General features: G+C 45.7%; 1 protein-coding gene across 1 annotated transcript; it reads left to right on the forward strand.

Moving 5' to 3' along the window:
• Positions 1–235: 235 nt before the first annotated feature.
• LOC120986389 (intercellular adhesion molecule 5-like) lies at positions 236–27,636 on the forward strand. The gene is made up of 5 exons (XM_040414928.1): positions 236–497; positions 15,689–15,964; positions 22,632–22,865; positions 24,431–24,703; positions 27,436–27,636. Exons 1-5 carry the CDS (start codon positions 434–436, stop codon positions 27,546–27,548), a joined length of 960 nt encoding a protein of 319 aa, XP_040270862.1. The 5' UTR covers positions 236–433; the 3' UTR covers positions 27,549–27,636.
• Positions 27,637–72,089: the final 44,453 nt, after the last annotated feature.

The raw sequence follows: 72,089 nt of genomic DNA on the forward strand, positions 1-72,089 counted from the left end.
AACCTTTCCTATATCTCCTCCTATTACTCCATATATCTTCTACTATATCTCCTCCTATTAATCCATATAACCTCTCTTATATCTCCTCCTATTACTCCGTATAACTTTTCCTGTATCTCCTCCTATTTCTCCATTTACCCTCTTGCTCCACATAACAGTCCTATGTGACTCATTACACCTCCCTCCAGATTTTCTGTCCATGTTCCATAAATGGTTACTGTTGCTCCAAACAATCCCACCCTTTCATCATAACACGTGTCATAATAAACCTCTTTCAACAATTTTTTTTCTTGCAGTTTATTCCAAAGCTCGCAGCTTTGGTACCTCTTGAAGCTCTGGGACAAGCAGATCATTCTGGTCCACATCTGACAATTGTCAAACTTCAGTCAGAGTCTGCAAGTTTTTCTGGGACACTTTCTACATTCTTCTCACTATGGAGGTCTTCTGTCACTGGTCTCTGATCATCATAGCAGTACTCAGAGCCTGCAGAGTGCATGGTAAGTTCTATCCTGGCATGCAGAATCTATATGGTTAATATATCGTGGGAAAGTGATTGCTTTGGTATGTTCCTGTATGTTAAATTTCCAGGCTTGTCAGGTCACAACATGAGGTAGTGAGCATATGGAGCCATATTGAGGTTTAGAACTGTTTAGTGACTTTTTAATACCGTAGCTAATCCGTATTATCCTTTCAGTCTGCAGTTGGTCTTTTCCAGTCTGTAGATTGTAACTTTTTAAGTTTCAGAGCTTATTATTTTTTTTCGGAATCAAGGGAAAACAAAAAAACAAAGAAAAACAAAACTGCAGAATTTGGCTTAGTGTCAAGGAGGAACCTCCCTGGTGGGTAGGGCTGGTTCCACTTAGCAAAGACTGTAGTCACATACCCAAAAGGAGTATTCTAGAGATCTTGTTCCATCATATACCCCACTTTGGAGACATCTTGAAGGTTTATAGTCGTTGGAGAACAACTTTGTTTATTTGTTCTGCTCCTATGTCAGATCACTTGCTCAATTCAAAAAGTTAGGACTAGTGTATGTGGTAATATCTGACCATGGTACCTTGGGTTCACCAGAGGAAATTATTATGAAGACCCATCTCTAATCCATATGTCTCCTCTTCATTTCCTTGAAACTTAAAGGAGTTTGATCCACAAAAACATTTCTCACCTATCCACAGGATGCATGATCAATGGGTATCTCACCACTGGGACCTCCACCGATCATCAGTACACAGGTCCTGTATCCTCTGTTTGAATGCACCTGTGGTTATACACACTCAGTAGCGCTTCATTCAATGTCTATAGAACTGATGGAGATAAAACTTTACTCAGCTATCTCTGTTGATCCCAAAAGGCATTGAATAGGGCAGGCGTACAGGTGCATGACCATGGCTACATTCTAACTTATCTGGAACAGGCATTCTGGACCCTCGTTCTTCTGATTGGTGTATTTCCTTTCCTTTACCCCAGCTGCCTGCCTATCTAGGGCATATGTACCATAGAAGTGGCTCTGGGGCTCCCTACAGGGAAGATCTCGTCCCCACTTTAATGGGTGGTGAGAACCTTTACTGGGACGTGATCAGTGGTGCTGCAAACAAGGATGTGGAAAATGTACTCAGGCAGGCCAGGCATTTGATATGATATACTATGTGCTAGCTTGCTCTGAACAAGAGTGTTCTCATTCACTGACAGAAAACCTTGAAAATAGTGTAAAATATATTAGAAAGTTATAGAACATTTTATTTGGGGAGAGGTTAAGCTTTATTTTTAGGAATCGGAAAACCTCTCTAATTGCTTTTTACGGCTTTCTGATATACTTTATGTTTCAGTTCCTCCCCATTTTCAAGTTGTTAGTTTGCTGTAAGTGAATAGACCCCTTTTCTTTACATTCAGTGGCAGTAAACCTGGATATGGCTAGTTCTGGTCTCAGTTGAGAAGCGGATCCAGTTGTATTCAGTCTAAACAATGCTCTGCGAGCTGAAGAGCCTGGACTCCACACTGAAACATTGTAGCAGAGAGCAGAGAGATCTGCGGAGCTGCTGCTGCTGAATTTAGCTCACAGAGCATTGTCTAGAATTTATATAATTGTATTTATTTCTCAGTTTAGAGTGCATTAGACATGTCCTGGGTTTGCTGCCTCCTAAAGGGGCTGTTCTAAGTATTAAAGTTATCCCCTATCCACAGGATAGAGGAAAACGAACTGATTACTGTGGGTCCAACCCAACCGCTAGACCAGTGGTGGCGAACCTATGGCACGGGTGCCAGAGGCGGCACTCAGAGCCCTCTCTGTGGGCACCCGCACCCTGGAAAAAGTCTATGGTGTACCAATATGCCTTAGACTTTTCCTGCCATTCATCAGTGCAGGGCGCAGTATATATGGCACAGGCAGCGCATTGAATGCTGTCAGGTTATTATAGCTAAATGATAAAGTACATGGAAGATAAAATGTGGGGGGTTCAGTCAGCACAACCCTGTATGCAGGTGCAGATCGCCACGCCTCCAATATATACTACAAAGAAAAAATGTGGGGCGTGGCGATCTCCATGCAGTCATGCACACCTGACCAGTCAATCTGTCCTGGAGGCTGGTTTTAAAGTCAGTATAAAACTGAGTCTGCTTATATGGCACCTACCAGTAGCCATTTGGCTCCAGGAGAAGTATATAGTGGGCTCAGCATGCATGTTGGTACTTGCATCCCTGGATCCGATGAAAGCTGTAATGGCACCGGACGGGGTTAAAAGCAGAGTGTGCTTGGCGTGCATGCTGACCTGCATTCCCTGGACTTTGTGTGGCTGTCATGGCCCATAAACAGGTAGGAACTAGTGTTAGGGACCACTCCATAGAGGCGACCTTGACGTGGTGAGTGGCTTATTACGCTTTGGCCAAAATGTACACCAATGCCTCATCCAGCATAGAGGCAGGGCAGAATGCTGGTTGCAGAGTGCTATTGCATTTGTATTTTGCGTTTGTATATGTATTTCGCCATAGTGATCTGCACCTGCATGCAGGGTTGTGCTGACTGAATCCCCCACATTTTTTCTTTGTAGTTTATATTGGAGGCGTGGCGATCTCCATGCAGTCATGCACACCTGACCAGTCAATCTGTCCTGGAGGCTGGTTTTAAAGTCAGTATAAAACTGAGTCTGCTTATATGGCACCTACCAGTAGCCATTTGGCTCCAGGAGAAGTATATAGTGGGCTCAGCATGCATGTTGGTACTTGCATCCCTGGATCCAATGAAAGCTGTAATGGCACCGGACGGGGTTAAAAGCAGAGTGTGCTTGGCGTGCATGCTGCACCTGCATTCCCTGGATTTTGTGTGGCTGTCATGGCCCATAAACAGGTAGGAACTAGTGTTAGGGACCACTCCATAGAGGCGATCTTGACGTGGTGAGTGGCTTATTACGCTTTGGCCAAAATGTACACCAATGCCTCATCCAGCATAGAGGCAGGGCAGAATGCTGGTTGCAGAGTGCTATTGCATTTGTATTTTGCAGTTGTACATGGAAGATATACTATATTGGACTGTAGTATTCAGGATAAATTGCCGTGTTGGCACTTTGCGACAAATAAGTGGGTTTTGGGTTGCAGTTTGGGCACTCTGTCTGTAAAAGGTTCACCATCCCTGCGCTAGACCCTCCACCGATCACAAGAATGGAGGTCTTATTCTGTTGGAGCAGCAGGCCGAGCATGCACCCTGCCACTCCATTTATTCTATATGGGACTCCTTACCCACTTACTACCCCTCTCCTCCTTACAAAACCATTTCTGGAAAGACCTATAAATGTTATTATTTCTATGTAGTCTTATTCAGGAGCTGTGTACACATATAGGCCACTTTAAAGGGGTTGTTCGCCTTCCTGAGATTTTCTTCAGACCTCCCTCCTTTCCCCAAGCATGGCTGGATCCACGGTAGTGAGCATACTTACCTAATACCCGTAGCTGGGTTGTGGATCCATTGCTCCCCCTCTAGCACCGCAGGTCACTGGTCTACCCACGCCAACATCCTTTTTGACGCCGCAACCAATGACTGTGATACATAGGCATTATGAGAACACCGCACCAGACATTGGCCATGGTGGTCACGTAACCCACAGCAAATAGGGACCAGAGGGGGGTTGATGGAGCTGGAATCCAGCGGCAGGGATTAGATAAGTATGCTCATTGCCCATGTTTCTTGCCAGATTGGGGGGGGGTCTCAAGCTCAGGAAGATGAACAACCTCTTTAAGCTGACTTGGTTGTATATATTATAAACCACAATGCAGATGAGAACAGAGCTTCAAAATGGTGTCCCAGTAGGAGAACCCCTGTCTGCATGGCCTATTAGGGGTACTCTTTATCTGGACTCTATTAGCCAGAGTGAAGAGCTACTGCAGATTGTCTCTCACTACGGACTACATGGCACATCAATGTATTATATAGTTGTCCGTTAATTTGAATAGGGACTGTATAATACCACATTTATTCTGCACTGGCCATCTCTTCCAATAATAGCTGATCGCTGGGGGTTTTTAGGTGCCACAGTGACACACTGAAATTTGTGGTTCCAAATAATGATACACTGATACTCAGGACAATTGGATTTCAGAAGAGTGGTACATGGAAGGTCTAAGCATTTTAGCATTTTCACCATGGGCCCATATCCTCTCTTATGTCATATTCAGCACTTGCAAAACTGTAAATGCAAATCTTCCAGATAAAAATACTACTCAAACTTGACACAACTCCATTGTGTTATGGTTGCTAAGCGGCCCATGACCTTGATTGCCAAGGGGCCCAGACCACACTCAGTCTATCCCTGATTTTTTTTTCCCTTTGTGTTCACTCTATCTGTTAGTGAAGGTTCAGCCCTGGAATGTAATAAACATGGAAAGAAGATTTCCAAAGGGGACCGTAATGGGGTCTGTTCCAACCCTTGTAGACATTGACAGAAGGATATATCTGTGTGATCAAAACACCTGTGTTGTGAGTCAGACATGGAGCAGTGGAAATCTGTAAAACAAAGGACGGATCAAATTTCTGTTATTCCAGAGTAACAAAAAGAACAATTCAGAATACCCATGTGCCATACTGCAGGCAAATCTGGCACTCCTCTATAAATGTTCTCATATTATGACTCACTATTTAATTATTGTGACTTATCATGTGGGTAGCTCATGGTCCTGTGATTTAGTTATTTTTAGGCAGAGTTCATACTATATTTTGGTGAGTAGTATACTATCGTTAGGCCTAATGGACATGGCCAAATCATGGATCTGTATTGTGTGGAACCATGCTCTATAAGCCATATTATACTGTCACCTGTCTCCATTTTTGTATGGAAGCCGGTATAAAATTAACAAAGAATAACGAAAAGGGTCCATACTAATTTTATTATTAACCATTGAGATACTCTGAGTATATTTGTACCGGGGATTAACCATTAACCATCATACTGTGATGTATACACACAGCCGAAGTGTTGATGAATAATTATTATAAAAGTCCGTAAAGAGGATTGACGAATGACAATTGAGTTCCGACCTTTTGGATATGAAATAAAGCACTTTTTGGGACATTCATAGACATCTCAAAATAGCTCACTCTACGGATAAAGTATCCTAATCCAATACCATAACCACTAAAGGATTGAATAGAGGAGGTATTGATCTCTATTGTCAGATCTCCCTCTTTATATTGTTTAATCTCCAACTGGACACGAATCACTTATTCTGATAAAATGCACTACTGATGGGACCACTACATCTATTAGGGGACCAGATACAGGAGGTGGCCACCACTCAGTTTTTATATATTTAGTAATAATCCAATGGTGACATTGTGTGTACATTTTATTCTGTTTTATTTTGGGTAATTTTTTATGAAATAAATTAATTGTTTTTACACCTATATTGATACTGCCCTCTGCCTGGAACTGGTTGTAGAGTGCCGGTTCACATATCCATCCATACTAATTTTACTCCTAAAAATTGAAAGTGGCTCCTGTTTTGTGTAGGGGCCTAATGATTCCTGACTCAGATCAGCTCTAAGATTAAGTTCTCTACCTCAGATGAACATACTAATAGCAAATCCAGTAAGGAAATATGGAGGCAGATTTGATGGCTGCAACATAGCTCTTGTGGATGTAATGTCCACTATCTAGTCTAGATTTTAGCTTTAACTGGCCTAGTAGTATTCTTGGGTAGGGATGAGCAAATTTTGCAAGTTTGGGTACTCGGACCTGAACCCGCACTTTTTCACTGAAGTCCGGGTTCGGTGTTCAGGTGATTTTATAATTTTCCGTTATAACATTATATATCGGAAAACAATAGCATTCTTAAGACAGAATGCAAAACAATATGACCATTCAGGGGTTAAAAAAAAACCTCACCTCATCCACTTGATCCCACGTGGTGACGTAATCACGCATATCTCAGGTCCTTTGGCAGGTCCTGTTCAGTGAAGATAGAAGAAGCTGCTGCAGCGCGATCAAGTGGATGAGGTGAGTTTTTTTTTTAACTCCTATATGGCAATTTTTTTGCAGTCTTTCTTAAGAATGCTATTATTTTACGATATAACCATGTTATAATGGAAAATAATAAAGTGAAGTTCGGGTCCCCACTGACTTCAATGGGGTTCGGGGTCAAGTTCGGGTCCCGAACCCGAACTTTGACCCGAAGTTTGGACAAATCCGGCGAACCCAAACTTCAACGGGTTCGCTTATCCCTGGTCTTGGGTAACTATTATGCAGGTTTTAAGCTGTTCGGGAAATGTTTTTTTACAGTACAAAGCAATAACTTCAGCTCATCAGAGCCAATACATTCTAATACTGTACACAGCTCCTGCTCCGTACAGTATTAGAACAAAGTTTTATGCGAATCGACTTCGGATGTTTCATACGAAGTCGATTGGCTCATCCCTAGTCCACACTCTAGCCGCCAGATACTGGATATAATAATGACTCTTACTTGTGTTTGGCAACCCACAGGGCGTTCTTCCTAACGGCAGGCATGGATCCTCTGCTCCATTGTTTACACTGGTTGCTTTCAGAAACACTGGTCCACAATATCCACAGAGGTATGTGGTAATGGACAACCTTGCACCTAGTCATCTGGCTGTGTCCAGGTGATTTTAGGTTTCTCCCGGTCACTGGTGCTGTGCTGCTTCTATCTCTATCACGGTCGGCGTGGCTATCACATACGTGACACAGAGGGAGGGAACAAGGAAGGCCCTGCCCAAGTGAGAGGGAAGATGGTGACCCCTGACTCACCTGGCGGCTGGCACCTGGCTGCCCTGACGTCCCTAGACGGGTTCCTCACCCGTACGCCGATCACGTGCCTAAAGCCCTGGCTTTCCCTGAGCTGAGCCCTAGGTAGTGAACAGGGCGATGGGAACACTAGTCCGCACCACTAGCTCTAAGGGAAAACACCAAGGGAAGGACAGACAACACAGACTCAACATATAATCCCAGGTGGGTGACAACAGGAGACAACAATAAGCCCAACAGGGATCCGGAGGGTAGCACACAGGAACAACAACCAGGATTAACCACTCCAGTGGGTCAGTATAGCTGTCCAGGCAGGAAGCTCTATAACTGGCAACTAGAGAAGTGTGAGGGGAGAATATAAGGAGGTAGGGAGTGGCAGACACGAAACAGCTGAGGAGGAGAAGCTACGGATCCCTGAGAGAGACAAAAAGGATAGCAAGGCAAACACAGAAAACAATAACTAAGAAACACCATGATCTTTAGCTATAGAGCGCGCAGCCACCCGCTGCGACTTCCTGACCCCGGGTATAACGGATTCAGACGTGGCTCTTGATACCCTCGTGACAGTACCCCCCCTTTCACGAGGGGCCTCCGGACACTCAGGACCAGGTCTCTCCGGATGAGAGGCATGGAAAGTCTGAATTAACCTGTTGGCGTTTACCTCTGACGCTGGAACCCACATTCTTTCCTCGGGACCGTAACCCCTCCAATGCACAAGATACTGAAGAGAGCGGCGGACCCGACGAGAATCAACAATTCTGGCTATTTGAAACTCCAGATTACCATCCACAATAACAGGAGGAGGTGGCAGCGGCGATGGTTCTAGAGGTGGAACATACTTCTTGAGTAACGATTTATGGAAGACGTTATGGATCTTAAAAGTCTGAGGTAGCTCCAGGCGAAAAGCCACAGGGTTAATGACGGTTACTATTTTATAGGGACCAATGAACCTAGGACCCAGTTTCCAAGAAGGAACCTTCAACTTAATATTCCTAGTAGACAACCACACATAGTCATTCACTCCTAGGTCCGGACCTGGCGACCGTTTCTTATCGGCCATGCATTTATATTTACCACTCATCTTTTTCAAGTTAACTTGCAGCTTCTGCCATACCGATGAAAGAGATGAAGAAAACCTTTCCTCTTCGGGAACCCCAGAAGACCCCCCCTCTTTGAAAGTACAAAATTGGGGATGAAAACCGTATGCACCAAGGAATGGTGACTTGCCGGTGGACTCCTGATAATGATTATTTATGGCAAACTCAGCTAACGGTAAGTATGATGACCACAACTCTTGGTTTTCAGACACAAAACACCTTAAATATGTTTCTAGGTTTTGGTTGGTACGCTCAGTCTGTCCATTCGACTGAGGATGGAAAGCTGAGGAAAAGGACAAGTGAACCCCCAAACGGGAACAAAAAGCTTTCCAAAACTTAGAAATAAACTGGGTTCCCCGATCCGAAACCACATCGGAAGGGACCCCGTGAAGCTTCACGATTTCACTGATAAACACCTGAGCAAGAGTTTTAGCATTAGGAAGTGCGGGTAACGCAATAAAGTGTACCATTTTGCTAAACCTGTCTACTACTACCAAGATAACTGTTTTACCCGCCGACAACAGTAAGTCAGTGATGAAATCCATAGACAGATGTGTCCATGGCCTATTGGGAATGAAAAGTGGCAATAAAGACCCTGCTGGACGTGTATGAGAGACTTTCGCGCGTGCACAAGTAGAACAAGTAGACACGAAATCCATTACATCCTGACGCAACCTTGGCCACCAAAAACGACGAGATAAAAGCTCCAAGGTTGCTTTACTACCCGGGTGTCCAGCAAGTGCCGAATTATGATGTTCTTTTAATAATTCAAGACGCAGGTTTAACGGTACAAACAATTTCTCTGAGGGGCAAGAGGCCGGGGCGTCCCCCTGAGCCTCTAACACCTTTCCCTCTAGAACAGAGTGTACAGCAGAGACAACCACTCCTCTTTGTAAAATAGGTAACGGATCACAAACATTACCCCCTCCAGGGAAACTACGAGATAATGCGTCTGCCTTGGTATTTTTTGCCCCAGGACGATAGGTGATTACAAAGTTAAATCTGGTAAAGAATAGCGACCACCTAGCTTGTCTAGGGGTGAGACGTTTAGCCGATTCTAGGTACAGAAGGTTCTTGTGATCCGTAATCACCGTGACGGGGTGGACTGCTCCCTCTAAGAAGTGACGCCACTCTTCAAGCGCCAGTTTAATCGCCAACAGTTCCCTATTTCCAATATCATAATTCTTCTCTGCAGAAGATAATTTTTTGGAAAAGAAAGCGCAAGGACGCCATTTGCCAGGAGACGGACCCTGAGACAATACAGCTCCCACTCCCACCTCTGACGCATCTACCTCGACAATAAAAGGCTGGGAGACATCAGGTTGAATTAGAACAGGTGCCGAGGTAAACCTCTCCTTTAGAGAGGAAAATGCATCTTTAGCGGCGTCAGACCATTTGGAAAAATCCGTCCCCTTCCTAGTCATGTCGGTAAGGGGTTTAACGATCACTGAATAATTTTTAATGAACTTTCTATAGAAATTAGCGAAACCCAAAAACCGTTGTAGGGCTTTAAGGTTCTCAGGAAGATCCCAATCTAAAATTGCTTGGACCTTCCCAGGATCCATGCGGAAACCTGAAGCAGATAATAGATATCCCAGGAACTGTAATTCCTGAACAGCGAAGACACATTTTTCAATTTTCGCATATAATTTATTCGTCCGTAGGACCTGCAGTACTTGCCTGACATGCACCTCATGTGTTTTCAGATCAGCCGAATAAATTAAGATATCATCTAGGTATATGACTACAAACCTGCCGATGAGATGACTAAAAATATCATTAACGAAATGTTGGAAGACAGCAGGGGCATTGGTCAGACCGAAAGGCATAACAAGATTTTCATAATGCCCCTCAGGGGTGTTAAAAGCTGTCTTCCACTCATCCCCTTCCCTGATACGAATCAGATTGTAGGCCCCCCTAAGATCAAGTTTGGAGAACCACTTAGCACCCGCAATCTGATTAAAAAGGTCAGGAATGAGAGGAAGAGGGTATGGGTCACGGATGGTTATCTGGTTTAACTCACGGAAATCTAAGCAAGGACGCAGGCCCCCATCTTTCTTTTTAACAAAGAAAAACCCTGCAGCCACGGGTGAAGAAGAGGGTCTGATGTGTCCCTTAGCCAGACTCTCGGAGATATAATCTTTCATGGCTTGTCTCTCGGGACCCGAAAGATTATACAACCTGGACTTGGGTAATTTTGCCCCGGGAATCAGGTTAACCGGGCAATCATAAGGACGATGAGGTGGTAGCTTCTGACAACTCTTTTCAGAAAAAACGTCCTCAAAGTCCGAAATAAATGTAGGTAGGGAAGCTATGGAGGCGATTAAGCAATTGTTATTTAAGCAATTCTCTCTGCAATGCTCACTCCACTCCAATATCTCCCTGGCCTGCCAATCCACCACTGGATTGTGCGCTACCAACCAGGGAAGACCCAATACCACCGGAGAGGGAAGGCCCTCCAGAACGTAACATGAAAGACACTCATTATGGTGGTCCCCTACCCGAAGGTGTAAATTACGAACAATGTGGGTGAGGTTTCTCTGAGACAGAGGAGCAGAATCTATAGCGAATACGGGAATAGGTCTCTGCAGCGTACAGAGAGACAAACCCATAGTGCGGGCAAAATGGGCATCAATCAAGTTTACCCCTGCTCCACTGTCTAGAAAAACAGAAATAGACTCCGTCTTAACACCAAAAACAATGACCGCTGGTAACACAAATTGAGATGTTCGTATGGAGGAAACGTATACCCCCCGGCTGACATCCTCCGCACAGCCCGGGGTTAGTAGTTTTCCGACGGTCTTTTGTTTTTGAGAAAGGAGGGACAGACATTAATGAAATGACCCTTCCCCCCACAGAAAAAACAAGCCCCCCCCCTACGGCGAACCTCGGGAGGACGGACCTGACGAGAAGTTCCGCCTAGCTGCATAGGCTCATCTAAGTCAGTACAGACTGACTGTTGCTTGGGAGAGGTAACCAATTGCTCCGGAATTTTCGATCTCTCCCTAAGACGTCTATCTATTCTGATAGAGAGGGACATAACAGCATCAAGGGAAAGGGGGGTCTCATACAGCGCCAGTGCATCCTTAACCCTTTCAGATAACCCAGAGCAGAACTGACTCCTGAGAGCCGGGTCGTTTCACTGAGTATCCGTAGCCCACCTACGGAACTCTGAGCAATATTCCTCTGCTGACCGATCTCCCTGTAGGAGTCTCCGTAACTTTGACTCAGCCAGGGCGACTCGGTCAGGGTCATCATATATGAGACCCAAAGCCCCAAAAAATCCCTCCACTGACCGAAGAGCCTGAGAACCAGGGGGTAACGAGAACGCCCAGGATTGCGGATCCCCCTGAAGCAGGGAAATGACAATCCCAACCCGCTGTTCTTCATGACCTGCCAGGACTTGTTAATGGAATTCATAGCAGAGCTGAATGGTAGCACAGCATTTATGGAGTAAGGGCGCAACTTAAAATATAATTTGCAGGCCTCACGGAACGTTGCAAAAAATCTGTCGGGAAGAGCAACCTTGGGTTCAGTGACAACCTGGTTACCCATAGCAACCGATGGGGGTGCGGTCTGCTGCATTTGCTGCTGTTGTTGGAGAACAGACGCCTTCAATCCTGCCACCTCCAAAGACAGGCTTTGAAGCTGTTCTGCCAAGGCATCAATAGGATCCATATTGGATTCTAAGTAGAGAAAAAAAAAACAACAAATAAAAAATTATATAATTTTTTTTTTTTTTTCTCAAAAAGTAAGGGCCAGTTATAATATCACGGTCGGCGTGGCTATCACATACGTGACACAGAGGGAGGGAACGAGGAAGGCCCTGCCCAAGTGAGAGGGAAGATGGTGACCCCTGACTCACCTTGCGGCTGGCACCTGGCTGCCCTGACGTCCCTAGACGGGTTCCTCACCCGTACGCCGATCACGTGCCTAAAGCCCTGGCTTTCCCTGAGCTGAGCCCTAGGTAGTGAACAGGGCGATGGGAACACTAGTCCGCACCACTAGCTCTAAGGGAAAACACCAAGGGAAGGACAGACAACACAACAACCAGGATTAACCACTCCAGTGGGTCAGTATAGATGTCCAGGCAGGAAGCTCTATAACTGGCAACTAGAGAAGTGTGAGGGGAGAATATAAGGAGGTAGGGAGTGGCAGACACGAAACAGCTGAGGAGGAGAAGCTACGGATCCCTGAGAGAGACAAAAAGGATAGCAAGGCAAACACAGAAAACAATAACTAAGAAACACCATGATCTTTAGCTATAGAGCGCGCAGCCACCCGCTGCGACTTCCTGACCCCGGGTATAATGGAGTCAGACGTGGCTCTTGATACCCTCGTGACAATCTCCACTAGAAATTCTCTATATCCACAGTTTACTCTGGTCTGTGCTAGGTAACTGTAAGGATGTTATCCCTACTCCCTCAGCTTGACCAGGGCCAAGGAGCTAAGATAGCAGCTGCAGTGAACAGGAACGGGTTCACTGACGCCACTTTAATGCAGTGGCTGGGTCAGATGGATAATATATCCTGAATTTGTTCGTGGCGCCAATTGCAGCGTGCGCAGGGGACTCTTCCAGGGCCCTTCCAAGGTGTTATAACGCACGTCCCAGATTAGGAATGCCAGAGTGGTATAATGGCCTATAATGTTTCTGTAGGTAGTGATAATTGTGTTGCGGTGTCTCCTACCTGGGTACAGCTGGACTACTGGCTCCTGGCTCACTTGCAATAAATTTGAGTGTAGTGATAGTAGGAGCAATAGAGGAACTCTGCAGAATGTCCAGACCTTCAGATGAAGTTCAAACGTTGCTTTACTTGACATAACTTTCATCCAAGCAGTATACAGCTTTGGTCTCTTGGTCCCAGCAGGTTTTGGCAGTTATTGGCAGGAATGTGTACTTCTGCTTTAAATGTGGAGCTTGCAGGATAAAACGTCTCCTTATTAGCTCTGAAATTGAGGAAGGATTAGCTTATGCACGTATCTGGTGCCTTCTGCTGTATGGGGATAGACTAGCTGAGGAGGAATTGGCTTCTCCTAGGACTCAGGACTCATCTCACAAATGGATTATTAGGGGATGCGTTATTCCTGGAACTCTGGAGTTTGTCTGTAGTTTCTGCTTTCTTAATCCAGCTGAGCTTAAGGTGCTCAAGCTGGGTATATGGCCAAGTCTCAGCCGAGACTAGGTACTTGCTGTCTTCCCTATGCAGGGGAACTCCTCACACACGCACCGGGGGTGGGCTACACTACTCTCTAACTTCCTTCTCCACCCATGCTGCAGGATGTGGGACCAGCCCACCTCTCCACACGGCTCAGATACACTAAACTGTGACTATACTTGCCAATGTGTTGCTGCCACCTACTGGTAACCAGGCAAATTACATGAACAATTACGTTTAACATGGTTTTGTATGCACATTTGTGAAGACATGAGCAAAATAATATCTGATGACAGTATAAAGGCTCTAGTAGTGGAGTACAGGCGTGTAGTAACACAACTCTGGGGTGTTACACAGCTACATATTGGACTTTGCTTCTCCTGCATCTCACACATCACTACCTCTCTCCTTACTCCTCAGCTAACTTCCTTCCTTCTACACAGAACTGAACACACCCTAAGGTACATATATATATATATATATATATATATATATGTGGTGCCAGCACCACCTAGGGGTGAATGGATGTAATGCAACTACCAGCCTGTTGTAGGGAATTTGCAGCTGAATACATAGAAAATACAATGGCATACAATGACATACATGAGATTTAAGGCCCCCATTTCCAACACGGAGTGGGACACTGCACACTTGTCTCTCAAGTACGTTCTTAAGGCAGTATAAAGTTTGTCTCTCTGGAAACTCTCTAACAGGAGCAGGAGCTCAGCAGTCCTCTCCTCTATAAGGTTACACAGGAACTCCCCCTCCTGGCAGGAAGCAGGACCGGCTCACACCTACCAAGAGGGAAGGAACAGGGTAGTTAGCTCTGTTCCTGCCAACCAATGCCATCCATATGGTCCCTGCTGGAATACACAGCCAATACAATGAAAAATACATAACATTATAATACACAATAAAACATTAATTGCAGTTACCCCCATGTCTGCACCTGGTCACTAAAAGGCCTACAAATACACTTGTGTAGTGTGTTATTGCTGTGCAACCGTTCTACTGAACCTAAAACCTGAAAACCAGTAGGTGTAGGAACTATACGATAACATTTGCTAAATCTGATATGGCTACGAGGCCATATTGTATGAATCCATGAGGAAAAAAATGCACCATAGGGCCTAACAAGATTCTACTAGTTCACTAGTTTGTCCTGAGGGCCCATCTAGTGCATTGTTATAATAACATAAATGCTGTGCTACCATTCAGCTCTGCTATGAATTCCATTAACAAGTCCTGGCAATGCTTAGGCACTGGCAGAGATACCTGGTATAACAGTGTATTTGGGTGTGTACATCAGTCACTATATTATAGAGTCAATTTTTTTTTTTATGTTTGAGAAAACTTTCAGGGTCTAAGACCCTGAAAGTTTTCTCAAACATAAAAAAAAAAATTGGAAGGGTTTTTGTAAATGTGGTCCAATATTATCCGCATATGACCTCTGCAGCGTCAACTTTAAAGGAGATGCCCAGCTTTTTTTTACCGTTTTTAAATTTTAACCCCAGTCCCAGTGGAAAAAAAATGATCCTAAGATACTCCTTAGAGCTCCATTCTGCCTCTCCGACTTCCTTCACCGGTCTTACAGTCTCCAAGGTCACATGCACTGCTGCAGCCAAAAACTGGCCTCAGAGGTGAATCTCCACCTTTAATAATCATGTTGTTTTTAGGTTCAAAATTCTGTTCTGATAAATTTCTTAATATATCTGGATAGTAGTTGGAATTTTATTTTTCTTACACAGAGCTCCAAATCCTCTCCACAGACAGTAGAGTAATAAGTTCTGGCTGCCCGGAGCTGCCACTAGGGGCAACATAGGAGCTTACTGTATTATTATTTCGTTTTATGTGTATACAGTATGCATTCAGCTCCAGAGCTCCCTCTGGTGGTGACTGCAGCCATTCTGCAGGTTTTTAATTTGCCAGTTCAGGAGTTTTGAGCTCCGTATCATACACATGAATAAAGATGTGCTAATTCCTTAATATATCATCTTAAAAAAGAAGCTAATCAAGGGTGGACATTCTTTTAAAATATGGTCAAGTATGGTCAAAATCTGGGTGACTCATACTGTGTTTAGGTTTGGCTTGGGATTTTGTAAATCTCTTTGGAATATCACTTGTGATAATGTCATGTCTATCATTACCTTATATGTTTAGTAAAATTTGTTTGTTTTTTTACTTCTGACAGCTCTGCTTCCAGTCCCCATAATCAGCTTGGAGGACAAGATAAAAATCAATGATGAGACAAAGGTCACCTGCATGCTGCCATCCAGTGAGTGCCAATGTCTGGAGGTGGAACTAAGGATCATCACTGAGGAAAAACTCAAAAACTGTGTCTCTCACAAGGGAAATTTCCCTAATGTCACCTGTACACTGGAAGTCACCAAAGACATGAATGAGGTGGAGCTATCCTGCGAGGCTCACTTCTGGACCAAGAGCAAATCCCAAAAGCTGAATATTCAGAGTATGTATAAAGCCATAGGTGAAGTATAAGCAGTGTGGTCTAATAATGGAGAAATTCAACACACTGGTCTACATATAGATCTACTGCAGTTGGGTAGGTGGGTTAAAGGAGTTGTTTAGCCTAGGACCTGACAACCCCAATGGTCAGAACCTGTGCCCAATAAAAAAAAAAAACTCATCTGTCCTCAGTGCTGCTGTTCCTGACCACTGCTCTGGCTCTAGCAGCTACCAATCCCCACCGGACTGGAAGTGGCTTGGCCCCATGACCACTGCAACAATCACTGGCCTCAGTGGTCGCTTGCTAGAAGGGCACATCACTGCCAGAGGTGACCATAGGCAGCTGGGAACAAGGTAACGGAGTGGGAACAGTGAGACTGTGGACAGGAGAGGTTTTTTTTTCTAGGCACAGGTTCCAACCATTGGGATTGTTAGCTCATAGGCTGGACAACCTTTTACAAACTATGACTAAGTCAGTGACCTTCATAACTTATTCTGCTTGCCATCCTTCCACTAAAATGGAGACCCCAGATCAAGGAATTTACATTACTAGTTCAAGAGGTGCATTTGGGTTTTCATGTGGGAGTTCAGCAACCCCATGGGTGCAGCCATGTAAGGCTACTTTAACACTTGGGGCAGAGGATTCCGGCAGGCAGTTCCGTCGCCGGAACTGCCTGCCCGATCCGGCAATCCGGACGCAAACAGATGGCATTTGTCAGCAAGCTGTGGTAGTTTCTCCGGCCAAATACCGTAAGAGGGACTGAATACTGGATACTTCCAGCCCACTTGGCTGTTTCCGTAAGCCTTAGTACCATCCTGGCATGGAAACAGCATTATGGGCCAAGCCCTTTGAGTTCCTAGAACTGCTAATTGTGGTGCTACCTCAAAGAATACAAGGTACCTATGGACTTCACTAGAACATATATAAGTAATTAAGGGGTTGACTGCTTTTGGAAATCCCTTTGAGTTAGGGCATTACGCATTTTGCAGAACGGAACATCCGGCCTATAATAGAACTGTCCTATCCTTGTTTATAAAATGGACAATAATAGGACACGTTCTATTTTTCTGAACCGCCATGCGGACATACGGAAAGGCAATGCACAGGGAGTAATCTCCGTTTTTTAAGCGGACCCATTGAAGTTAATGGATCCGCATACAGTCCGTAAAAAAATTGCACTGAAACAGAAAAAAATATGTTCGTAGGCATAAGCCCTTAGAAGGATGAATCTTCGTTAAAGGGTTTTCCAGCACTTAGATATTGATGGTCTATCCTCAGGCCATCAATATCAGATCGGTGGTGGTCATACCCCAGGCAGTCCCACGATCAGCTGTTTTGGGTACTTGCCGGCACCACAGCCTTCTGTTCAATGTAGTTTTTATGGCTGGCGCACTGCAGCCCAACTTCCACTCACTAATGGGAGCTGAGCTGCAGTATCCCGACATGGCCACTACACAGTGGACTAAACCTTGTGCTTCAGGTTTCAATGACTGTATCGTTTCTGGTGCCGGGGGCTGCCTAAAACAATCAAGTATAAGCCATCAATATCTCAGTACCGGAGAACCCCTTTACTCTGATTACAGGATGTCCTTTTTCTGGGAACCAAAGAGATTAAATGTAATCCACAGACTAGCCCAGCTGCAAGTGAAGTGTGTAGTTTCCGTGCAGTGCCCCCACAGGAGAAATGAGGCATTACATTGTCCCATTCAAATCAATGGACTTTTTCACAAAGAATATGGACATGCTCGGCTGTAGCAGAGTGATTTATCGATTTTCTAAACCAGATGATATCTTTAATAGGGCTTCTCAATCACCATATTTAATTTATAATATTGCCTTTTTCTTATGTGGTGGAGGAACCTTTGGGCACCAAGACTTGGGTGTGGCTGCTACTTCTACACCCCCTATAGCTACACCCGTGCATACGCATCCTTATGAGTAGCTTTATAGTACAACATGACTTAACCTCCTCCAAACCACTGTGAATTCTGTTATTCTTCACTACAGTCGGAGCTTGGAGCTCCCTACGATGCCAGGCACTGGCCTATGTGTGGGGGAATCTTGGCAGGGAACGGAGTGACTCATGCAGGACATGTCTGCAGACCAGTTTCTCATATTTACTGCAGCATTTTTTTTCTCTCTTGGAGCTTTAGTTTATTTTAGGATTTCTTTAGTTCACATCCAGTGTCGAGAGGCTTGTTGTATCCGAAAAAGGCCAAGATTCACTCTGTATTCAACCGAAGATTCTGCTGAAGTGGTTGGAATAAGGCCAGTAGACATCACTGTCATGAGGAGGGAGGCACTATGCTGTGCTAGCTGTACCAGGAGCCATGAGGATGGAGCCTAAAAACTAACTGCAATAACAGTCATTACCGGCATAACTTAAAACTCTTGGGCCCCACTGTAAAATCAGGGCCCCCACCTACTATGTACCCTTTATAATAATGGTGCCTTATATGAAACAGGTGGTCATTGGGGACCCTCAGGCATCAGGGCCTAGGTGTGGCTGCAGTCCCACAGGACCAGTGAGGCACCATTATTTTGCAGATGCGGGCTATGTCTGGAGTGAGAGTGGACATATGACTATCTCCACAGACAGCTTGGGCCATTCTTGGCCGTATATGGACACGCAAGTAGTATCTTGTTACCTGTTTGCCATGCGATCATACATGTCATCATGCATATGTGACTGCTTGTAGGAGGTTGTCACTCTGACTATCCATTTGTGAATTCCTATGTTGGTTCATCGCCGGGATATATATGTGGTTATATCACCACACTGGCGAATGATTGTCTCTTGAACATACTCCAAAAGGCCCCCTAATGTGGTCCCTGCATTTGATTTTCTCAAGCTATTAAGTGAATGAACATAATGCGACTAGTATATTATCTGGTCTAACGGTGTCATCATGATTGAGGACCTTGCCATTAGATTGGTTACCTCTTTTTGATGCCTAACTAAAGCATTGTACTTTGATATACGTCCCCTGATGAACCCGACTATCAATCAGGGTGAAACGCGTTGGGACTCCGGCATCTGATTGCATACTAGATGTAGTGCTTCTGGTGCCGAATGTGTATATACATCTTAATTTATATACTGACATGTACAAATGTTAACGGCGTATCTTGGTGTGTTGACGTCACACAGTGTATCCGGTGTGTGGGGTTTACACAGTGTTATTGTCCATTTATGATGCATATTCATAGATAGCCATATCTCTGGCTGTTTATATATTCCTTATGACATATTTATTATTGGCAGCATTTCCACCCACGCCACTGAGCATCCAAGGGGGTGGCTGGATTGTTGCTTTTTGAATGATTATCTATACTTTGTTTTTGTTTTGTGTACCCAGAGCAGGCCCCAAGTAGGGATCCACTAGGGTCACAGGGCCTTACCAGGGTCACCAGGAGGTTCCAGAATACGGGATCGTCCTTATCAGGGCGGCCATTCCGTTCTTAGGCAGGGCTATTTAGCCTAGGGCCAGGAATAGGGACAGGCTAGACTTCATCTCTATCCTCTTAGTCCAACCTGACCCGCACTTCTGAACCATTATAAGTATCATCTTCCATGTCATCAAGGATATATTTTCTGTTTTGTTCTTCTTCTATGTATGTCTGTGGGAGTTTTGTTATTTTATGTTAAAATTAGATTAAAGGCTACGTTTTAAACAGGTCGTTCCCTGTGATTACATATGCAATCCCCTTCAGCCATACTTTTCAGTTGAAAGTTCCGGGAGAGAAGACAAGTCGATGTGCAAAATATTTTTGGGCATTGGGCACTTTTAACAGGCCTAATCCCCTTTCAAATGTTCTCACTGACCTGCTGGATGAGGTGTGGTTGGGAGGCATGTCAAAAAGGCACTAAAAGGGGTCTCTTCTCTAGGAGCTTCATCTACTAGCTAAAGGAGACTGGCTCCAAAGACCATCTATTGCTCTGGAGGACCTAGCACATCTTGGCAATACAGGGATAGTCCATTGATATCATTGTGAACTGTGTAATACTTAATTTCTCCTGTGGTGGCACTGTAGGGGGAAAAAAAACCCACTTGCTACCAGTGAACATTGATGTGGATGGTGAATGTCAATGCTGAACCAGTGGAGCACTGAAGAGTTGTCCTAGTAATAAGGACATCTAGGGGATGGGACTTAGCTTCAGACTTTTAAGGAGCAGCAATTAACTCTATGAGTGTGTTCACAAGGTGGATTTTCCAAGTACATTATGGTTCCTAATCCACATGTACACCGCTTTCCATTGTTTTGTATTGAAATTCCCACTGCTGTCCATATGGCGGCAATTTTTTTCCATGAAGATTTCAAAATGGAAAACGCATGAAGGCCATGGAAGGTGTCTGGATTAGCCTTACTGACTTGGATTAATCCAAGGCTGTATCTGTGGCATAAATCCAGGGGTCAGCCTTGGACTCCTGCCGCAGCTTCTTTGCCAAATACACATTGTATTTTTCCAATTTGTACTTTTCACAGCATGTACATACACTATGGTTTTTCCAGAGGAAGGGTAGGTTCCAATGTGGTGTAAAGACTACAAAATTTCAACCGGGACTATGCCAAAACCATAAGGGACCTTTCTTGGCGTGGTATGCAGACAGACTCTGCATAAAGCCACAGCAGCTGTCCGCTTGCAAGTGGGTCCGCAGCACCTGAAGTGAGCAACCGCAACATAATCTGGGGAACAGAAAGAACACTTACCTTGTGACCTCCTTTTCATCTTCTTAGCTGCAGATCTGTCAGTTCCAAGGCTTTGCTTATGACTTCCACTGCGTCTCAGGCTGCCTGATGCATGCTGTGCATTTAGTAGCCCAAGATATTTTAGTGCCCTGGAGCAAGGGTACTTTGGAGCCTAGATGTTTGTGGACATTTTCCCCTATTGCTACTATGCAAAGTCATCAATTCACTACTTTAGGGCACTTGTAAGGGTTAACTTGCACTGTGATTTAGGCCTTTGTTTACACTTATACTGTTTCATATTGTTGAACTGCATTTTATGTGTTTATTGTAATATGTCCTGTTGATTTGCGCTGTTATTACACTGATAAGCTAGTATTTTCCCATTGATGTCATAAGGGACGATGAAAAACTGAGTTTTGGGGGGAAAAACATACACAGTGAACGTTTGTCTGGTTTAGCTCTATCAGACTGTTGTTTACATCTGGAAACTGCTTAGTCATTCCCATTAACTTGTATTGAGGCACAGTACAAGTCTATGGCAGCCATGAACTGCAACATGTTTCTATTAGGCTGTGCTTCCCCAGCATCACTATTCCCACTCGAAGGTTCTGGATCAGCTGTGTAAAAGTAGAGCAGCTAAGTGTCTGCAGATTGGGACCAGTGTTTAATAGAAGAGACTCTGCCAGACTGCACAAGTGACCGGAAGAAGACACCGAGACAAGGATACCCTGCCCGACGAATGAGCCACAGATCCTAGGCCATCAGCCCTTTGGCCAGAGTATCAGCCTTCTGAGAGAGAGAAGGACAGCTATCTCAGGCCTTTCATCAGAACCTGCCAAGGAGGAGACTGGAGAAGTTAGCTCAGTGCGTTGCCTTTATTGTTATGCACTTGAGTTCCTCCAGTTAAAAAGTAAAATGGTTTACTGCAAAGTGCAAACCCTGACTCACTAGACTTATTTCCCATGGGGGTGCACCACCCTTACCATCACCTCCAGAGAGCAGCAACACGTGGTGACACCTCAACAGTGTCCAGGGGATGCAGCGTAGTGTTGGAGTCACCTCAAACCTGGCCCTTGAATTGGCTAGCACTGGTCGCATAAACTTTGCTGTCCAATCCAATAGCAGGGCTGGACATGCAGAAAGTGTCTTGGGCCACCAATGCACAGCATACATCAGGTAGTCTGAGAAGCAATGCAGCCATTTTGGATGACAGACAAGATGCCTGAGAATTAGCGGATTTGCACCTAAAAAGATGAAAAGTAGGGGACCAGATAAGTGTTTGTTCCTCAGTTGATGTGAATTTTTTTCTTGAACCGGAGGGTCACTTTAACAGCCTTTTGTACGGCGTATGATAGTCTGAAAATGCTACCGGACCAAGATAGTTACTCCTCCCTCCGGAATATTGACCGGTGGTGCAGATTTTGAAAACCACAGCATGTCAATTCTTTTTGCAGATTTTCAGTTGATCAGGGGTAAATCTGTGACAAAATCAGCAAGTAACACATGTGGATTTGGTGCAAAAATGCAGCAAAAACTGCACAAAAATCTGCATAAACTACACTGAGGTGCAGGACCTGAAGAGGACTTATAGAAGTCTTCACAATTCCTGAATGGTCCTTTTTTGAGATATCAGTTGGAGATTTTAGAATCCATTTGCCTGTAAATCTGCTAGTCTGACTTTATGAAGCTTTTAGTATATTTTAAGGCAATACTGACAGTAAGATATATTATGTATAGCTTGATTGTCCTGGACCTTGTGGCAAAAACTAGACCGGAGCTCTCCAAAACTAAGCAGTTAGAAGAGTCAATGCACCATCCTCATGTAATGGTGCTTTCATATGTGGTTGGTTGGGCTATAGGTCAGAGATGAAGATGGACACAGTGCCATTGCTACCCCTGCAACCCCTGTGGTTATGCCACTAGGTCCATAAAATCACCATTGCACACAACGTTTAATATTCTTTTCTCTCTCTTCCAGATGAACCAGAGTTTACAGACTGCCCCGATAAACTGCTTTGGCTAGAGGGACAGGAAAACAGCTTCCACTGTAAGGCCAATGGATACCCTCCTCCGAAAGTGTCCTGTGTGAAAGACAGCAAGGTGTACATGGAGGGCGAGAAGTTCATAACACTCAAAAACATGTCTGGTGACTATAACTGCAGAGCAGCCAACTTTGATGTGGTGTCAAAGACAGTAACGGTGTCTGTGCAATGTAAGTATCTGTGTGGAGGAAATGGGTGAAGGTCGGCATCTAGATCCATCACCAAATAATGTGCCCAGAACCCTCAGACTTTCTTTCCAGTCACTCAATCTTATTATGTGGCCTTCGAGCCTGACAAGGTACCCCACTTGAGGAGGGTGCGGTGATGGAGGCGGAAACAGCACAGTTCAATTGAACAGGACTTTACTCCAGCTGCAGTGTCAAGTATAAATAGTTAAACAATGGTACTTGGAAGTTGCCATCACAACTAGGTACACAGCTTGGCAGCTGTCGTAACAACTAGGCACACAGCTTAGTGGTTGTAACTAGGCACACAGCTTGGTGGTTGTGGTTATGACTACACACACAGCTAGGTGGTTGTGGTTACAACTAGGCACACAGCCTGGTGGTTGTGGTTATGACTAGGCACACAGCTTGGTGGTTGTGGTTATGACTACGCACACAGCTTGGTGGTTGTGGTTATGACTACGCACACAGCTGTGTGGTTGTGGTTACAACTAGGCACACAGCCTGGTGGTTGTGGTTACAACTAGGCACACAGCTTAGTGGTTGTGGTTATGACTACGCACACAGCTTAGTGGTTGTGGTTATGACTATGCACACAGCTTGGTGGTTGTGGTTATGACTACGCACACAGCTTGGTGGTTGTGGTTACGACTAGGCACACAGCTTGGTGGTTGTGGTTACGACTCGACACACAGCTTGGTGGTTGTGGTTACGACTAGGCACACAGTTTGGTGGTTGTGGTTACAACTAGGCACACAGCTTGGTGGTTGTGGTTACAACTGAACACACAGATTAGCCATTAGAGGCACAACTGGGAACACAGGCTGACTGCTACAGTCACAACTGGACACACAGCTTGGCAGTTACAGTCACATCTGGACACCAGCTTGGAGGTTACAGTCACAACTGGACACACAACCTGAAATTACAGTCTCTGCTAACTACACAAGCAATGATATCAGTTTACACAGGCTACAAGTGTACTTAGTACGGTCTCAGCCACTGGTCAAACTTTCAGATGGGGGCCATACAGAAACACACTTAAAGTGGTTTGGTACAATCTGTAACATCCACAGGGCCTTCTTCACTACTCTCAGGGGCTGCCCCTCACAGACTCAAGAACACAACAGTCCAATTTGGTGTCAAGGCTCTGGAAGTGGATTCCCATGGTCTCTGCCTCTTCAGCAAGGAAGGCTAGCAGAGCCCAACTTCTCCATGCACCTCTGCCCTGGCGGCTGAGGGAGTCCAAAAGGCTTCTTGCCACATAATAAGATACTAGTACTATAAATGCCATGTAGATGGTTGAGGGCCAGTTGGAAATTTTGTACTGGATGCCTTTTTTTATTGAACTCTTAAACCCTGCGGGCCTTGACGTTTTTTGTTTTTTATGCACAGTATTTCTTCCTATGGGAAACTATCCCATTCTGGTCTCTTCTTACAAACACAGCCATCTTGTTTTCCCCATATTCATGAGGAATACACCGTTATAAGGACCCTCCCCCATTGTTAGCCTCAATTATTACACTGTCTTATGTATTTCTTACCTGCAGATGAACCTGTAATATCCATCATCAGAGTTCAACCATCAGCCTCAGTAGCCGAAGGGGAAAATGTGACTCTGATTTGTGAAGCAGATGCAGTACCCCCTCCATCCTACAGCTGGCACACCCCTTCAGCCCCGGTTCTTTATGATCACGACAACCGGACAATACAAATTAAGGACGCGAAGAGAGCACATGATGGATTTTACACCTGCATTGCACAAAACAAACATGGAATCCAAACCCTAAGTCAGAAAATCACTGTAAATGAACCAGAGATCGGTAAGTTTTTACACAAGAGATGTCCCACCATGTCAAATACAATGCATTCAAAAAGTCTTCAGCCCCTTTCACTTCTTTTCACATTTTGTTATGTTGCTGACTTTCTGCAATCAATACCTCATAATCACAAAGTGAAAACAGAATTTTGGATATTTTTGCTAATTTATTAAAAACTAAAATTTCCCATGGACATAAGTATTCACACCCTTTGCTTTGACACTTGAAATTTAGCTTTGGAGCCTCCCATTTCTTTTGATCATCTTTAAGAGGCTTTTACACCTTGATATGAGTCATCTGTGGTAAATTCAATTGACTGGACATGATTTGGGAAGACACAAAGACACAGCCCTGTCTATATAAAGTCTCTCAGCTGACAATGCAGATCAGAACAAAAACCAAGCTATGAGGAAGAAAGAACTACCTGTAGAGCCCAGAGACAGGGTTGTGTGGAGGCACAGATCTGGAGGGTACAAAAAGATTTCTGCTGCACTGAAAGTTCCCAAGAGCACAGTGGCCTCCATAACTCTTAGATGGGAGAAGGTTGGAGCAACCAGGACTCTTCCTAGAGCTGGCTGCCTCACCAAACGTATTAATCAGGGGAGAAAAGTCTTTATCAGGGAGGTGACCAAGAGCTCAATTGTCACTTTAGCTGTTCTTCAAAGGTGTCGTGTGCAGATTGGAAAAACTTCCAGAAGGTCAACCACCAGTGCAACACTCCACCAATCTGGGCTTTATGGCAATGTGGCCAGAAAGAAGCCTCTCCTCAGTAAAAGACACATGAAAGCCAAGTGAAGTTTGCAAAAAAGCACCTAGCGTACTCTCAAACTGTGAAAAACAAGATTCTTTAGTATGATGAAACAAAAACTGAACTTTTCGGCCTCAGTACGAAGCATCATGTCTGTAGGAAACCAGTCACAGCTCATCACTTGCCAATATCTTCCCTACAGTGAAGCATGGTGGTGGCAGCATCATGCTGTGGGGGTGTATTTCAGTGGCTGAGAGAGGTAGACTGGTCATGGTTGAGGGAAAGCTGAATTGAGCAAAATAGAGGAGAGATATTCTCAATTAAAACCTGATCCAGAGAGTCACAAACCAGCCGGTGTGAACCCACTGTGCCACGTGTCCTACCTCCTCTAAGGGCGTTGTCTAAGTGAACCCCTGGATCTTCACAGTACCCCTGATGGTGGGGATAGACTTTCCCAAGGTGAACACCAGGTCCCTACCTCTTGAAGAAGGATAGGCACATGAGGCAGCTGGTCGTGGCGGACCAGGAGGTACCTGAGAAAGGTACCAGAGGTGCAGGACCAAAGGATGAGGCAGAGGCGTAGTCAGACAGGCAAAAGGTCAGGGCCCAGGTCAGGCAATCCGGATCGGCAACAGGAGAGTCAAGGCAAGCAGGTAGGGATATAACAGGTAGCAGAGTCCAGGAATACAGATACGAGTCAGGAACACAAGCTGAAACCAGGAACCTTAGCAGGACACAAGGACCTTGACACTGAGGCATCTGGGAAGGGAGCTGAGCCACTTATATATGCGCAGGAGGTCTAGGATAGGTCAGCAAGGTCACATGACCTAACCCATAAAGCCCAGTGACACCCTTAAGGAAGTGCTGCAGGAAACAAACAGCAAGCATGCTGTGGCCAGGGCTGAGAGCAAACTGTGGAGCGGATCCCAGAACAACAGCACCCACACAGACAGTGCCCAGGACTGCAGCGGTGAATGGGAAGCACTGGCAGCAGATCACCACTGAACACGGCGCCCGGGACTGCGGCGGTAATCAGGGGAACAGCGGCGCACAGCAGCTGCTGTGACACAGAGTTCTCTGGACCTCAGACTTGGCTGAAGGTTCGCCTTCCAACAAGACAATGACCCTAAGCACACAGCCAAGACAACACAGGAGCAGCTTAGGGACAACTCTGTGAATGTCTTTGAGTGGCCCAACATGAGCCCTGACTTGAACCCAGTCTCTGGAGAGCACTGGAAATGGCTGTCCACAAACGGTCCCCATCCATCCTGGCAGATCTTGAGAGGATCTGTAGAGAAGAATGACAGAAAATTCCCAAATCCAAGTGCAAACCTTGTGGCATCATCCCCAAGAAGACTGGAGGCTGTAATCACTGCCAAAGGGACTTCAACTAAGTCCTAAGTAAAGGGTCTTAATACTTATGTCAATGCAATATTGCAGTTTTAGCTTTTGAGTAAATTAGCAAAAATTTCCAACATCCTTTCTTCACTTTGTTATCATCTTAGCACAAGGCCGCAACATAACAAAATGTGAAAAAAGTGAAATTATTTGAAGACTTTCCGAATGTATTATATGCCCTAAAACAGAGGGGGCCCAGCAACAGTGAGGACAATGTCTATTCATTATCCAGATCAAGGTTTCTGTGTTCTGTAAAAACATAATACACAGAATGCAGTAGTTGGGGTGCCTAGACTATTTGCTGTGCAGCAGACTGCCTCTACTTGCTACACAGACTTGTTTCATTTTAGATTTCCAGAACTATGGTAACAGGAAGCATGACGAGGTAGCACAAGAAATGATGTAGCTGCAAAATTGAAAATATGCAAGAAAAGGCGGGGGAGGCAGGGGGGTAAGATAGATCTTACATATATACCATGTGTGGACTGAAACAGAGTCCTGGGGGAGGTGCGGCACTGTAACAGTATTAGGAATGTATACAGTATAGTCCTAACATCACGCAAAATCTAAAATTGTCTTCATATTTCAGTTCCAGAAACTGACCTCGGTAAATTATCTAGCCCTGGTGGCGCTGAAAAGATGGGACCTCCGCACTTCGGATTCTTAGCGGTGTTATATTCAAGTTTCTATTATTTGTTTTAATCTCTTGTGTTACTGGTTGATGTACAAAGCAATGTGCACTGTTACATGTTCTACATAGAAAATGGAATTAAACTTTCCTTTAAAATATTCTGTCTGCGATGCATCACACACACACAAGATTTACAGTAACTCCAGGTTAAATTGCACATTTATAGACCGTTGCATGAGATTAATTTTATGAAACAGTGCCACCCATGTATATAGGCTGTGTCTGAAATTGCAATGCAGACCAATTCTAGTAATGGGGGGAGCTGCAATACCAGACACAGCCTATAGCCTAGAGTGGCGCTGTTTCTGGGGGAGAAAAGACCCTTAAAGAAGAATACCACAAATTTTATCGGCACAGAAGACAGATGGATTTATAACAATATAAATTAACTTTATTAATAGAATTCATTGGCATGAAAAACATTTCATATTTTCTCCATCTTCTCTTCCTTTTCGTAAACAAATGTAGAAAAGCAGTGAAAGAACGCGAATCCCGTCTCACGGTTCTTCATCTTCCTGGAACAGAAATATCATTTTACAGATTGTAGTGGCGTGTACAGAACACTACTGAACGTGTGTCAGTTCTAAGTCTTTAATAATAAGGGCCAGAACTCATAAGCCATACTCATCTGATCGTTCTCCTGCTGCTCCGGTCCCCGCTGTTGTCCACTTCCTGGTCTCAGCTGGACACACAGGAAATGGCTATGAATGCCAGCTTAGCCAATCACTAGATGGGGTTGGTCATCACTGAGGCCAGTGATTGGCTTAGGCTACATTCACATGACCGTGAAAAACAAAAAAACGGTAGCTCAAAACGGATACAAAGTTGCATCCGTATGTGCATCTATTTCTAATGACCATTAAAAACTAATGAAGTTCACTGGCTTTTCTTTTTATAAATCCAACCCCTGCAGTGATCCCAATACACATGATGGCCCATAGTGCCCCGTATTTATAATGGCCCCCACATAGTGCCCTAGTATTTATAATGATCCCCCACAGTGCCCCAGTATATATAATGTCCCCCACATAGTGCCCCAGTATATATAATGTCCCCCACATAGTACCCCAGTATATATAATGTCCCCCACATAGTACCCCAGTATATATAATGGCCCCCACATAGTGCCCCTATTTTTATAATGGTCCCCCACATAGTGCCCCAGTATATATAATGGCCCCACATAGTGCCCCAGTATTCATAATGATCCCCCACAGTGCTCCAGTATATATATAATGGCCCCACATAGTGCCCCAGTATTTATAATGATCCCCCACATAGTGCCCCAGTATTTATAATGATCCCCCACAGTGCCCCAGTATATATAATGGCCCCACATAGTGCCCCAGTATTTATAATAAACCCCCACAGTGCCCCAGTATTTATAATGATCCCCCACAGTGCCTCAGTATATATAATGGCCCCCACATAGTGCCCCAGTATATATAATTGCCCCCACATAGTGCCCCAGTATTTATAATGGTAGGGAATTATATATATATATATATATATATATATATATATATATAGTCAGGTCCATAAATATTGGGACATCGACACAATTCTAACATTTTTGGCTCTATACACCACCACAATGGATTTGAAATGAAACAAACAAGATGTGCTTTAACTGCAGACTGTCAGCTTTAATTTGAGGGCATTTACATCCAAATCAGGTGAACGGTGCAGGAATTACAACAGTTTGCATATGTGCCTCCCACTTGTTGAGGAACCAAAAGTAATGGGACAATTGGCTTCTCAGCTGTTCCATAGCCAGGTGTGTGTTATTGCCTCATTATCCCAATTACAATGAGCAGATGAAAGGTCCAGAGTTCATTTCAAGTGTGCTATTTGGATTTGGAATCTGTTGCTGTCAACTCTCAAGATGAGATCCAAAGAGCAGTCACAATCAGTGAAGCAAGCCATCATTAGGCTGAAAAAAACAAAACAAACCCATCAGAGAGATAGCAAAAACATTAGGAGTGGACAAAACAACTGTTTGGAACATTCTTAAAAAGAAGGAACACACCGGTGAGCTCAGCAACACCAAAAGACCCGGAAGACCACGGAAAACAACTGTGGTGGATGATCGAAGAATTCTTTCCCTGGTGAAGAAAACACCCTTCACAACAGTTGGCCAGATCAAGAACACTCTCCAGGAGGTAAGTGTATGTGTGTCAAAGTCAACAATCAAGAGAAGACTTCACCAGAGTAAATACAGAGGGTTCAATACAAGATGTAAACCATTGGTGAGCCTCAAAAACAGGAAAGCCAGATTAGAGTTTGCCAAACGACATCTAAAAAAGCCTTCACAGTTCTGGAACAACATCCTATGGACAGATGAGACCAAGATCAACTTGTACCAGAGTGATGGGAAGAGAAGAGTATGGAGAAGGAAAGGAACTGCTCATGATCCTAAGCATACCACCACATCAGTGAAGCATGGTGGTGGTAGTGTCATGGCGTGGGCATGTATGGCTGCCAATGGAACTGGTTCTCTTGTATTTATTAATGCTGTGACTGCTGACAAAAGCAGCAGGATGAATTCTGAAGTGTTTCGGGCAATATTATCTGCTCCTATTCAGAACTCATTGGACGGCGCTTCACAGTGCAGATGGACAATGACCCAAAGCATACTGCAAAAGCAACCAAAGAGTTTTTTAAGGGAAAGAAGTGGAATGTTATGCAATGGCCAAGTCAATCCCCTGACCTGAATCCGATTGAGCATGCATTTCACTTGCTGAAGACAAAACTGAAGGGAAAATGCCTGAGGAACAAGCAGGAACTGAGGACAGTTGCAGTAGAGGTCTGGCAGAGCATCACCAGGGATGAAACCCAGCATCTGGTGATGTCTATGCGTTCCAGACTTCAGGCTGTAATTGACTGCAAAGGATTTGCAACCAAGTATTAAAAAGTGAAAGTTTGATTTATGATGATTATTCTGTCCCATTACATTTGGCCCCTTAACAAGTGGGAGGCACATATGCAAACTGCTGTAATTCCTACACCGTTCACCTGGTTTGGATGTAAATACCCTCAAATTAAAGCTGACAGTCTGCAGTTAAAGCACATCTTTTTTGTTTCATTTCAAATCCATTGTGGTGGTGTATAGAGCCAAAAATGTTTGAATTGTGTCAATGTCCCAATATTTATGGACCTGACTAATATATATATATATATATATATATATATATATATATATATATAAAAAAAACAGAAATTGGACTGCACTCCATAGGACTTTTCAATGAGTCAATGTGTTTTATTCACCCATCAAGTGGCAAAGATCGACGTTTCGGCTCATACATGAGCCTTTCTCAAGCCAGAAAGAAAGGCTCATGTATGAGCCGAAACATCGCTCTTTGCCACTTGATGGGTGAATAAAACACATTGACTCATTGAAAAGTCCTTTGGAGTGCAGTCCAATTTTTGTTTTATACAAGTGGGTAATCACCTATTACTTGGGCCTTGCACCCTCCCTTTTTCCTTTTTTCTTTTTGGATGGTGCTGCCGGTGTTTTTTTCTACTATATATATATATATATATATATAAATATATATACACACATACATACACTGTACATCATCCACTAGCATGTGAGAAAACAATTGCTTAACATTTGAGGCTCCAGCTGGGAAGTAGAGAGCACCTTCGACCACAGCAGCGACTGGTGAGGCGAGCATGGCTTATGGTTTATTTTTAACCCTTTCTGGGCCTTTAAAAAAAAAAATCTCCTTTGGACAATCTCTTTTTGTTAAAACAGCCCCCTATAATAATTTGTTCTCAGCGTGTCCTGATGCTGGGACCTTCAGGTATAATCCATGGAGAACCCAGAAACAAGTGTACATTTTTCCCTTCAGCACAGTATTGCACATTTTCCACTGAAATCAATGTTCTGTCCACATAATACAAGGACATGTGTCCTCCAGAAAGAGACGCTCTTGGGATCCACTTTCCACACTAGCTAATACATGGTGCTGAGAGGAAGCCTCCATTCTATTCATTCATTCAGAATTCCCTTATAGGGTATTTAGAAATGGGTTCAGACCACCCCTTTAATTCCCAACTACCCCCTTTCTAGTAGCCATTTGCATTAAAGGGGTTTTCCAGGTGCCTGATATTGATGACCCATCCTCAGGATAGTTCATTCATATCCAATCAGTGAGGATCCGAGATCCTGCACCCCCACCAATCAACTGTTCCCTGCAGTCTCCGGCACTGAAACAAGCACTATGAAAGGAGTTGCGCTTCGTGCATCATTCAAAGTGCAGTGGCTGTGCTGTGCTACTGCAGTTCAGCTCCCGCTCATTTCAATGGGAGGAGAGCTGCAGTACCCAGCACGGCCACTGCACTTTGAACAGCGCTGTCTGCTTCCTGTTCTATCCACAATGCTAGTTCCAGGCTGCAGAGAACAGCTGATGGGAGAGAGTGAGGGGTGTCGGACCCTCATCGGATATTAATGACCTATCCAGAGGAGAGCCATCAATATCAGAAGCCTGGAGAACCCCTTTAAGCTCATCAGGGATCTAAGATGTCTACTATTTATGTAGCGTTACATTGGCGAAAATGGGAAGCATCGGGACCACTAAAGAAAAAGTAAGCCCTTTTATTACTATTGGCTAATAGAGTAGAAACCTGAACGAGTCCTTTATCACCTCCATGAATCCTAAAAGGCTTGGCAAATGGGGTTGTCTTAATTTTATAGACTCATCTCAAAATATATAGTTACCTGATTTCATACAGGAGCCCTGAACATCCCACCACATCTGCAGTATCTGGAGCAGGATTTGCCATCTTTTTTTGGGATATTCCAGCATCGGCCACATCTCATACCGTATTTCTTGTACCTAATATAAAGGATTATTAACAGCATTGCATGAAGGCTTACACGTCAGGTAATTTGGATGTACATGACCAGCTGTGTGAAGAGGCTGGGGCTCTCAGGTGAGCTCTGCAGCCCCTTCCTAGGCCAGTGACGCCACGTTCATCGGTCACGTGGCCTGTGTGCAGCTCAGTCCTATTCAAGTGAATGGGACGGAGCTGCAATACCAAGCACAGCCACTATACAATGTACGGCGCTGTGAAGAGGCTGCAGTGCTCATCAGAGTACCGGAGCCCCTTCTATCAGCCGGTAGGTGCCGGGTGTTAGACCTTCACCAATCAGATATTGATAACCTATCCTGAGGGTAGATCATGAACACTGTATTCCCGGTAAACCCCTTTCAATACACTAGATTAGGATATAGCAAACTACTCCTTTTATAATAAAAGTAAAATAATACTTAGTAAAAAAAAGTAAGTAGATTAGTGTTTTTTAATGTACAAAAACCAAATAAATTATAAAAAATTCCAGATGATTATATACTGCACGGTGGTCTTACACTGGATAGCGCCCTTTTTGGTGCCGTCTGTTGTGTCCCCTTCCTGCATATTTGTACAGTCTTGATGTGTTGCCCCGTTATTACAGGTTCATCAGGGGACAGTATGAAAACACAAACACAATGGACTACTCGTTCATAGTGATACACAGGGCGTAGCTATAAGGGGTGCAGAGGTAGCAGTCGCTACCGGGCCCAGGAGCCTAAGGGGGCCCTAAAACCCCTTGTGTTGCATAAGAAGACACCTGTATTATAAAAAGTGCATGCCGGTCAAGTTACACCTCTGGCTGGAGGGAAGGAGTAAGGTCAAGAATTAGGCATGTGGGGGGGGGAGGGTCCAATTTTTGCCTCAGGCAGCATGAGGGCTATGTGCTTCCCTGCCCCTGGCCACAAAGCACTGAGGGAAGGGGGGCCCAAGCTGAACTCTTGCACCAGGGCCCATGAAACTTTAGTTACGTCCCTGGTGATACATGCAGCTACGGTAGAATAATTCACAGAAGCAACGCAGCACAAACCTACAACTCCCAGTATCACACAGGAGTATGATACTAAAAGTGGCCGCGTTTTGTAGTCGGGTCCAAATTGAAGGAGGGCAGGGTCAACAATACCATATTGTGGCACATTATACCACCCCAACAGAGCCAAGTAACACAGTCCATCACAAAATACTGCCACCAGCAGCACAAAATACATCCCCAAAAACGTCCACTGGCCGGCTGTTAGGAGGGCTCAGGCGGCCCCCTGGGCATCGGCCCACCAGGAAATTTCCCTGTAAGTTTTATGGCCAATCTGCCCCTAGCCGTCACGGTGCCAATGTTTTGGGTCTTTTTCTTTATGGATTTTGTATCACTGACTGACCAGACCATCTTTTCCCGAACAGATAATATATATAGGGTAAAATGACATTTTTTACCTAATCTTTTTGTTCTGCCGGGAGATACACTGAATAAACATACAGGTTTGGCCAAACAGATGTGTATGTGGGAGTCGGAAGATATAGCTGTTGGTCTTGACACCTGCTGCAGCTATCAAGTGGAGCAATTTTCTGCTACTCGAGGTACAAGGAAAGTTGCCATTATCCATACATCCTCATATGTATGGATAATGGCATATTATAAGCTAGTGTTCAGTAGCTTATAATATGCAAGATGGGGAATGGCAAAGGTGGAGATACAACTCCAGAACTACTCAATGATCGGACACCTCCAAAAGCAGTGGTACAGATCAGCCTGACACCAAAAAAACTGGTTAGTTGGGAATATCCCCATCTTGTGCCCCTCAACAGAGAGTGAGCTATGCCCTATGAAGGACCTGGAGAACAATGTCCATGTAACGGCTCGAAGGGAGACATTCAACCATGAGGAGCAAAACAGAAGCATAGTCGAATGGTACATGTCACGCCCTTTGAAGATGCCGGATGAAACACTGCCTTTAGTAAGGCGACATTCTACTCTCACCATGAAACAAAGAGGAGGGAATTTGGAAATGTATCTGTGCGCGCCGTCTCCTCATACAGCTGATCGGCCGGGGTGTCGGGTGTCGGACCCCCGCCGATCTGATATTGATGATCTATCCTGAGGATAGGTCATAAATAGTAAAAAGTGGTCAACCCTTTTAAGCTGTCAAGCTAAGAGGAACTCGGTGAAAAAATAAGGTACAGCTTCCATTGTAGTCAATGGTAACTGTATACATTCCTATTCACTAACCCTCACTAGTGGTGGCTGAGGGTAGCCTCTTTAGTAATATATTATCTGAAGGGAATCAGTGATTTAGAGCTGTATGGGGGGGACTTATCAGTGTATTTATGCCAGTTGTCTGGTGTAACACAGAACACAGAAGGTTGGCGAGGACATTTTTTATCACAATTTTTTAAAATTTGTTCCGCTAATTACTTTAAAAAAAATTCTTTGCAGAAACCTGGGGTTATGTACTTTGCATCGCTTGGGAGTGGGTGACAAGTGTACTGGAAAACTGGGTGGGGCAGGGGGCCATACTCAGTGTTGCTATGGGACCCTATGAGATCTGTGCGCACCCCTAGATGGACCCATCAATCCTATGAATATAGGTGCCAGGTAATGTTCCTGGGGGAGAAGTACAAGTGATAGATTATACATTTAATCTGCCTCCTCCTGCAGCAGTACAAATATCTGTATGCTTTCAGGGATTTCACGTATTTATTTCTGGAAGATTATACCTTCAGGTAAAAAAAAAAACGGAGAAATCCTAAGCTGGGCTCTTAACAACGAGAGACACATACAGCAGGTACTATAAACATCCTCTGCAGAAGAACCAGACCAGTACAAAGCATTCTGGCAGGAATGAGCTCACTGTGCCAAGAATTTCATGAAAAGTAGGAGAGCGGCGCTTACAAGTGCTGTATCACGGAATAGCTGGAAATGGGCGAAATCTAACTAGCCAGTGTAATGTAATGAAACTATAACTCCCAGCATGCTGTGACTGATTGAGGGTGCCTTCCTTTGTGGTGTAATGTTACAGCCATAATATCCACGTCCTACATTTGGATGCAGATTAGCCACAGAATTTTGATGCGGGTAAGGTTCCCGCAAACAAAATTGCTTCGGATCCGCCGAGGGCCAGCGATCATAAGGAATCACTTTTTTGTGGTTTGTCTCCCCTGGGGTCACATTTGGACCCTGATACTTTAGAGAAAATATGGAACAATCAATATGTTGATGTTTGGTCTTTAGTTACGGTAGACCAACATACTATTGACAAAGAACGTCGACCCAATTCCGATAGATACATTGATCGCCGGCCCAAGGTTGCCCGAACCATGGGTAATTGGTTACAGGCATTTTCAGTACAAGGTTATGTTATGGCTCAGAAACATCCGGAGAGGTGTGGTAGTTTATTTCTTTACATGGAATCTATTTACAGCGCCTACAAATCCCATGGCGGTTCTGCCTGGTGGCGCTATGACGAGGAATTTCGGAGGAGTTTGTCACTCCAACCGGATATTGGTTGGGGAGTCAAATCCACGGACCTCTGGTTGCGGCTGATGCTGTCGCAAAAAGTGTTGCCCTTTCAGCCTGCGGCCTCTGGCATGTCTTCCGGCGGCCAGGGGTCGGTGTCCATCCGCAGGCCGGGCGCCTGCTGGCTGTATAATGAGGGACACTGTAAGTTTTTTGCACTCTGTAAGTACAAGCATGAGTGCTCTATCTGTGGGGGATCCCATGCAGCCACCCGATGTCCAAGACATCAGCCAGCCAAACAACCTTCTACCGCGAAAGACACCGGTGAGCGTAGCCGCGATGGTACCGTGGTTAGATCTTTACCCCAATAAGCGCGCTGCTGCGGAAATTAGATTTGGTTTTTCATTCGGTTTTTTCATTCCTTTCCATCTATCCTGGTCCCCCAGTAAGGCGTCTAACCTGCCGTCGGCGGTTCGGTATCCGGAAGTTTTGAGGTCCAAAATCCGAAAGGAGGTAGAGTTGGGTAGGATTATGGGCCCCTTTTCTAACCCCCCGTTCAATAACACCCGGGTTTCCCCGTTAGGCCTCGTCCCTAAACGGGAACCAGGCTCCTTTAGGCTCATTCATCACTTGTCTTTTCCCAAGGGCGAATCGGTTAACGACGGTATCACAAAAGACGACGCGTCAGTCTCATACGTGTCCTTTGATAGGGCAGTTTCCTTACTCAGAACAGCGGGCCAAGGGGCATTGATGGCTAAGTCCGACATTGAGGCGGCTTTTAGGTTGCTTCCGGTGCATCCGGATTGTTACCATCTGCTTGGCTGCATGGTAGATGGTTGCTATTATTTCGATACGCGGTTGCCAATGGGTTGTTCAATGTCGTGATACTTTTTTGAATTATTCAGTTCCTTTTTGGAATGGGCCGTGAGATATGAGTCAGGTTCCAACTCAATAATCCATTACCTCGACGATTTTCTTTTTGTGGCCCCTCGCGCTTCCCCCCAGTGCAAATTCCTATTGGACACGTTTCGCTTCCTAATGTCTAAATTCGGCGTCCCTCTATCTCCTGATAAAACAATAGGCCCCGCCACCTCCATCGTTTTCTTGGGTATTGAAATCGATTCTCTGGCGATGGTTTTTAGGCTCCCTGGCGACAAATTGGCGAAAATGTTAGCTCTGATAGAGGGCTTTTGCGCGGTTAAATCAGTGACACTTAAACAATTGCAGTCCCTCCTGTGCCTCCTGGTATTTGCGTCCCGGATCATGCCAATGGGTAGGGTATTCTCGCGGCGTTTGTCTTTGGCTACTCGTGGCCTTTCTAATCCTAGGCACCACATTCGTTTGACGGTCCAGCTGACGCGCGATCTGCAGGTGTGGCGCTCTTTCCTGCTTTGTTACAATGGACACACGTGCTGGCAACTTCCAGCCGTTTTGAATCATGACCTTTCTCTGTTTACTGACGCAGCGGGCTCTTCAGGTTTTGGCGCCATTCTGGGCTCCAACTGGTGCTCCGCGCCCTGGCCTGAAGAGTGGCGCCTAACGGGTTTTCGTTCTAACATTACTTTGTTGGAACTAGTGGCTATTGAGTTATGGAGTTCCTCTTTGCAGAACCGTCTGTTTTTGGACAGATAATATGGCGGTGGTTCATTGTATTAACCGTTTGTCTTCCTCTACTCCCCCGTCCTGTCATTGTTGCGTCACCTTGTTCTAAGATGTTTACAATTTAATATTTATTTCCGTGCTTCTCATGTGCCTGGTGTCATTAACAGAGTGGCCGATGCACTCTCTCACTTTAATTGGCAGGTGTTCAGGGACCTAGTACCAGCAGCTTCTCCGGAGTGGTTCAGGTGCTCGGCGCATCTCTGGGATATCCCGCTGTGCAGTTGATGCCTCTGATCCGAGCTTCAGTCGCGCCCCGAACATAGACGGGTTATGGTTCCCCGCCGCCCCACGGTGTGCTTCGTGGGTCACTCGTATTTGTTCTGGGCTGACCAGAGGGCTGAAGTTCGTCCTGGTGGTAGAAGCCTCGGCCTTCAGAATGTTGATGTTATATGGCGTGGCATTCGGGGCCTTCGTTGGTCTCAGGTTTTGCCAGAAACGGTCCACATCAGTTCCATCTCTCAATCCCCGGTGATTTTGGTAATACATGCTGGGGGTAATGATCTTTGCCTGCTTAAGGTAGCGGAGCTCATTACTCTCATTAGGGCGGATCTTGAGAGGATTCCTTCTTTCTTTTTGGAAGTTGTGTTAGTGTGGTCGGAAGTGGTTCCCAGGGTCACTTGGCAGGACGCGAGAAATTCTGGTTCCAGATAGAGAGCTAGGCGTTCAGTGAATGCTAGAATTTCCAGATTTGTTCGTTCTAGGGGAGGTGTGGTGGTCCGCCATCATCAGTTGGAAGGGGACAATCAGCGATTGAAGCGCCCTGATGGTGTGTACCTTAATGACATCGGCTTGGACATCTTTCTCTCTGGCCTGCAGGATGGGGTGGAACAAGCCTTGTTTTTGCTGAGTGGGGGTCGGAGTGCCGTGTAGTGGTACACGGCCTCCTTCGTGGAGGTCGGTGGTTCAAGAAAATGGTACAGCGGAGGAGAAGGCGGACTTGCGCATCAATGTTTGGTGCGGCATAGCGCTTCTCGCTCTCCGGCATTTAACAGTTTGGTGGTTGTTAAAGAGTTAAAAGAAAAAATGGAGAAATAAAAAAAGCTGTGACCGACTTTCCACCCACAAAAAACGGCTTGCTGTGTCTTATTTCTGTGTCTTATTTCGGGCAGTCAGACAGGGTTAGTTCTGTAAGGGGTCAGATGTCGTCAGTCGGACTAACCAAAGTCAGGTTTGACCATCATATTGTATTTTCCTATCATTTTAGCACAAAAAATGCAAAAGAACACAGCCTAAACCTCAATATGCAGCGAGAGAGATTTCTACAGTACACTGTTCCACGAGACTTGGAAGAGTTTAGATTTTCCCAGGAGGCGTCAGACTGCTCAAATTAGTCCGAGGGTGCAGCAGCAACTCAGCCAGAATGTCACAAAAAATCCAGAATTGTCCAGAAACATCAATAACTGTGGGTCGCAACTGGGAACAGCGCTCAGGACTCCACATTAAGAAACATGGATTCACATGAGGCTAGTCAGGAGAAAACCACAGATATCCAGGAGTATCACACTGGCACAAGCAGAATGTGGGTTGAATAAATGGACATTTTTTGAATATTACAATGTAATTTACTTAAACAAAATACAGCATTCCTCAGAAAGAGCATCAGACCCATTGATAAACCTGGTAGTAGGATGGTGATGGCAGTCCTGGACCTGAAGTCAGAGAGAGTGGACACAACACTGAACTACTTTCCCTGCTTTCTGTGACAGGTTTTAGTGCCTATCTGCCGGTGCCACTAGGTGGAGCTAACTGCATACAGGGTTATTCAGCTCCTATTGAATGCATTTTGAGGGGTTTTCTGGGATCCGATGGGTTCCACAAAGTTACCTTAATTACACCTGTAGGAGAAAGTTTACAGTTCTGAAGTTGCATGGATCGGCCTCCTGGGAATGTGACGCTCCTGTTCTGAAAATCAAGCTTCTGCTGACATCACTTCTGCTGTGGATGGGGCCAGAACTATTCCTGTCCCACGCACATGCGCAGACTCCTGCATCTACCTCATCTGCGCATGCTCTAGGGAGAGAAGTAGTTCCATAGCATAAGTGTCGTTCCGTCCATAGACCAGGCCAGAAACCTGATTTGACATCAGCAGAAGCTAGATTTTAAGAAGAGAAGTGTCACATGAGTGGGTTCCTAGAAGGCTGATCCGTACAAGTATGGAACGGTAAGTATATCGTAAACTTTCTCCTACAGGTGTGTTCTGTGTAATTAAAGGGGCTTTGTGGGACCCACCAGGTCTCGCAAAATCCTTTTAAAAGAGGAGCGGTCACTTCTATTTTCCATAAAATAACAATTGTGGAGCATCTTTTGTGGAGCAAGAGTTGCATTGTTCCATTCCTCTGTTATTCCTCCTGGAGATGTAAGTTGACAACTGGGTTTTCCCATTCCCCTTGTCAATGGGTGTGTCCCCATATAGTCTAACATGTCCAACTATGTAATCACACCCTGCTGACGAGGGGAACAGTAATATTCAGTTGTCAATTTGCTCATACCTTTCCAGGAGGATTAACAGATGAATAGCACAATGCTGAGATGCTCCAGAATTTTGGGGCACCTATTCTATAGGATTTGTGTAAAGCTGACCTCTCTAGACAGACTGTGTCACGTACTTTCCCATCTCTCCAAAGAGTCTGGAAGACAGGCTCTTGTAGGATTCTTCTACAACAGATCACAGCAATGCATTTATATCAGGGGAAAAAAGCAGTTACATTATACATATAGGAAAGGATTCTTTGCAGTAGGAGCAGACAAACTTTGAAATATGCCAAGACAAGAAATACCCATGGCAAACACAACACATTATCTCAATTACAAAATGGGGAGGGTAATCATGAATTGATCCAGCGATCACTTATGGATCAGAAAGGACAACCCTCCCCTTCCATCGTCCATGATAGGAAATTATATTCAGGATTTTCTGTTGCTCTTCTCTAGATCAAAAAGCTAGGTTCCAGAAAGGCTGAACTTCATGGATAAGTGACATTTTTTTTTAACCCAAAGTAGTGGCAGAGTTGAATGGCTATAATCACGTTTTTCCGATTCCTTCCTTAAAGGGGAATTCCAGCTTTTTTATATTGATAATCTATCCTCAATATCAGATCGGTGTGGTCCGACACTCTGCACCTGTACCGATCAGCCGCTTTGGGAAGCCGCATGTGGTGGAAACTAAACTGTGGACTGAGCTAGAAGTAGAAGGTTCATTACATTGTGTAGGGGCCGAGCAGGGGTACTCTAGCTCAGCTCCTGTTCACGTGAATGGTAACCCCGGCATAGTCTCGGCACAGTGGATAGAGATTCTGCTGCAGACAGCGGCGGCTGCTCAAAACAGCTGGATTTTAGACCCCCACCAATTTGATACTGATGACCTATTCGTGGGATAAGCAATCAGTATACAAAAAAAGCTGGAATACCCCTTTAACTCACACAGGCTTCAATGGAGAGACATTCATCTCCTGTGGATGTGGAAACTTCAGGGGTCTCACCAGACCCCTGTTCTTTTGGTAAATGAGAGACCCACTTCTAAAAGTCATTTATAGAATATCTGGTAGCTCTGCCATACATTCTCTTTTAGCTTGGGTCAGTAGAACCGCAGTGGGTGCAGGTATTGTGGCCCCTATTACAGGAGTCAGATGTTTCCCTGCTGGAAATCCTAGTTACATGTTAAGAACTGACAGAACCTCAGACAAGTCTTAGATCAGAGTCTCGGCAGAGCTGAAGGAGCTCATAACCATTGCCTTTTGGAGCACCAGAGTCCGGACCTTTGCTGGGATTCTGGTAGACCACAGCAAACCTAAGCGACTGCAAGCTAGCATCGGGCATTTGTTTTGGAGTTGTTTTGGAGTCCAGCATTTCATATAAAATCCAGTGGAAAAAGTTAGTTGCACGTGTTAAGTGGGAATTCCCATGCACGCCGAGGAATGTGGGAAGATTTCCAGCTACATGTGGAAACACTGAGTGGGTAGGAGTCGCATGAGAAATGATTTCTGTAGACAGAGGCTTCAACAAGTCATAAATACAAGAATGGTTAGGGTGAGGTGGTCCACCCTGAGCCAAAAACCCTTCCTAAGTAGATGAGGGAAAAAAGAGCCTTATTTACAACAATAGAAGTTTGTATACCGCCACCTATGAAAATACAAACTGTTCCCAGTGCTGCTGGGCACTATACGGCTCTGTGTGAGTAATATTTGGCACTGCAAACAATGTATGGCTGCATGTGGGCACAAATCAGTGCATTCGGAAAGTATTCAGACCCTGTCACTTTTTTCACATTTTGTTATGTTTTGCCCTATGCTTACATTTTAAAAAAGGTCTCCCCCATCAATCTGCACTCAATATACTATAATGACACACTTATTAAAAAGGAAAAACTAAAATTTCATATGGACATACGTATTTAGACTCTTTGCTATGGGGCCTCCCATGTTTCTACAACTTTAATGGAGTCCACCTGTGGTAAATTCAGTTGGTTGGACATGATTTGGAAAGACGCAGCACTGTCTATATAAGGTCTCCCAGCTGACAATGCATATGAGAGCAGCAACCAAGCCATGAGAAGGAAAGAACTGCCTGTAGAGCTCAGATACATAATTGTGTGAAGGCACAGATCTAAAGAAGAGGACGAAAATATTTTCTGCTGCACTGAAAGTTCCCAATAGCATGGTGTCCTCCATAATTCTTATATGGAAGAAGTCTGGAACAATCAGGACAATTCCTAAATCTCGTCACCCCAACAAACTAAGCAATCAGGGGAGAAGAGCTTTGCTAGGAGAGGTGACCAAGAACCCAATGGTCACTCTGCTTGAGCTCCAAAGATCATGTTACAGATGGGAGAAACTTCCAGAAGGTCAGCCATCACTGCAGCACTCCATCAATCTGACATTTGTAGCAGAGTGGCCAGAAAGAAGCCTCTCAGTAAGGCCTCATGCACACGACCATTTTTTTTTGCGGTCTGCAAAAACGAGGTCCGTAGTTCCGTGATCCGTGTCTGTTTTTTCTTCCGTGGGTCTTCCTTGATTTTTGGAGGATCCACGGACATGAAGGAAAGTAAAAAAAAAAGTCGTTTTGGTGTCCGCCTGGCCGTGCGGAGCCAAACGGATCCGTCCTGACTTACAATGCAAGTCAATGGGCGACGGATCCGTTTGACATTGACACAATATGGTGCAATTGCAAACTGATCCGTCCCCCATTGACTTTCAATGTAAAGTCAGGAGTCCCTATTATACCATCGGATCGGAGTTTTCTCCAATCCGATGGTATATTTTAACTTGAAGCGTCCCTATCACCATGGGAACGCCTCTATGTTATCATAGCCCCCTGTAAGAGATCAGGTGCTGCCAGGCAGGAGGGGGCAGACCCCCCTCCCTCCCCAGTATTTAATTCATTGGTGGACAGTGCGGCCTCCCCTCTCCCCCCCTCCTAATTAAAATCCCCCCCCCATCATTGGTGGCAGCGGATAGTTCCGATCGGAGTCCCAGTTTAATCGCTGGGACTCCGATCGGTAACCACTGCAACCAGGACGCTACTGCAGTCCTGGCTGCCATGGTTACTTAGCAATTTTAGAAGCATTATACCTACCTGCGCTGTCTGGAGCGCCCGGCCGGTCACAGACATCGCAGGTAATTATAATGCTTCTAAAATTGCTAAGTAACCATGGCAGCCAGGACTGCAGTAGCGTCCTGGTTGCCATGGTTACCGATCGTAGTCTCAGCTATTAAACTGGGACTCCGATCGGAACTCTCCGCTGCCACCAATGATGGGGGGGATTTTAATTAGGAGGGGGGGGGGAGAAGGGAGGCTGCACTGGCCACCAATGAATTAAATACTGGGGAGGGAGGGGGCCGCCCTGGCCACCAATGAATTACATACAGGGGAGGGAGGGGGCCGCACTGGCCACCAATGAATTACATACAGGGGAGGGAGGGAGGGGGGGCCGCACTGGCCACCAATGAATTAAATACAGGGGAGGGAGGGAGGGGGGCCACACTGGCCACCAATGAATTTAAAACTGGGGAGGGAGGGGGTCTGCCCCCTCCTGCCTGGCGGCACCTGATCTCTTACAGGGGGCTATGATAAGCACAATTAACCCCTCAGGTGCCGCACCTCAGGGGTTAATTGTGCTGATCACAGCCCCCTGTAAGAGATCGGGTGCAGCCAGGCAGCAGGGGGCAGTCATGTACACAGTTCGTAGTATATTCTAACTTGAAGCGTCCCCATCACTATGGAAGTGAAAACTCAGATCTGAAAAAGCTTTTATGCAGACGGATCTGCGGATCCGTCTGTGTGAAAGTAGCCACGGACGCGGATCACGGATGACAATCTTGTGTGCATCCGTGTTTTTTCACGGACTTGAATGGGTCCATGAACCGTTGTCCATCAAAAAAATAGGACAGGTCATTTTTTTTTGACGGACAGGAGACACGGATCACGGACGCGGATGAACAACGGTGCATTTTCCGAGTTTTCAACGGACCCATTGAAAGTCAATGGGTCCGCAGAAAATCACGGAAAACGGAACAACGGACACGGATGCACACAACGGTCGTGTGCATGAGGCCTAAAAGACACAGGACATTTAAAAATAAATAAATAAATAAAGGACTCTTAGATTCTCTGGTCTGATGAAACCAAGATTACTTTCTGACCTCAATTTTAAACATAATCTCTGGAGGAAACCAGGAACTGCTCTTCACCTGTCCAATACCAGCATCATGCTGTGGCAGTGTTTTTCAGTGTCTAGAACAGGGAGACTGGTCAGGGTTGAGGGAAAGCTGAATAGAGAAAAGTAAAGATATATTCTTAATGAAAACCTGATCCAAAATTCTCTGGACCTCAGACAGGCCAAAGGTTCACCTTACAACAAGACAATGACCCTAAGCACACAGCGAAGACAACACAGGAGCGGCTTAGGGACAACTCTGTGAATGTCCTTGAGTGGTCCAGCCAGAGCCCTGACTTGAACCCAATCGAACATCTTTGGAGAAACCTGAAAATGGCTGTGCACCGACGGTCCCCATCCAACCTGACCGAGCTTTTTTTATAGGGCAGGGCAGCTGTAACCAACACCTCCAATCTCATCTCATTGATTGGACTCCAGTTGGCTGACACCTCACTCCAATTGGCTCTTGGAGATGTCATTAGTCTAGGGGTTCACATACTTTTTCCACCTGCACTGTGAATGTTTACATGGTGTGTTCAATAAAAACATGGTAACATTTAATTATTTGTGTGTTATTAGTTTAAGCAGACTGTGATTGTCTATTCTTGTGACTTAGATGAAGATCAGATCACATTTTATGACCAATTTGTGCAGAAATCCATATCATTCCAAAGGGTTCACATACTTTTTCTTGCAACTGTATACCATCGTACACAACTTCTTAAACTATATGTATAGTAATTTAGCAAATATGAAGCGTGAATTAATGTAAAATGGCCGTTGTCACATGTTTTTCATATGTCTTGTGACCATATTGCAATAAAGAAGTCTGTATCGGGTGGCGAGTGTCACAGTTTTCTTTTGCTAGTACTGATAACTTTGCAAATAATGCAGACTGCAGTTTCCTGTTGACTAGAGCAATATGAAGTATTTTCCTGCTAACAGGATACCACATTCTGTCCAGTACCTTACCTGATCCCACAAGCGTTACATAGCGGTGTCCCATCCTCTGCATCCCTCCACAGGGGAGTCTTCTGAGTCTTACATGAGGCACATTGCTTGTTTCCTAAACAGAGAAATTACCAAGACTTTACATCCAATTTGATGTGATTGTAGGTTCTGGTCAATAGTCTGAGATAATTTAGGGGTCTGGTCTAGGGTCTGCATGTGGGAGTATGAATTACTATCTGGTCTGGTGTTATAGTATAGTTCTGGAAAGGTTTAACATTGGGGAGTGGTCTGGGTTCTGGATTCATTTTGGGGTCTAGTTTTAGATCTGACTTCATTTGGGCCTGGTTTGGCATCTCTTACATAGTCCGCAGCATAATACTCTGCAAATCACCTGTGTATACCTGGTATCTGACCACTACATGGTAACCATGCAGATTGTACAATGTAAGAGTTGTCCCTGACTGAAAAAGTAAGTGTACACCTGACCATGTGATAAGGTGCTTTCATTTTTTTTATCTTCCACTTCCCTTCTTGTGTTCATGGTCTAGTTTACATATTTAAAAAAGTGGTAAGGAACGCGACCAAACAATGCAAAATTTGCAGATGCACATTTTGTGGATCTGCTCCAAGTGTGTGATCATGAATATTGTCAGTGAATGGACATCACCATAGATAACAGAGTCCATGAAGATAAGTACTTGAGGAGGGTGCAGGCATCTGATCATCTTCTGAGCCACTGGACAGAGATGTTGACTTAAATCGGAGTCTGGATTTTGTGCTCTTTCTCCTACTTCTTCCTCGGCTGCAAAGAATCCAGAAGGTCAGTCCAGCTGTTATCATGTCATTCTTAAGAACAGATATTTTTTACATGTTGCATAAAGTCATACTTTGTGTTGTTTTGATTTATTTTACCTTATAGTGATATTTCCACCATGCACAACCTCAAATATAGAACTGTAGAGGTGCTTCTGCATACCACAGGTAGACCTGTACCCTAATGTGTCAGTCCACGAGGAGCAAGACATGAGCTTGTGAAGGAACAATCCATACAAGACTATATAGGACAAATACAACACAAATACAACAGTGATGGGGGGGGGGGAGTCTAGGTTAAACATAGAACCACCCCAGGTTGGCCCCTTCCTTCTGGGTGTTGTGAACTTTCCTAAAGCTGACAACATACTTCAAGTGGTTGTCCAATGAGTTGAGAAATGCTTTTTTTGCTTTTAAAATTTTTAACAGCATTCTGCCCTTTACTGAAAAATATCCCACCAGACAACCCTTTTAAGCATGTGAAAAGATTTTAAAAAGTTCACAACTCCCAAGGAAAGAGGGAAGGAACCAATCTGACCAGGGTCTGCTCTTTGCACTGGCCCCATAGCTGCCGTATGTTTAGTATATGGCACGTATCCCAGCATCTGCCATCAGGAAACAGTTAGGATACTTATACTCATTATAAAGGAGGCTGTCCCAACAAAGTGAGAAGACTTGGCCACTTTATTCCATGTACAGGTGAAACTCGAAAAATTTGAATATTGTGCAAAGTTCATTTATTTCAGTAATGCAACTTAAAAGGTCAAACTAACATATGAGATCGACTCGTTACATGCAAAGCGAGATATTTCAAGCATTTATTTGTTATAATTTGGATGATTATGGCTTACAGCTTATGAAACCCCAAAGTCACAATTTTGAGGTCCCCTTTGCTCAGGGGGTATGGATTAATTAGCTGACTAGAGTGTGACACTTTGAGCCTAGAATATTGAACCTTTTCACACAATTCTAATTTTAAGCTGCATTAATGCAATTCTTTTTAATTTGAATTACTGAAATAAATGGACTTTGTCACGATATTCTAATTTTTCGAGTTTCACCTGTATATTGGCTCGGTTTCTCCACAGAGAATCCAAATATAGCAAGCATCAATAATAATATGGCCACAGAGCCCTCCTGTCCCGGAATTAAGAAGCCAAATTTTGTAATGTACTTCCGTGTACTGAAAGCATTTGTGACCAAAAACACCTATTAACTAGTCATATTGATTTAGCAATCAGTAACCTCACAAACCCCTCATTAATTTTTATTCCATACCTGTAAAAGGACGTCACAATGAGCTGACATTCATCGCATTTCTCCTTCTCAAAACAAAGATGCATCTGAAATTCAATGCCCTGGAACGAGGGATCCTGTTTTTCCACTCCTTTGGTTGGTGTCCTTTGCTTTCGAGGGGTCTTTCTTACACAAGCCTCATAATTTGCGGATTTATTTAGTAATGAACATTCCACACTGTGATCTCCATCTTTCTCCAAAAATGATACTTCACCTGAAGTACTTGGGCTGGGATCTTCAGACAATAAGTCATTATTTTTAATGGGGCTGCCCTGTTCGGAGTCTTGGACCTTATTTGATTTATTAGCAGATGCTAAAGAAAGAACATTAGAATTGGAAATTTTCTCTTTCATCACCTTGAGATGCCCACCATTACTATTCCTCCACTGATGATCCATATATTCCATCTTTCGATGATCTCCTGCTAGTTTATTTAAGTGGGTGCACTTCATATTAATTAAATTCAAGAGCTCCATGGCATTACTAGTCATAGTGGAAGAAGATTGGGTCATCCGATAACAATTCTTTACAGAAGGGGTCCTTATATGATACTCATTCATGGAGCAACTATTGGAGACTTGGTTATCTTCCAAGTTACTCTCCTTTGTTGGTAGCTTTTTCATGCTTTCCTCCAGTAAACAAATAATACTGGGTTCTGGAATTTCCATCATACATGACATGTTGTTCCCAATTTTTTTGGAATTTTTGGAGTTGCTTCTTGGTATGCACCAGTTATCAACCTTTACCAAAGTAGACCTTCCAAGAAAAAAAAAAAAACATGGCCTAGGTTAAGCAGAAGAATTAAAAGAAATCCCACAAATAAAAACATGGCTTTGAAATGAAAAGAAAAATATTAGGTTACATGCACAGCATATGAGCGGGTGGAGATTGTCTAGAATTACAAAACCATTCAAACAGATCCCACCAGCTATATAATCTTCTGTATTAGTGTTCCTCAACTTTGGTCCTCAGGGCCCACCTGCTGGTCAGGATTTAAAAATATTCCACAGAATGAATACCCGAGGTAAGCTCTGATGCATTGACACTAATCACCTGCTCAATACTAAGGAAATTCAGAAAACATGACCGACAGGTGGGCACTGAGGGCTAGAGTTGAGGAACACTGTTCTATATGGTACATAAATGGCTGACAAAAATGCAGTCAATGCCCACGCTGTGGTCAGGACACATGGCTACAAGGGACCATACTGTTACTCATCTATCCCAGATCCACCACCATTTCCTCCAATTTTAAAGTTTCCACATGCAAGAATTGCTGACAAAGATGTTGCTGGTACAGAGCAGCAATGTTTTTCAAGACAAGTTCTGCCTATCTCTGCTTGGTTTTCTTTGACTTGGTTGTACATTTTCTTTAACATACCCTACATTCTGCCTCTTTTAGCTTATTTATTTCAATGTAAGATTCTTGATCCTGGTAATCTGCTTCTTTGCTGGAATTGTAGTGTCCCACTTATGTGTGTATGGGCCACTCCAAATTGCTATATGCCATGTCATCTTGCATTAATCACTGTATTTTCATTGTTCAATGCTGCTAAATTTCTATTACAGGCTGGTGAAATGCATTTCACACTACCAACACTAGAGGTCACTATAACACTATTTATATAGGTCAGCCACAGGAAGTTAGGTTAGTTGAGATTAGGGGTGAGGAGTTAGGAGAAGGAGAGTAGACAGACTTTACTCTGTTCTCCTGGGCCTTACCCAGGAGGTAAGCTACTTGAACTTTTGGAATCCAGAAGCAGGATTTAGTGATCCTACATTGTAGAGTCAAGGCCAAGCACTACTTAGACTATAATTGAGACAACCTTTTCAAAGAATGGAGCAGAGAGTTTGCCTGCCATGAGGGAGACCGCCCTTGGGTTGTATACTATTAGTGCCATATTATTGCAAGACTGAATAGCCAGAGCAAGATCAGGAACCAAGTAAAGTATCATCATCACTCCTGCATAAGTTAACCTGGAACCTATATACATCACCTCATAGCCTGCTAATTGGGATTTGCAGCTTTATCATCTTTACCAACTTCATGTAACACAAAGTACTGCTATTGAATGCTACTTATTGCAAGACTACAACTTACAAGTAAAGTTCCTGTTTGGTTAAACTACTGCCTCTCTCATCATTCTACTCCATCTCCTAATTGCACCTTATGGTGCTGGCGTCACAAACACAGGGGCCCAGCCACCAAAGCACCCTAAGCACACTCATTACCATCAAGGGCACCTCGACTTCCATCTGGCTGGTGCACAGAGGGATCACTGAGGACGTTAACACGATCTGCTACGTCCTCCTTTACCATCTTCCAAAACGTTTCCCTCCTTGTGACACTAGGCCTCGCATCAGGGTGAGGGTGCTGGCGGGGTGTCATGAAATTGTCCCAGGCCTTGGAGAGTGTTGCTCTGCCTCTGTTGGAACTGCTGTGTGTTCCCCTCCCCTTCTCGGTTGCCCAAGGAACTACACACTCTGCTGCCAGCGTAGTCAGCTGGAAATTTTTGGAGCAATTTTTTTCACAAGGACCTTCTGGTAATGCACCATTTTGCTAGTCCTCTCCACCACAGGAATGAGATATGAGAAGTTCTCTTTGTGGCAGGGGTCGAGAAGGGTGAACAACCAGTAATCTGTGTTGGCCAAAATGCGCATAACGCGAGGGTCACGAGAAAGGCAGCATAACATAAAGTCAGCCATGTGTGCCAGAGTCCCAACAGACAAGACTTTGCTGTCCTCATCAGGAGGATGACTCTCCACTCTGAACAGATGGAATAAACCTGCTATGGGTACTACCCTCTGTAGAGGAGGCAACAGTCTCCTCCTCCTCATAATCATCCAATTCGCGCTGAGAAGATGAAATGAGGGTGGTCTGGCTATCACCCTGTGTACTGCCCATTTCCACCTCTTCCACATGCAGAGCGTCCGCCTTCATTGTGAGAAGCGAGCGTTTCAGTAGACACAGAAGTGGGATGGTTACGCTGATAATAGAGGCATCGCTGCTCACCATCTGTGTTGATTCCTCAAAGTTGTGTAAAACCTCATAGAGGTCTGACATCAATGCCCACTCGTCGCTTGTGAAGAGCGGAAGCTGACTGGAAAGGCGACGACCATGTTGCAGCTGGTATTCCACTACTGCCCTCTGCTGCTCACAAAGCCTGGCCAACATGTGGAACGTGGAGTTCCAGCGCGTGCTCACATCGCACAACAGTCGGTGAGCTGGCAATTGCAAGTGCTGCAATTGCCAGATCGGCGGCAGCTGTAGATGACTTTTGGAAATGGGCAAACACGCGGCGCACCTTCACCAGTAGCTCAGGCAAATTGGGGTAGGTTTTCAGAAACCGCTGAACCACTAAGTTGAACACGTGGGCTAGGCACAATATATGTGTGTGAGCTTTCAGAGCTACAAAGCCGCCAAAGTTACGGTCATTATCAGACACAACCATGCCTGGTTGTAGGTTGAGTGGCGAGAGACACAGCTCAGTATGGTCACTTATACCCTGCCACAGCTCTGCGGTGGTGTGCTGTTTGTCACCTAAGCAAATTAGTTTCAGCTTGGCCTGTTGCCGCTTCCCCACTGCAGTGCTACACTGCTTCCAGCTACTGACTGATGGCTGACTGATGCTACAAGATGAGAATTCAGAGGTGGAAGTGGAGGAGGAGGTGGAGGAGAAGGGAGGTGGCAGCCACTGATGTAGGTGGTAGCGGAAATCCTGATGGAAGTAGGGCCCGCAATCCTTGGCGTCGGTAGCACCTGTGCCATCCCAGGGTACAACTCACTCCGGGCCTCCAAAACGTTCACCCAGTGTGCCACCTATTAGGGTGCTTTGATGCCATGTGGCAGATCATGCTGGTGGTGGTGAGGTTGCTAGTGTTCATGCCCCTGCTCAATTTTGGTACGGCACAGGTTGCAAATGACAATTCTTTTATCGTCCACACTTTCCTCAAAAAAGCAACAGACTGCAGAACACCTACCCCTTGGCAAGGGAGATTGCCACAAGGGGGTGCTCCGGGGAACAGTTGTGGGCCCACCTTCTCCCTTTTGCCACCCCACTGCCTCTTCCAGCCTGTTACGGTGCTACAGATCCTTCCCCCTCTGTAGTGCTGTCCTTGCTCAGCTTGCCACCTTCCCAGGTTTGGTCAGTGATTTCATCGTCCACCACCTTCTCTTCCACTTCCTAACTCTGGTCATCCTCCTGACTTGTTGACCTAACAAGAACCTCACTTAACTGTGTCTCATCCTCATCATGAACCTCTTGAGACACTAATTGCCGTTGACTTATTGGCAACTGTGTCTCATCATCATCATCCACCTCGTGAAACACTAATTGCCGTTCCCCACCGTCATATTTTTCTGACTGTGGATGCTCAAGAGTTTGGGAATCAGTGAGCAAGATCTCCTCATGTCCCTCTTCAAGCGGGCTTGGCGAGAGGGTCAAATCAAGGAATGGCGATGAAAAGAGCTCCTTGGAATATCCGAGTGTGGGATCACTTGTTTGCCAAGACTCTCCATGGTGGGAGGAAGGAGGATCAGGGTGACGATTCTGATGACTAGACTCTTGGCTACTGAGACTGGACTTTGTGGAAGACAAGGTGGTGCATTATCTGCTGCAATCCAACCGACCACCTGGTCGCACTGGTGTGACTTCGAGAGTGGTGTCCTGCGCCGCCCTGCAAACTGGGACATGAAGCTACAGTCAGGTCCATAAATATTAGGGCATGGACACAATTCTAACATTTTTGGCTCTATACACCACCACAATGGATTTGAAATGAAACAAACAAGATGTGCTTTATCTGCAGACCATCAGCTTTAATTTGAGGGTATTTACATCCAAATCAGGTGAACGGTGCAGGAATTACAACAGTTTGCAAGAGTCTAGTCAACAGATATTTAGGATGCGCAAATGAAACACAACAGATGTAGCAGAGGTTGTGTCACTGTCAGCAGCGGCCTAACAATTGCACGCAATTTAGCACAGGTTGCGCTAATAATATATATTGCAGCCAGATAAAAGAATAGTCCTTAAAAGGACTTTGGGTCTCTAACACCTTTCAAGACTAAACCCTGCCTAAAAAACACAAAAAACAATTCCTGTCCCTACACTATCTGTCCCTTTTGCTGCAGCTCGTCCTGACTAAGGCCTCATGCACACGACCGTTGTGTGCATCCGCGGCCATTGTTCAGTTTTGCATTTTTTTTCGCGGACCCATTGACTTTCAATGCGTCCGTGGAAAAATCGGAAAATGCACCGTTTGGCTTCCGCGTCCGTGATCCGTTTTTCCAGTCCGTGAAAAAAATATGACCTGTCCTATTTTTTTCACTGACAACGGTTCACGGACCCATTCAAATCAATGGGTCCGTGAAAAATCACGAATGCACACAAGATAGTCATCCGCGTCCATGATCCGTGTCCGTGATCCGTGTCCATTTTTCCTATCATTTTCAATGCAAACTTGACTTAGTTTTTTTTTTCCCTTTTCATGTCCGTGGATCCTCCAAAAATCAAGGAAGACCCACGGAAGAAAAAACGGTCACAGATCACGGAACAACGGAAATCCGTTTTGCGGACCGCAAAAAAAAACGGTCGTGTGCATGAGGCCTAAGACTGAGCCGAACCACGTGTCATCGGGTGCTATATAGCACCCGATGAAGCATTCCGGCCAGCCAATCACTGTAATGCCAGTACTTCCCCGCACGTTTATTGGCTGCGTAGCGATGCTCAAGGGAATATGGTGTTCGGCCGAGCATGCTCGCCCAACACTAGTAGGGACCTGATAGGTAAACGAAGGGTAAACCCTGAACCTTGTCTCTCATTATGGGTATGATATTTAGTGCAGCCAGCAATAGGGTTAAACCAGTGGAGATAACATAATGAAGCTGATATAATGATCAAGAAAACGGTCTCATTTATGGCTTAAAAGGGATTTCTGGTTTGGACTAATGTCCTTGTGGTCACTAGAGATGTCGCGAACATAAAATTTTCCGTTCGCGAACAGTGAACGCGAATTTCAGCAAATGTTCGCGAACGGACGAACCGCCATAGACTTCAATAGGCAGGCGAATTTTAAAACCCACAGGGACTCTTTCTGGCCACAATAGTGAATAAAAAGTTGTTTCAAGGGGACTAACACCTGGACTGTGGCATGCCGAAGGGGGATCCATGGCAAAACTCCCATGGAAAATTACATAGTTGACGCAGAGTCGGGTTTTAATCCATAAAGGGCATAAATCACGTAACATTCCTAAATTGTTTGGAATAATGTGCTTTAAAACATCAGGTATGATGTTGTATCGATCAGGTAGTGTAAGGGTTACGCCCGCTTCACAGTGACAGACCAAACTCCCCGTTTAACGCACCGCAAACAGTCCATTTGCACAACCGCAAACTCCCCATTTGCACAAGGTTGGATACCAAGCTAGCCATGTCCCATTCCTTGTCCTCACTGACGTCATTGAAGGTCTCTTCCTCCACCCAGCCACGTACAACACCAAGGGTCCCCGAAAGGTGACAACAAGCCCCCTGGGATGCCTGCTGTGGTTGGTCTTCCACCTCCTAAAAGCCACCTTCCTCCTCTGACTCCTCTTCCTCAGACTCCTCTTCCAGCGTTGCCGCAGGTCCAGCAAGTGATGCTGATAAGGCTGTTTCTGGTGGTGATGGTGACCACAACTCTTCCTCTTCACGCTCATCTACGGCCTGATCCAGCACTCTTCGCAGGGCACGCTCCAGGAAGAAAACAAATGGGATGATGTCGCTGATGGTGCCATCAAATGGGATGATGTCACCTCCTCAAAAGGACGCATGAGCCTACAGGCATTGCGCATGAGCATCCAGTAACGTGGCAAAAAAATACCCAGCTCCGCAGAGGCTGTCCTAGCACCCCGATCACACAAATACTCGTTTTTCTTGTTGGAGCAGGCGGTCGAACATTAAGAGTGTTGAATTCCAACGTGTCGGGCTGTCGTAAATCAAGCGCCTTACTGGCATGTTGTTTTGCCGCTGAATATCTGAAAAGTGTGCCATGTCCGTGTAGGAACGCCTGAAATGGCCACACACCTTCCTGGCCTGCTTGAGGACCTCCTGTTAGCCTGGGTACTTATGCACAAAGCGTTGTACGATGAGATTCAACACATGTGCCATGCACGGCACATGTGTCAACTTGCCCAAATTCAATGCCGCCAACAAATTGCTTCCGTTGTCACATACCACTTTGCCGATCTCCAGTTGGTGCAGAGTCAGCCACTGATCCACCTGTGCGTTCAGGGCGGACAGGTGTGCTGGTCCGGTGTGACTTTCTGCTTTCAGGCAAGTCAACCCCAAGACGGCGTGACACTGTCGTATCCGGGATGTGGAATAGCCCCTGGGGAGCTGGGGGGGTGCAGTTGATGTGGAGCAAGACGCAGCAGCAGAAGAGGACTCAGCCGAGGAGGTTAGCGAAGAGGATGGAGTAGGAGGAGTAGAGGAGGTGGCAGCAGGCCTGCCTGCAAGTTGTGGCGGTGTCACGAACTCCTCTGCAGAGCCACGCATTCCATGCTTGGCAGCCATCAGCAGGTTTACCCAATGCGCAGTGTACGTGATATACCTGCCCTTACCGTGCTTTGCAGACCAGGCATCAGTGGTCAGATGGACCCTTGCCCCAACACTGTGTGCCAGAGATGCCATGACTTCCTTTTCCACAATAGAGTACAGGTTGGGGATTGCCTTTTGTGAAAATAAATTTCGGCCGGGTACCTTCCACTGCGGTGTCCCAATAGCTACAAATTTTTTGAAGGCCTCAGACTCCACCAGCTTGTATGGTAAAAGCTGGCGGGCTAAGAGTTCCGACAAGCCAGCTGTCAGACGCTGGGCAAGGGGGTGACTCTGTGACATTGGCTTCTTACGCTCAAACATGTCCTTGACAGACACCTGACTGTGGGCAGATGAGCAGGAACTGCTGAAGGCGAGAGGCGTAGTGGCGGATGGTTGAGAGGGGGCAAGGAGGACAGCAGTGGTTGACGTGGCTGAAGATGCTGTACCAGGAGGTGGATGGCGGCATTGAGTTTGTGTGCTGCTTGTACTCATGTGTTGATCCCATAGGCGTTTGTGATTTGAGATCATGTGCCTTCACAAAGCAGTTGTACCTAGGTGGGTGTTGGATTTCCCACGACTCAGTTTCTTTTGGCACAGGTTGCAAATGGCATCGCTGTTATCAGAGGCAGACACACAAAAAAAATGCCACACTGCTGAGCTTTGCAATGACGGCATTCTGGTGGTGGCAACAGCATGCGTTGATTGGCGTGCTGTCTGGCTGACCCCGGGTGCCAATACATGCTGTCTGACTGTGCCACTAGCTCCTTGCAATGACCTCCCCCTGCTTCCAACTCGTCTCCTCCTCCTCTCTGTCTCCCCATCTGAACTTTCCCCCTGTTCTTCTCTTCGAGCGGCCACCCACGTGACATCCACGGACACATCGTCATCATCAACCGCTTCACTTGTATCTGACAACTCAGCAAAGGAAGCAGCAGCGGGTACAACATCATCATCATCACACCGTACGTCCATGTGTGTAATGCTGCCTGACTGAGACATATCCCTGTTATCTACATCCTCTGGCAATAATGGTTGCGCATCAATCATGGCCTCTGAACACTGGGCATTATTCTAGGGCCAAAGGAAGGTACAGCACCACGACCACGACGGCCCCTAAGGGGTGGCCTGCCTCTGCCTGTCATTTTTTTTCCGATTAGTTGTACTATGCGTGCAAGCTACTGTGACATCAGATATGAGTGCCACTGGTGGCACTGTGCCCTGGCAGTAGTTGGCACAGTACACGCTGTAGGCCTGACACACACGCTTGCAGGCAACTAACTGCAATTAGGTTACAGTAAAAAAAGTTTATTTTTTTTAAATGTAATCCACTGTGACACCAGATATGAGTGGCACTGTGTACTGGCAGTAGTTGGCACAGTACACGCTGTAGGCCTGACACACACGCTTGCAGACAACTAACTGCAATTATATTACAGTCAAAAAAGTTTTTGTTTTTTTTTAAATGCAAGCTACTGTGACACCAGATATGAGTGGCACTGGTGGCACTGTGCACTGGCAGTAGTTGGCACAGTACACGCTGTAGGCCTGACACACACGCTTGCAGGCAACTAACTGCAATTAGATTACAGTGAAATCTTTTTATTTTTTTTAAAATGTAATCTACTGTGACACCAGATATGAGTGGCACTGGTGGCACTGTGCACTGGCAATAGTTAGCACAGTACACACTGTAGGCCTAACACACACGCTTGCAGGCAACTAACTGCAATTAGTTTGCAGTGAAAAAAGTTTTTTTTTTTTTTTATGTAATCTACTGTGACACCAGATATGAGTGGTGGCACTGGGCAAGTGGGCACAGTAAACGCTGTGTGCCTGACACACACGCTGGCAGGCAACTGCAATTAGATTACAGAGGAGAAAAAAAAAAAAAGCAGACTGATGTACTAGCCCTAAAAAGGGTTTTTTGGGGTGCTGTCAGGACGCTGTCCTTACAGCAGAGATCAGATGAGTCCTTCAGGACTGTAGTGAACACTGAATACACTAGCCTAGCTATCGACTTCCCAATTAAATCAGCAGCAGCAGCAGCAGCACTGTCCCTCCTCTCACTAAGACTGCAGCTTCCGAATGAATCTAAGATAGATGCTGTCCTTGCTTTTTGCTAGGAGGTGGGAGGGTCTGGGAGGGAGGGTCTGCTGCTGATTGGCTGGAATGTGTCTGCTGACTGTGAGGTACAGGGTCAAAGTTTGATCAATGATGATGTATAGGGGGCGGACCGAACATCGCATATGTTCGCCCGCCGCGGCGAACGCGAACAAGCTATGTTCGCCGGGAACTGTTCACCGGCGAATAGTTCGGGACATCTCTAGTGGTCACATGACCATGTCCATACAACTCTTATTTCCTGTAAAGTTATATCCATGGGCGGGGAAGTGATAGGGGAGTGTCTATGTAACTAGCTAGTGGGAGGAGCTATAAACTAGCTTGGCATTACTAGTGACAATGCTGAAGCTGTGGGCAGTGAAAGGAGAAGTGCATCATGGGTTTGTTTGGATAAAGAAACAGGAAGCGCTACCTACCGGAAGGAAACAAATCAGAGGGATATATACACGGCTAAAATGGATCCAAACTGAAAAAAGGCATGAGGAAGATGTACATGAGGTAAGCAACTACATGAACTGTTAAACACAATCGTTATCCTGGAAAAACCCTTTAAAATTACTCACAGACCTCAAATAACCCCGTCATTTATCAAAACTGGTGTAAAGGAAAACTGGCTTAATTGCCCATAGAAAACAATCAGATTCCACCTTTTTTTTTTTTTTTTGAGTTCCTTTGGAAAATTAAAGGTGGAAACTGATTGGTGCAGTTTATTTTACTTTAAAATAGGAGGAATATTTATAGAGAAAATGCTGAAATGACACATAGCCGTAGCTTTTACCTCTAGGGGGCACCCACTACATATTAAAGCTCCATCACTGATGAGCAGAGGGGAGGGAAAAATATTCTACATGTTTTCAAACCACCCCCTGGATCTGAACACTTCTGTAATTGCATGTAATGAAAAATTTAGTATAGCCAGTGAGTTATTCACTGAAATCTGTTTAGCGCCACCTGCTGTTTGCTCTTTTCTAATTTCGCTGTCCTGCTCACACATGCTCAGTTCCATCCCTTCAACTGCCACCGGCTGCAGGAGAAAAGACCCACCCCCTGAGAAAGGACCTACCCCTGAGGTACCAGCCTGAACTAAATCTAGCAGAGCAATGAATGTGGGGAGATCTCTGGATCCATGGCTTTCTTAGAAAAAGATTGTAGTGTACTATATGATGTCTGATTTTCAGTTTTTATATTAATCAAGGGACAACCCCTTTAACCACTTGCCATCTGGGCCATTTGCCCCCTTCCTGACCAGGCCAAATTTTGCAAAACTGACATATCTCACTTTATGTGGTAATAACTTTGGAACGCCTTTATTTATCCAAGTCATTCAGAGATTGTTTTCTCGTGACACATTGTACTTCATGATAATCATAAATTTGAGTCAAAATATTTCACCTTTATTTATGAAAAAATCCCAAATTTACCCAAAAATTTGAAAAATTCGCAATTTTCTAAATTTCAATTTCTCTGCTTTTAAAACAGAAAGTGATACCTCATAAAATATTTATTATTTAATATTCCCCATATGTCTACTTTATGTTGGCATCATTTTGGAAATGTCATTTTATTTTTTTTAGGACGTTAGAAGGCTTAGAAGTTTAGAAGCAATTCTTCAAATTTATAAGAAAATTGCCAAAACCCACTTTATAAGGACCAGTTCAGGTCTGAGGTCACTTTGTGGGGCCTACATAGTGGATACCCCCATAAATGACCCCATTGTAGAAACTACACCCCTCAAGGTATTCAAAACCGATTTTACAAACTTTGTTAACCCTTTAGGCGTTCCACAAGAATTAAAGGAAAATGGAGATCAAATTTTTAAATTTCACTTTTTTGGCAGATTTTCCATTTTAATCAATTTTTTTCTTTAACACATCGATGGTTAACAGCCAAACAAAACTCAATATTTATTACCCAGATTCTGCGGTTTACAGAAACACCCCACATGTGGTCATAAACTGCTGTATGGGCACATGGCAGGGCGCAGAAGAAAAGGAACTCCACATGGTTTTTAGATGCCATGTCCCATTTGAAGCCCCCTGATGCACCCTTACAGTAGAAACTCCCAAGAAGTGACCCCATTTTGGAAACTAGGGGATAAGGTGCCAGTTTTATTAGTACTATTTTTGGGTACATATGATTTTTTGATCATTCATTATAACACTTTATGGGGCAAGGTGACCAAAAAATTGGTTGTTTTAGCACAGTTTCTATTCATTTATTTTTACAGCGTTCACCTGAGGGGTTCAGTCAAGTAACATTTTTATAGAGTAGATCGTTACGGACGTGGCGATACCTAATATGTATACTTTTTCTCATTTATTAAAGTTTTACACAATAATAGCATTTTTGAAACAAAAAAATTATGTTTTAATGTGTCCATGTTCTGAGAGCTATAGTTTTTTTATTTTTTGAGAGATTTTCTTATGTAGGGGCTCATTTTTTGCGGGATGAGGTGACGGTTTTATTGGTACTATTTTGTGGGACATACGCGTTTTTGATCACTTGGTGTTGCACTTTTTGTGACGCAAGGTGACAAAAATTGCTTTTTTGACACAGTTTTTTTTATTATTTTTTTAACGGTGTTCACCCGAGGGGTTAGGTCATGTGATATTTTTATAGAGCTGGTTTTTACGGACGCGGCAATACCTAATATGTAAACTTTTTTTTATTTGTTTCACTTTAACACAATAATAGCATTTTTGAAACCAAAAAAATGATGTTTTAGTGTCTCCATGTTCTAAGAGCTATAGTTTTTTTATTTTTTGAGAGATTTTCTTATGTAGGGGCTCATTTTTTGCGGGATGAGGTGACTGTTTTATTGGTACTATTTTGTGGGACATACACGTTTTTGATCACTTGGTGTTGCACTTTTTGTGATGCAAGGTGACAAAAATTGCTTGTTTTGACACCGTTTTTTTTTTTTTTTTTTTTTACGGTGTTCATCCGAGGGGTTAGGTCATGTGATATTTTTATAGAGCTGGTTAATACCTAATATGTATACTTTTTTTTTTTATTATTATTTTTTTTTTTTCATTCCTTACTTGGGGACTTTTTTTTTTTTACATGTGAAACTTTTTTTCATTTTTTTATTTTCAACCTTTTATTTTTATTTTTTTTATTTTACACTTTTCGTCCCCCCATAAGGTCATACAAGACCTCTGGGGGACATTTACTTCACTTTTTTTTTTTTCAGTTGATTTCTCCTGTAACTGGGGCTGACATAGTAGCCCCAGTTACAGGACAAATACAACCCTATAGAGGCTGTACAGCATAATTCTGCGCTGTACAGCCTCAGTGCAGGGCTGATCGAGGTCTCTGAGAGACCTCACACAGCTCCTGCACGCTCCGGTCCCGGCGGTCACATGACCGCCGGGCCAGAACAGGAAGCGCACAGCTGGGCACTGTCCCTGCCTTGTCTTAGGGTTGCCCTGCTGTCACTGACAGCGGGCAACCCGATCAGCAGCTGCACGATTAGCGTGCAGCTGCTATTTCTGAAAGGACGTTCTAAAACGTGCTTTCAGAAATAGACGTCCACCCATAGGACGTTTATATCCTATGGGCGGACGTAAAGCGGTTAACACAAATTTATATGTAAGGTTTTGTTATTTGAGCTATTTTTAACCTTCAGAATTGTGTAACTGCAGAAACTATTATTCAGCTTTCTTGACCCTTATCTTTGTAAGACTTATTTAACCGCCTCCGGACCGCCTAACGCAGGATCGCGTTCCGGAGGCAGTAGCTGCAGGCACAGTCACGCATATATGCGTCATCTTGCGAGACGCAAGATTTCCTGTGAATGCGCGCACACAGGCGCGCGCGTTCACAGGATCGGAAGGTAAGCGAGTGGATCTCCAGCCTGCCAGCGGCGATCGTTCGCTGGATGGCTGTAGATGCGATTTTTTTAACCCCTAACAGGTATATTAGACGCTGTTTTGATAACAGCGTCTAATATACCTGCTACCTGGTCCTCTGGTGGTCCCTTTTGCTTGGATCGACCACCAGAGGACACAGGCAGCTCAGTAATAAGTAGCACCAAACACCACTACACTACACCCCCCCCTGTCACTTATTAACCCCTTATTAACCCCTGATCACCCCATATAGACTCCCTGATCACCCCCTTGTCATTGATCACCCCCTGTAAGGCTCCATTCAGACATCCGTATGTTTTTTACAGATCCACGGATACATGGATCGGATCCGCAAAACACATACGGACATCTGAATGGAGCCTTACAGGGGGGTGATCAATGACAGGGGGGTGATCAATGACAGGGGGGTGATCAGGGAGTCTATATGGGGTGATCACCCACCTGTCATTGATCACCCCCCTGTAAGGCTCCATTCAGACGTCCGTATGTTTTTTACGGATCCACGGATACATGGATCGGATCCGCAAAACACATACGGACATCTGAATAGAGCCTTACAGGGGGGTGATCAATGACAGGGGGGTGATCAATGACAGGGGGGTGATCAGGGAGTCTATATGGGGTGATCACCCTCCTGTCATTGATCACCCCCCTGTAAGGCTCCATTCAGACGTCCGTATGTTTTTTACAGATCCACGGATACATGGATCGGATCCGCAAAACACATACGGACGTCTGAATGGAGCCTTACAGGGGGGTGATCAATGACAGGGGGGTGATCACCCCATATAGACTCCCTGATCACCCCCCTGTCATTGATCACCCCCCTGTCAGGCTCCATTCAGATGTCTGTATGTGTTTTGCGGATCCGTGGATCCGCAAAACACGGACAACGCGGATCCGCAAAACACATACGGACGTCTGAATGGAGCCTTACAGGGGGGTGATCAATGACAGGGGGGTGATAACCCCATATACACTCCCTGATCACCCCCCTGTCATTGATCACCCCCCTGTAAGGCTCCATTCAGACATTTCTTTGGTCCAAGTTAGCGGAAATTATTATTTTTTTTCTTACAAAGTCTCATTTTCCACTAACTTGTGACAAAAAATAAAATCTCACATGAACTCACCATACCCCTCACGGAATCCAAATGCGTAAAATTTTTCCAAAATAATTCCCACACATTAGGGCCCCTAAATTGCCAGGGCAGTATAACTACCCCACAAGTGACCCCATTTTGGAAAGAAGACACCCCAAGGTATTCCGTGAGGGGCATGGAGAGTTCCTAGATTTTTTTTTTTTTGTCACAAGTTAGCGGAAAATGATGATTTTTTATTTTTTTTTTTCTTACAGTCTCATATTCCACTAACTTGTGACAAAAAATAAAAACTTCCATGAACTCACTATGCCCATCACGAAATACCTTGGGGTGTCTTCTTTCCAAAATGGGGTCACTTGTGGGGTAGTTATACTGCCCTGGCATTCTAGGGGCCCTAATGTGTGGTAAGTAGTTTGAAATCAAAATGTGTAAAAAATGCCCTGTGAAATCCTAAAGGTGCTCTTTGGAATGTGGGCCCCTTTGCGCACCTAGGCTGCAAAAAAGTGTCACACATATGGTATCGCCGTACTCAGGAGAAGTTGGGCAATGTGTTTTGGAGTGTCATTTTACATATACCCATGCTGGGTGAGAGAAATATCTCGGTCAAATGCCAACTTTGTATAAAAAAAATGGGAAAAGTTGTCTTTTGCCGAGATATTTATCTCACCCAGCATGGGTATATGTAAAATGACACCCCAAAACACATTGCCCAACTTCTCCTGAGTATGGCGATACCAGATGTGTGACATTTTTTTGCAGCCTCAGTGGGCAAAGAGGCCCACATTCCAAAGAGCACCTTTCGGATTTCACAGGTCATTTTTTACACATTTTGATTTCAAACTACTTACCACACATTAGGGCCCCTAGAATGCCAGGGCAGTATAACTACCCCACAAGTGACCCCATTTTGGAAAGAAGACACCCCAAGGTATTTCGTGATGGGCATAGTGAGTTCATGGAAGTTTTTAAATTTTTGTCACAAGTTAGTGGAATATGAGACTTTGTAAGGAAAAAAAATAAATAATAATAATCATCATTTTCCGCTAACTTGTGACAAAAAATAAAAAGTTCTATGAACTTACTATGCCCATCAGCGAATACCTTAGAGTGTCTACTTTCCGAAATGGGGTCATTTGTGGGGTGTTTGTACTGTCTGGCCATTGTAGAACCTCAGGAAACATGACAGGTGCTCAGAAAGTCAGAGCTGCTTCAAAAAGCAGAAATTCACATTTTTGTACCATAGTTTGTAAACGCTATAACTTTTACCCAAACCATTTTTATTTACCCCCAAATTTTTTTTTTATCAAAGACATGTAGAATAATAAATTTAGAGAAAAATTTATATATGGATGTCGTTTTTTAAAAAAAATTTTACAACTGAAAGTGAAAAATGTCATTTTTTTGCAAAAATTTAGTTAAATTTCGATTAATAACAAAAAATGTCAGCAGCAATGAAATACCACCAAATGAAAGCTCTATTAGTGAGAAGAAAAGTAGGTAAAATTCATTTGGGTGGTAAGTTGCATGACCGAGCAATAAACCGTGAAAGTAGTGTAGGTCAGAAGTGTAAAAAGTGGTCTGGTCATTAAGGGGGTTTAAGCTAGGGGGCTGAGGTGGTTAAAAAAAAATATTCTTGCATAAAATACCTCTGTCATAAACCAGTCTGAATGTTGTGTTTAGTCTGGGAATAAATACCAAGGATACATGGAGTCGCCCACCATTCACAGTAAAACGGAAGTAAAATGGCGGCTTCGGAGCATTCACACAACCGAGTCCACGGTGCAGACCTCAGACCACGGACACCAGCCGTGTGCATCCTGCACTATGTAACCAATGCCTTTTCTTGACACGTTCTATCTGTTCTGCAAACGCCACGGAACGGACATATGGTTGCAGACCACACATCTTTTGCGGCCCCATTGAAGCGAATGAGTCTGGATCTGATCCGCAAAAAATGCAGACACAGACGGTTGTGTGAATGGGGCCTTGATGTGACTCGTGGGTAACGTTTCCTTATGAGCAATCTTCCAAAAGTATCAAAAAAATTCCTGCTTTTTTTTCTCCACAGGGAAACACTGACCTTCATCCCGCCGGGTGATCAGAACGCTGGCTGCCAGGCGTAGAATGTATAGAGAGGAGCGACCAACTCTTACCATAAGGCTGGGGCTAGACGGCTACGTGCATTGCGAGACGGTGAATCTGAAAAAAGTCGTGAGACCAAAAAAAAAGTTTGTGCAACTTGCGAAACTAGTTTAGAGCTGCGATTTGGTGGTAAAAACTCAAGCAAAGTGCAGAAAAGTCAGAGGTAAGTCGCAGGTAAGTCCCATGCAGCTTGCACTGTGGTCCATGATAGCAACGTCTCCTGCAACCAAAAGTCCAACTGGATCCATAGCAGAGGCGGCCGGCGACACCACTGACGATCAGTAGATGCAATGTACCACGCTGTGACATGTCGCTGTATAGCTCCAGCCAAACTCCCTGAATGGAGACAGCATGTCCACTCATTCTCTATCTGGGCCGCTCGGGGAAGGTGTAATCTGCACATTATACACCTCGCTGGAGGGTCCCTGCTAACCTGGTTTATAAGATACTCTCTCGTCAGGTTCTGTTCACACATGTCCGACTTGACACAGAATCTGCACCAAAATCAGAGTCTAATCTGAGAACAGTCCACCTCCCATGTATGTGTATGGGGCTCCTGAACCCTGTTCACATGTAACCAACCGAAAAACAGCAGACAAGCCACAAAAGGACCACACTGAATGAAAATGGAGCGAATCCTGGTGTAATCCTGCAGCTCAGCCATGATTGTCACGTGTCAGCCTCCGATTACTTCTGCCGATCTTCTAGTAAAATATGCAAATCCAACAAGTGCGAACAGAGTCATAAGTGGGAACTCTGAGGGCACTGGTAACTAGCCCTGGATATAGGACCTTCTCTGGCAGCACTGGTTATAGGACACTCCCTGACTGGCAGCACTGGTTATAGGACACTCCCTGACTGGCAGCACTGGTTATAGGATATTCCCTGACTGGCAGCACTGGTTATAGGATATTCCCTGACTGGCAGCACTGGTTATAGGATATTCCCTGACTGGCAGCACTGGTTATAGGATATTCCCTGACTGGCAGCACTGGTTATAGGATATTCCCTGACTGGCAGCACTGGTTATAGGATATTCCCTGACTGGCAGCACTGGTTATAGGACCTTTGCTGACTGGCAGCACTGGTTATAGGACACTCCCTGACTGGCAGCACTGGTTATAGGACACTCCCTGACTGGCAGCACTGGTTATAGGACACTCCCTGACTGGCAGCACTGGTTATAGGATATTCCCTGACTGGCAGCACTGGGTATAGGACACTCCCTGACTGGCAGCACTGGTTATAGGATATTCCCTGACTGGCAGCACTGGGTATAGGACACTCCCTGACTGGCAGCACTGGTTATAGGATATTCCCTGACTGGCAGCACTGGTTATAGGATATTCCCTGACTGGCAGCACTGGGTATAGGATATTCCCTGACTGGCAGCACTGGGTATAGGATATTCCCTGACTGGCAGCACTGGTTATAGGACACTCCCTGACTGGCAGCACTGGTTATAGGATATTCCCTGACTGGCAGCACTGGGTATAGGATATTCCCTGACTGGCAGCACTGGGTATAGGATATTCCCTGACTGGCAGCACTGGGTATAGGATCTTCTCTGACTGGCAGCACTGGTTATAGGACACTCCCTGACTGGCAGCACTGGGTATAGGATATTCCCTGACTGGCAGCACTGGGTATAGGATATTCCCTGACTGGCAGCACTGGTTATAGGACACTCCCTGACTGGCAGCACTGGGTATAGGATATTCCCTGACTGGCAGCACTGGGTATAGGATATTCCCTGACTGGCAGCACTGGGTATAGGATATTCCCTGACTGGCAGCACTGGGTATAGGATATTCCCTGACTGGCAGCACTGGGTATAGGATATTCCCTGACTGGCAGCACTGGTTATAGGACACTCCTATGTATATATTATAGGACAGTACAGGGATAAACAGGTTCCTTCTCTCAGAAATCTTTGAAGGACGACATGACAGGCTGTGAGGACTACAATTCCCAGCAGGAGATGAGCTGGAGCAAGGGGTAGTAGGTAATGAGGGGCAGTAATTAGAGAGGGGCAGTAATAGTAATGAGGGGCAGTAATAGTAATGAGGGGCAGTAATAGTAATGAGGGGCAGTAATAGTAATGAGGGGCAGTAATTAGAGAGGGGCAGTAATAGTAATGAGGGGCAGTGATGTCTCCAGTGCAGTCACCTACCCACCATACACATATGATGAGACAATGTAGCTGAGGAGATAAGGACGGGGCAGCAGACACAGTGTAACATGTGAGGGGAGCTCTGCACGTCTCTGCCTCCTCCAGTGTAACATGTGAGGGGAGCTCTGCACGTCTCTGCCTCCTCCAGTGTAACATGTGAGGGGAGCTCTGCACGTCTCTGCCTCCTCCAGTGTAACATGTGAGGGGAGCTCTGCTCGTCTCTGCCTCCTCCAGTGTAACATGTGAGGGGAGCTCTGCACGTCTCTGCCACCTCCAGTGTAACATGTGAGGGGAGCTCTGCACGTCTCTGCCTCCTCCAGTGTAACATGTGAGGGGAGCTCTGCACGTCTCTGCCTCCTCCAGTGTAACATGTGAGGGGAGCTCTGCACGTCTCTGCCTCCTCCAGTGTAACATGTGAGGGGAGCTCTGCTCGTCTCTGCCTCCTCCAGTGTAACATGTGAGGGGAGCTCTGCACGTCTCTGCCTCCTCCAGTGTAACATGTGAGGGGAGCTCTGCACGTCTCTGCCTCCTCCAGTGTAACATGTGAGGGGAGCTCTGCTCGTCTCTGCCTCCTCCAGTGTAACATGTGAGGGGAGCTCTGCACGTCTCTGCCTCCTCCAGTGTAACATGTGAGGGGAGCTCTGCACGTCTCTGCCTCCTCCAGTGTAACATGTGAGGGGAGCTCTGCTCGTCTCTGCCTCCTCCAGTGTAACATGTGAGGGGAGCTCTGCACGTCTCTGCCTCCTCCAGTGTAACATGTGAGGGGAGCTCTGCACGTCTCTGCCTCCTCCAGTGTAACATGTGAGGGGAGCTCTGCACGTCTCTGCCTCCTCCAGTGTAACATGTGAGGGGAGCTCTGCACGTCTCTGCCTCCTCCAGTGTAACATGTGAGGGGAGCTCTGCACGTCTCTGCCTCCTCCAGTGTAACATGTGAGGGGAGCTCTGCTCGTCTCTGCCTCCTCCAGTGTAACATGTGAGGGGAGCTCTGCACGTCTCTGCCTCCTCCAGTGTAACATGTGAGGGGAGCTCTGCACGTCTCTGCCTCCTCCAGTGTAACATGTGAGGGGAGCTCTGCTCGTCTCTGCCTCCTCCAGTGTAACATGTGAGGGGAGCTCTGCACGTCTCTGCCTCCTCCAGTGTAACATGTGAGGGGAGCTCTGCACGTCTCTGCCTCCTCCAGTGTAACATGTGAGGGGAGCTCTGCTCGTCTCTGCCTCCTCCAGTGTAACATGTGAGGGGAGCTCTGCACGTCTCTGCCTCCTCCAGTGTAACATGTGAGGGGAGCTCTGCACGTCTCTGCCTCCTCCAGTGTAACATGTGAGGGGAGCTCCGCACGTCTCTGCCTCCTCCAGTGTAACATGTGAGGGGAGCTCTGCTCGTCTCTGCCTCCTCCAGTGTAACATGTGAGGGGAGCTCTGCACGTCTCTGCCTCCTCCAGTGTAACATGTGAGGGGAGCTCTGCACGTCTCTGCCTCCTCCAGTGTAACATGTGAGGGGAGCTCTGCTCGTCTCTGCCTCCTCCAGTGTAACATGTGAGGGGAGCTCTGCACGTCTCTGCCTCCTCCAGTGTAACATGTGAGGGGAGCTCTGCACGTCTCTGCCTCCTCCAGTGTAACATGTGAGGGGAGCTCTGCACGTCTCTGCCTCCTCCAGTGTAACATGTGAGGGGAGCTCTGCCGCCTGCAGTGTACATTACTGGAGCACCAGCCATACATTATATGCATATAACAGCCGAGCTCCGGTAAGTACACTGGGCTCAGCACCACTTACCGCAGGATTTCCTGCCTCTGAGCACTTTGGCTCGCTATCCCTCACTCACATAGTGCACGCTAATGGCGCCCTCTGCTGCCCATTCTCTGGTATTGCAGTAGAGACAGTGTCATGAAAACTGCAGACACCAGAAGAATCCCTGTGAGACTGTTCACACATCATCACAAGTCGTCTGCAAGGAACAGCCCTAGTGTGAACAGAGCCTTAGGCCTCATGCGCACAGCCATTTTTTTTTTTTTTTACCACAACTATGGCAGAACGCAGTGTTTTTTGCCTACAGACAGGGCCGCTGATAGGCCAGTACAGCAGTTGTACCGGGCCCGGCTGGCAGGGGGGCCCGGGCTGCCGACTCCCGAGCCATTTTAATTTTTTTGCTGTCAGTGGGCTGGCTCCAGTAACAGCAGGCAGTGTGGGGGCGGCGCTCAGTGGCGTAGCTATAGGGGTCGCAGCGGTCGCAATTGCGACCGGGCCCCTAAGTCAGGGGGGCCCATGGGGCCCCCCAGGAGAGATGGAATCCCACCGTCCCAGACGTAAACGATGAAAGCGCTGACTTCAGCACTGCGGTGAGAGGGCGGGCAGAGGCAGAGCGTGTGTGCGTGCAGGTGCGTGCCGTCCCGTCGGCAGACAGTGCTGTGTGTTGTACGGGGCCGGACCCGGGACGTGGATGATGAAGCTGCAGGCAGTGAGTGAGGTGAGGCGCGAGGTCCGGAGCAGAGAGCTCAGCCTCTACAAGTTATAAAACTGAGGGATGCCGCCGGGTAGGAATGGGGCCTGGGAGATAGCAGCAGCCAGCCTTACCGGTCTTCAGCGCAGCCCTCCTGTCCTGACTGATGTGCCAATGAAGGGCAGGCCACTCCTGCTACAGGCTGGTAGGCAGACAGGGCCAGGGGCCCAGGACCTAGTTGCTGCTAGTCTATGTACAAAGTGGCCAGTTTCTACTGGTTTTTCCATGATTGTGCTGGCCTGGGTTCTAGGTTCTAGTCACTGTGTGAGTGACATTGCTGTAATGTGGCTGTACAGCATGTCACCTCAGTTTTGGGGGCACACTGACACTACCTTGCCTTCTGATGTATCTTTGTTTTAGAATTGACTTAAAGTGTCAACTACATTCACATGGCTGTGGTGCCTCTGGGCTTTTGTATCCATGCCTCTGCCCCTTAAAAGATATTTTCTGTCTTTGGCCACATCTTGGATCTGTGGATGACTGTTATGGGGGGGATCTGTGGATGGCACTGTTATGGAGGGGTATCTGTGGATGACACATAGCATAAGATGCTATATACGGTATGTGTCATCCACAGATCCCCCTCTATAACAGTGCCATCCACAGATCCCCTCCATAACAGTGCCATCCACAGATCCCCTCCATAACAGTGCCATCCACAGATCCCCCCATAACAGTGCCATCCACAGATCCCCTCCATAACAGTGCCATCCACAGATCCCCTCCATAACAGTGCCATCCACAGATCCCCCCATAACAGTGCCATCCACAGATCCCCTCCATAACAGTGCCATCCACAGATCCCCTCCATAACAGTGCCATCCACAGATCCCCTCCATAACAGTGCCATCCACAGATCCCCTCCATAACAGTGCCATCCACAGATCCCCTCCATAACAGTGCCATCCACAGATCCCCTCCATAACAGTGCCATCCACAGATCCCCTCCATAACAGTGCCATCCACAGATCCCCTCCATAACAGTGCCATCCACAGATCCCCTCCATAACAGTGCCATCCACAGATCCCCTCCATAACAGTGCCATCCACAGATCCCCTCCATAACAGTGCCATCCACAGATCCCCTCCATAAAAGTGCCATTCACAGATCCCCTCCATAACAGTGCCATCCACAGATCCCCTCCATAACAGTGCCATCCACAGATCCCCTCCATAACAGTGCCATCCACAGATCCCCTCCATAACAGTGCCATCCACAGATCCCCTCCATAACAGTGCCATCCACAGATCCCCTCCATAACAGTGCCATCCACAGATCCCCTCCATAAAAGTGCCATTCACAGATCCCCTCCATAACAGTGCCATTCACAGATCCCCTCCATAACAGCGCCATTCACAGACGACCCCCCAGCGCCATAAATATCACTTGTAGACAAATCTGCATGTTGTTTCAAGGCGGCGTCTGGGGAGGGGCCAAGGGCGGGGCCAGGGGTGTGGCTGAAGGAGGGATCAGGGGGTGGAGCTGAAGGGGGCCCCGTCATGTATGCTGTACGGGGCCCCATGATTTCTATCAGCGGCCCTGCCTACAGATACTCCAAAGGGGCCCCATAGAGGTGCAGGAGCCCCACACGTTGCCTCGTCAGACTACAGATGGACAGGACCGGACCGGCTCAGCACTGTACCAGAGGCCCAAGTTCTGACAACAATGGGCGCCTAATAAAACGGGGCCCCTCAGGTCCTATAGACACAGAGGGTGGGCCCTCAGAATCATTTCCTCTGGAGGGCCCAAGAGAACAGTCCAATGCTGTCTATGGAGGTACACGGGAGGCGAGAATATCTCCCACATACATTTTATTGCCGCCCATATTCAGAACCATTCACTTCAATGGGGCCGCAAAAAAACGGAAATGACTCCTTGTGCATTGTGTGTCCATTTCACGCACACAAAAAAAACCGTCGTGTGCATGAGGCCTAAACGGGATTGTTTTTTCAGGAAGCAGATTAGGGATCATTTACAAGGACCGTGGTCTGTGTCCCTCCCCCCCCCCCCCCCGCGCGCGCTGGCGGAGAATGTGCCTAATTTAGGACGAGGCGGCAGTTTGTACGCCTACACCTAACTGGAGTCATTTTCACTCCGGTTTTACGCCCTTCCAGGCGTAAAAGTTATTAAACCGTGTCAGGCCTGATAGCTCAGTTCCGGCCCAGCCCCCACCATTCCCCCAATGCTTCTTCGCCAATCCCAAGTGGCGAGCACGGAACAAAATGCGACAAAATATCGTCACACAGTTGTTTTAAAAAGTCGCAAAAAGGGGGTCTTGCAACTTCTAATCTGGCGTAGCGCGGATAGCGTTGATTTCTGTACCGCCCACATTCGGATAAACGGAACTGATTTTCAGTCGCAAAAAATTATTTCCAACAAAATCCGCTGCGTGCGAAGGCGCCCTAAGACCCTGTTCACACCGCCGGCACAGAACAGCCTGCCAGGATTCACCACATCCGGCATTGCGAAAACCAGGTGCGTTTTCAGGCCTCGTTCACATTTTTCCGTTTTTTTTTACTGACGTGTGCTGTGCGCCGATTTTAATGCGTCTGTTCACACATCAGTATTTTTGGGTCTGAAAAAAACCCACGGAGACCTGCGCTACGTTGGCCCGTGATCAAACACACCCATTGAAGTCTATGGGTCCGTTAAAAATCACGACACAACACGGATGGCGTCAGTGTTTGGTCCAGTATTCTAATATGGATGACGCGGGGGGGGGGGGCCAAAAAACGGACACACGGATCCTTCAAAGAAATCACGAACGGACACAGAAATGGGAACGAGGCCTTAATAAAATTGCTTCACCTATAAAAACCGTGCAGGGAGCGACCATATTACATACTGCGGTTTTAAACCACGATAAAAACCGTAACGTGCATTTAGATTGGTCAAACCCACATCAGACCGGTGAAGGACGCGGCTTCGCTGTGCGTCATCCGTACAATACGTCCCCCAAGGTCCATTCTTCTCCAAATCACAGAATTCCCCCCCCCCATCATACACGTACATAGCACACCTGTTCTGAGAGCCGCCTTTCTTGCGCCCTCTGCTGGATCGTCTGCGGCATTGCACTGTAGAGTCCACGGCTTGCCCAGACTCCTTCAGCTCAACAGCGGCGCCTTGTGGCTGTCCTTGGCACTGCGGTTGATTCAAAAGTGAAATCGCCTCACTTTCCGCATCCCCTCTAGAAGAACAGGGGTCTGCCTCAAAATAAGGCGGCAGAAGGACTTCTTTCAGCAGGGAAAAATCCGGATAGACCCCATCCACAAACAGCAGGCCTTCCATGGCGCTGGATCCTTTGATTTAGGGGGTTAGTACGTACAATAAGCTCCCTCTGTAAAGGAGATGGTTCCATAGAGGATTACAAGCCTCAGCTCCTTG

This window comes from Bufo bufo, chromosome 1 (assembly GCF_905171765.1).
Source record: "Bufo bufo chromosome 1, aBufBuf1.1, whole genome shotgun sequence".
Taxonomy (NCBI): Eukaryota; Metazoa; Chordata; class Amphibia; order Anura; family Bufonidae; genus Bufo; species Bufo bufo.

What these genes read in the sequence shown, in the direction of transcription:
- LOC120986389 (XM_040414928.1), top strand. Translation starts at nt 434, where the DNA reads ATGGAGGTCTTCTGTCACTGGTCTCTGATCATCATAGCAGTACTCAGA. An exon ending in CCAAAAGCTGAATATTCAGA is followed by an intron (nt 15,965 to 22,631) that starts GTATGTATAAAG and finishes TCTCTCTTCCAG; the next exon opens with ATGAACCAGAGTTTACAGAC. An exon ending in TGTAAATGAACCAGAGATCG is followed by an intron (nt 24,704 to 27,435) that starts GTAAGTTTTTAC and finishes TTCATATTTCAG; the next exon opens with TTCCAGAAACTGACCTCGGT.